Here is a 62,230-nt window from a genome sequence, read left to right as displayed (position 1 = left end):
TTTTCAGCAACGTTCCAGTAGAGGATGAAAGGAGCATCTTGCACACTAACCATGAGGACAACGTAAGTTCCGAGTTCCTACCGCTTAATATTGGCTTCCTTGTGTTCTTTGGATTGTACTGGAAGTGTCCATCTCTGAATAACAAAAATAACCTAATTCAGACAAAATCACTCTAAAGAGCACTGGTTGGGGATGTCCCCTAGCCAACAGAATGTAGTTGATGGAATTATTGCAGTGGTAATAAATCGTGGCTAAATAAACAACGTTTTTTTTTGTTGTTTGTTTGTTTTTTTTTGCTGGTTATGATAGGGGATAGCTTGTGGCGACTTTCTGGGGAATCAAAAACCTGCTTCGGGATATCTCCCATCTCCCAAAACAATTAGTTATAGCCCTGTTTGAATAGAGCGAAAGCAGCAAAGCCCTACATAATCCTGAAAAAGCATAGGTGACTTGAAAATTCTAAGAGAGTAATATCTTGTGCAACTACCTCAAAAGTTGAGCGTGAACCCGTCCCGAACGATAGGGACCTATATTAGCAAGGTATAGTGCCTCGTGGGCTTCGTATGGCTCGTTGGTCTAGGGGTATGATTCTCGCTTTGGGTGCGAGAGGTCCCGGGTTTTATTTACTCCCGGACGAGCCCAAGCTTTCCAAGCTGGACGGTCTGTATTCGCTTCTTGCTTTGTTCGTGAGTGATCCAAGAAGGTTCAAATAAGCTTGTCCTTCTGCAGCCGAGCCCAGTTTTGCTCAGTACACCTTTCAGGGAAGCCCATATTTAGGGAACGCCCCGTTTCACCACGCAACCCTAGCTGTGTAATAAAACCAGTGCTCAGCCATGTTACTTTGATCTCTAAAGACAAAAGCAAAAAATAACTGTAGCGGGCACCGATACCACTAATTGAAATGGCTAGTGTGGTGACCTAAGCTTGGAGCCATATCGGAAAGGAAAGTAGAACTTTCTAGGATGTCTAGTCTTGTCTATGTTATGACGGTTGTGCAAGTGGAAATGAACCGAAACAAAAGTACCTTGAGGTAAACCAGCCTGATGAGGACTTTGGCTTGATGGTCTAGGGGTCTAATTCTAATTTTGGGTGAGAGTGGTCCCCGGGTTGAAATCCCTAATGAGCCCTTTCCTTGCTGTTAACTCGTCGTTCTGTAATCAAGGAAATTTTTTGCTCGTCCACCAGCAACCGAGCTTCATGACACAGTGAATGTCAAGAGGTTCTCTCTAGCCAGGTTCAAATCCCATACGAGCCCTTGCTTTTGTCTGAACATGCCCTTCTGAATCTGAGGACCGTTTTGCGCAAAACACTATTCAGGGAAGCCCATTTGCAAGGACTCCCCTTTCAGGTTTAGTCTCCCTACTGGTTAGCGCCTTGGAGGACCAACTTCGGTGATGAGAACTTGCCAAACTCTCTTCGTCATCACAGCTTTGAAATAAAACCAGTGCTCAACGATATCATATTGATCTCTGAAAAAAACAAAAATATGTGTAGCAGGCACCTATTCCACTACATTGAAACGGTTTGTGTCATGGACTAAGGTTGAAACAGCCAGGATTGGGCCTGTTTAGGCTGGTAGGGCGAGGGATTTGATTCTGACTTTGTGTGTGAGGATGTCGCCGGTTGAAATTCCTGAATGAGCTCTTACTGCTTCAATTCGACCGGGAACTGTATTTCAACCGCGATGTGTTACTCGAACGCCAAGAGCTTGTCTGCTTTGTTCTTGCTTGACTGCTTGGTAATCTCACGAGTTCTAGCAGGTGAGAGCTTGCTTGTTTCGCAACTTGCCCTTCTGTAACAGAGTTTCATTTTGGTCATACTAGTCACACGAGCAGCTATCCGTCATCGTTCACATCTTTCACAGTAATGTCTTGTGGCAACCATCTCAAACTATTAGCATGAACCTGCAGAACTGTAAGGACATACATTTGTAGGGTACAGTGGAACACCAGTGGTCCATGTTGCAGCACCATGTGGGCCAGTTTGGCTCGTTGGTCTAGTGGGTATGATTCTCGCTTAGGGTGCGAGAGGTCCCGGTTCAAATCCCGGATGAGCCCAAGCGTTATGTCGAATAGTCTACCTCAGGGTTGCCTGGCTGTTTAGTTCATGAGAGGTTCCATTTGCAAATAGGTGCATGTGTTTCTGTGGACTTGTTCTTCCATACCCTGCTTCCCTTTTGCTCTGACACCTTTCAGGGAAGTCCAGCGTCAGGGACAACCCCTTTCCGGTTTTGGTCTCACTATTGGTTAGCATCGTGGAGGGCCAACTTAGGTGACGAGAACTTGTGAACTCTCTACGTCATCACAGCTTTGTAATAAAACCAGTGCTAACCTGTGCGTGTTTAAATGAACAAAAATAACAGTACGTTGAGGTAAAACAACCAGATAGGCTATTTCACTCGTTGGTCTAGGGGTATGATTCTAATGTTGGGTGAGAGATGTCTCGGGTTGAAATCCCTGATGAGCCCTTACCTTGCAGTTAACTCTTCCTTATGTAATCGAGGAAATTTTTGCTCGTCACCTCAACCGAGCTTCATGATGATCTGGCTGCTTGGCTCTCAAGAGGTTCTCTCCAGAAAGGTTCCAAACCAAGATGAGCCCTTGCTTTTCCTCAACTTGTCCTTCTGTATCTGAGGGCTGTCGCGCTCGGGACACCCACGCCGCAAGCAAGCTATCCATCATCGTTAGTCCAATGCCATCTTATGATGTCAACAGTCCAGCTCTGATTAAGGACTGTGTTGCTGCTAGTCTGATGATCACAAAAGCCCCTTTTCAGGGTATCCACGCTTTCTACCTTTGGTTTGGTGTCTTGGTGTACCAACTTCGGCTGTAAGAACCAGCAAGCTCTCCGTGTCACAAAACAAGTTTCACAAGATAGTTAGTCCAACGCTGGCCGAGACCATCTTGTGATGTGAAGAATCCAGCTGTGAATAAGGAGCGCATTTATGCTTGACTGCTTATCACAGAGGCCCTTTTCAGGGAATGCAAATTCCAGAAGAAATCATTTTCAGGCAACGTTCCAGTAGAGGATGAAAGGAGCATCTTGCACACTAACCATGAGGACAACGTAAGTTCCGAGTTCCTACCGCTTAATATTGGCTTCCTTTGTGTTCTTTGGATTGTACCTGGAAGTGTCCATCTCTGAATAACAAAAATAACCTAATTCAGACAAAATCACTCTAAAGAGCACTGGTTGGGGATGTCCCCTAGCCAACAGAATGTAGTTGATGGAATTATTGCAGTGGTAATAAATCGTGGCTAAATAAACAACGTTTTTTTTGTTTGTTTGTTTGTTTTTTTTTTGCTGGTCATGATAGGGGATAGCTTGTGGCGACTTTCTGGGGAATCAAAAAACCCTGCTTCGGGATATCTCCCATCTCCCAAAACAATTAGTTATAGCCCTGTTTGAATAGAGCGAAAGCAGCAAAGCCCTACATAATTCCTGAAAAAAGCATAGGTGACTTGAAAATTCTAAGAGAGTAATATCTTGTGCAACTACCTCAAAAGTTGAGCGCGAACCCGCCGAACGATAGGGACCTATATTAGCAAGGTATAGTGCCTCGTGGGCTTCGTATGGCTCGTTGGTCTAGGGGTATGATTCTCGCTTGGGTGCGAGAGGTCCCGGGTTTTATTTTACTCCCGGACGAGCCCAAGCTTTCCAAGCTGGACGGTCTGTATTCGCTTCTTGCTTTGTTCGTGAGTGATCCAAGAAGGTTCAAATAAGCTTGTCCTTCTGCAGCCGAGCCCAGTTTTGCTCAGTACACCTTTCAGGGAAGCCCATATTTAGGGAACGCCCGTTTCACCACGCAACCCTAGCTGTGTAATAAAACCAGTGCTCAGCCATGTTACTTTGATCTCTAAAGACAAAAGCAAAAAATAACTGTAGCGGGCACCGATACCACTAAATTGAAATGGCTAGTGTGGTGACCTAAGCTTGGATGCCATATCGGAAAGGAAAGTAGAACTTTCTAGGATGTCTAGTCTTGTCTATGTTATGACGGTTGTGCAAGTGGAAATGAACCGAAACAAAAGTACCTTGAGGTAACCAGCCTGATGAGGACTTTGGCTTGATGGTCTAGGGGTCTAATTCTAATTTTGGGTGAGAGTGGTCCCGGGTTGAAATCCCTAATGAGCCCTTTCCTTGCTGTTAACTCGTCGTTCTGTAATCAAGGAAATTTTTTGCTCGTCACCGCAACCGAGCTTCATGACACAGTGAATGTCAAGAGGTTCTCTCTAGCCAGGTTCAAATCCCATACGAGCCCTTGCTTTTGTCTGAACATGCCCTTCTGAATCTGAGGACCGTTTTGCGCAAAACACTATTCAGGGAAGCCCATTTGCAAGGACTCCCCTTTCAGGTTTAGTCTCCCTACTGGTTAGCGCCTTGGAGGACCAACTTCGGTGATGAGAACTTGCAAACTCTCTTCGTCATCACAGCTTTGAATAAAACCAGTGCTCAACGATATCATATTGATCTCTGAAAAAAACAAAAATATGTGTAGCAGGCACCTATTCCACTACATTGAAACGGTTTGTGTCATGGACTAAGGTTGAAACAGCCAGATTGGCCGTTTAGCTGGTCGGGCGAGGGATTTGATTCTGACTTTGTGTGTGCGATGTCGCCGGTTGAATTCCTGAATGAGCTCTTACCTTCGTTTTAACTTGTCCCTCTGTAATCGAGGGAACTATAGCTCTTCAATTCAACCGCGATGTAGTTACTCGAACGCCAAGAGCTGTCTGCTTGTTCTTGCTTGACTGCTTGGTTCTCACGAGTTCTAGCAAGGTGAGAGCTTGCTTGTTTCGCAACTTGCCCTTCTGTAACAGAGTTTCATTTTGGTCATACTAGTCACCACGAGCAAGCTATCCGTCATCGTTCACATCTTTCACAGTAATGTCTTGTGCAACCATCTCAAACTATTAGCATGAACCTGCAGAACTGTAAGGACATACATTTGTAGGGTACAGTGGAACACCAGTGGTCCATGGTCCATGGTGCAGCACCGGTGGGCAGTTTGGGCAGGTTCCATTTGCAAATAGGTGCATGTGTTTCTGTGGACTTGTTCTTCCATACCCTGCTTCCCTTTTGCTCTGACACCTTTCAGGGAAGTCCAGCGTCAGGGACAACCCCTTTCCGGTTTGGTCTCACTATTGGTTAGCATCGTGGAGGGCCAACTTAGGTGACGAGAACTTGTGAACTCTCTACGTCATCACAGCTTTGTAATAAAACCAGTGCTAACCTGTGCGTGTTTAAATGAACAAAAATAACAGTACGTTGAGGTAAAACAACCAGATAGGCTATTTCACTCGTTGGGCTAGGGGTATGATTCTAATGTTGGGTGAGAGATGTCTCGGGTTGAAATCCCTGATGAGCCCTTACCTTGCAGTTAACTCTTCCTTATGTAATCGAGGAAATTTTTGCTCGTCACCTCAACCGAGCTTCATGATGATCTGGCTGCTTGGCTCTCAAGAGGTTCTCTCCAGAAAGGTTCCAAACCAAGATGAGCCCTTGCTTTTTCCTCAACTTGTCCTTCTGTATCTGAGGGCTGTCGCGCTCGGACACCCACGCCGCAAGCAAGCTATCCATCATCGTTAGTCCAATGCCATCTTATGATGTCAACAGTCCAGCTCTGATTAAGGACTGTGTTGATGCTAGTCTGATGATCACAAAAGCCCCTTTTCAGGGTATCCACGCTTTCTACCTCTGGTTTGGTGTCTTGGTGTACCAACTTCGGCTGTAAGAACCAGCAAGCTCTCCGTGTCACAAAACAAGTTTCACAAGATAGTTAGTCCAACGCTGGCCGAGACCATCTTGTGATGTGAAGAATCCAGCTGTGAATAAGGAGCGCATTTATGCTTGACTGCTTATCACAGAGGCCCTTTTCAGGGAATGCAAATTCCAGAAGAAATCATTTTCAGCAACGTTCCAGTAGAGGATGAAAGGAGCATCTTGCACACTAACCACGAGGACAACGTAAGTTCCGAGTTCCTACCGCTTAATATTGGCTTCCTTTGTGTTCTTTGGATTGTACCTGGAAGTGTCCATCTCTGAATAACAAAAATAACCTAATTCAGACAAAATCACTCTAAAGAGCACTGGTTGGGGATGTGCCCTAGCCAACAGAATGTAGTTGATGGAATTATTGCAGTGGTAATAAATCGTGGCTAAATAAACAACGTTTTTTTTGTTGTTTGTTTTTTTTTTTTTTTTGCTGGTTATGATAGGGGATAGCTTGTTGCGACTTTCTGGGGAATCAAAAACCCTGCTTCGGGATATCTCCCATCTCCCAAAACAATTAGTTATAGCCCTGTTTGAATAGAGCGAAAGCAGCAAAGCCCTACATAATTCCTGAAAAAAGCATAGGTGACTTGAAAATTCTAAGAGAGTAATATCTTGTGCAACTACCTCAAAAGTTGAGCGTGAACCCGCCGAACGATAGGGACCTATATTAGCAAGGTATAGTGCCTCGTGGGCTTCGTATGGCTCGTTGGTCTAGGGGTATGATTCTCGCTTTGGGTGCGAGAGGTCCCGGGTTTTCATTACTCCCGGACGAGCCCAAGCTTTCCAAGCTGGACGGTCTGTATTCGCTTCTTGCTTTGTTCGTGAGTGATCCAAGAAGGTTCAAATAAGCTTGTCCTTCTGCAGCCGAGCCCAGTTTTGCTCAGTACACCTTTCAGGGAAGCCCATATTTAGGGAACGCCCGTTTCACCACGCAACCCTAGCTGTGTAATAAAACCAGTGCTCAGCCATGTTACTTTGATCTCTAAAGACAAAAGCAAAAAATAACTGTAGCGGGCACCGATACCACTAAATTGAAATGGCTAGTGTGGTGACCTAAGCTTGGAGCCATATCGGAAAGGAAAGTAGAACTTTCTAGGATGTCTAGTCTTGTCTATGTTATGACGGTTGTGCAAGTGGAAATGAACCGAAACAAAAGTACCTTGAGGTAAACCAGCCTGATGAGGACTTTGGCTTGATGGTCTAGGGGTATAATTCTAATTTTGGGTGAGAGTGGTCCCGGGTTGAAATCCCTAATGAGCCCTTTCCTTGCTGTTAACTCGTCGTTCTGTAATCAAGGAAATTTTTTGCTCGTCACCGCAACCGAGCTTCATGACACAGTGAATGTCAAGAGGTTCTCTCTAGCCAGGTTCAAATCCCATACGAGCCCTTGCTTTTGTCTGAACATGCCCTTCTGAATCTGAGGACCGTTTTGCACAAAACACTATTCAGGGAAGCCCATTTGAAGGGACTCCCCTTTCAGGTTTAGTCTCCCTACTGGTTAGCGCCTTGGAGGACCAACTTCGGTGATGAGAACTTGCAAACTCTCTTCGTCATCACAGCTTTGAAATAAAACCAGTGCTCAACGATATCATATTGATCTCTGAAAAAAACAAAAATATGTGTAGCAGGCACCTATTCCACTACATTGAAACGGTTTGTGTCATTGACTAAGGTTGAAACAGCCAGATTGGCCGTTTAGCTGGTCGGGCGAGGGATTTGATTCTGACTTTGTGTGTGAGATGTCGCCGGTTGAAATCCTGAATGAGCTCTTACTGCTCTTCAATTCAACCGCGATGTAGTTACTCGAACGCCAAGAGCTGTCTGCTTGGTTCTTGCTTGACTGCTTGGTTCTCACGAGTTCTAGCAAGGTGAGAGCTTGCTTGTTTCGCAACTTGCCCTTCTGTAACAGAGTTTCATTTTGGTCATACTAGTCACCACGAGCAAGCTATCCGTCATCGTTCACATCTTTCACAGTAATATCTTGTGCAATCTCAAACTATTAGCATGAACCTGCAGAACTGTAAGGACATACATTTGTAGGGTACAGTGGAACACCAGTGGTCCATGGTGCAGTACTGGTGGGCAGTTTGGCTCGTTGGTCTAGTGGTATGATTCTCGCTTAGGGTGCGAGAGGTCCCGGGTTCAAATCCCGGATGAGCCCAAGCGTTATGTGGAATAGTCTACCTCAGGGTTGCTTGGCTGTTTAGTTCATGAGAGGTTCCATTTGCAAATAGGTGCATGTGTTTCTGTGGACTTGTTCTTCCATACCCTTCTCCCCTTTTGCTCTGACACCTTTCAGGGAAGTCCAGCGTCAGGGACAACCCCTTTCCGGTTTGGTCTCACTATTGGTTAGCATCGTGGAGGGCCAACTTAGGTGACGAGAACTTGTGAACTCTCTACGTCATCACAGCTTTGTAATAAAACCAGTGCTAACCTGTGCGTGTTTAAATGAACAAAAATAACAGTACGTTGAGGTAAAACAACCAGATAGGCTATTTCACTCGTTGGTCTAGGGGTATGATTCTAATGTTGGGCTGAGAGATGTCTCGGGTTGAAATCCCTGATGAGCCCTTACCTTGCAGTTAACTCTTCCTTATGTAATCGAGGAAATTTTTGCTCGTCACCTCAACCGAGCTTCATGATGATCTGGCTGCTTGGCTCTCAAGAGGTTCTCTCCAGAAAGGTTCCAAACCAAGATGAGCCCTTGCTTTTTCCTCAACTTGTCCTTCTGTATCTGAGGGCTGTCGCGCTCGGACACCCACGCCGCAAGCAAGCTATCCATCATCGTTAGTCCAATGCCATCTTATGATGTCAACAGTCCAGCTCTGATTAAGGACTGTGTTGATGCTAGTCTGATGATCACAAAAGCCCCTTTTCAGGGTATCCACGCTTTCTACCTCTGGTTTGGTGTCTTGGTGTACCAACTTCGGCTGTAAGAACCAGCAAGCTCTCCGTGTCACAAAACAAGTTTCACAAGATAGTTAGTCCAACGCTGGCCGAGACCATCTTGTGATGTGAAGAATCCAGCTGTGAATAAGGAGCGCATTTATGCTTGACTGCTTATCACAGAGGCCCTTTTCAGGGAATGCAAATTCCAGAAGAAATCATTTTCAGCAACGTTCCAGTAGAGGATGAAAGGAGCATCTTGCACACTAACCACGAGGACAACGTAAGTTCCGAGTTCCTACCGCTTAATATTGGCTTCCTTTGTGTTCTTTGGATTGTACCTGGAAGTGTCCATCTCTGAATAACAAAAATAACCTAATTCAGACAAAATCACTCTAAAGAGCACTGGTTGGGGATGTGCCCTAGCCAACAGAATGTAGTTGATGGAATTATTGCAGTGGTAATAAATCGTGGCTAAATAAACAACGTTTTTTTTGTTGTTGTTTTTTTTTTTTTGCTGGTTATGATAGGGGATAGCTTGTTGCGACTTTCTGGGGAATCAAAAACCCTGCTTCGGGATATCTCCCATCTCCAAAACAATTAGTTATAGCCCTGTTTGAATAGAGCGAAAGCAGCAAAGCCCTACATAATTCCTGAAAAAAGCATAGGTGACTTGAAAATTCTAAGAGAGTAATATCTTGTGCAACTACCTCAAAAGTTGAGCGTGAACCCGCCGAACGATAGGGACCTATATTAGCAAGGTATAGTGCCTCGTGGGCTTCGTATGGCTCGTTGGTCTAGGGGTATGATTCTCGCTTTGGGTGCGAGAGGTCCCGGGTTTTATTTTACTCCCGGACGAGCCCAAGCTTTCCAAGCTGGACGGTCTGTATTCGCTTCTTGCTTTGTTCGTGAGTGATCCAAGAAGGTTCAAATAAGCTTGTCCTTCTGCAGCCGAGCCCAGTTTTGCTCAGTACACCTTTCAGGGAAGCCCATATTTAGGGAACGCCCGTTTCACCACGCAACCCTAGCTGTGTAATAAAACCAGTGCTCAGCCATGTTACTTTGATCTCTAAAGACAAAAGCAAAAAATAACTGTAGCGGGCACCGATACCACTAAATTGAAATGGCTAGTGTGGTGACCTAAGCTTGGAGCCATATCGGAAAGGAAAGTAGAACTTTCTAGGATGTCTAGTCTTGTCTATGTTATGACGGTTGTGCAAGTGGAAATGAACCGAAACAAAAGTACCTTGAGGTAAACCAGCCTGATGAGGACTTTGGCTTGATGGTCTAGGGGTCTAATTCTAATTTTGGGTGAGAGTGGTCCCGGGTTGAAATCCCTAATGAGCCCTTTCCTTGCTGTTAACTCGTCGTTCTGTAATCAAGGAAATTTTTTGCTCGTCACCGCAACCGAGCTTCATGACACAGTGAATGTCAAGAGGTTCTCTCTAGCCAGGTTCAAATCCCATACGAGCCCTTGCTTTTGTATGAACATGCCCTTCTGAATCTGAGGACCGTTTTGCGCAAAAACACTATTCAGGGAAGCCAATTTGCAAGGAATCCCCTTTCAGTGTTTAGTCCCCTACTGGTTAGCGCCTTGGAGGACCAACTTCGGTGATAGAAAACTTGAAAAAACTCTCTTCGTCATCACAGCTTTGAAATAAAACCAGTGCTCAAAGATATCATATTGATGATTCTAATGTTGGGTGAGAGATGTCTCGGGTTGAAATCCCTGATGAGCCCTTACCTTGCAGTTAACTCTTCCTTATGTAACGAGGAAATTTTTGCTCGTCACCTCAACCGAGCTTCATGATGATCTGGCTGCTTGGCTCTCAAGAGGTTCTCTCCAGAAAGGTTCCAAACCAAGATGAGCCCTTGCTTTTTCCTCAACTTGTCCTTCTGTATCTGAGGGCTGTCGCGCGCCGGACACCCACGCCGCAAGCAAGCTATCCATCATCGTTAGTCCAATGCCATCTTATGATCGTCAACAGTCCAGCTCTGATTAAGGACTGTGTTGCTTGCTAGTCTGATGATCACAAAAGCCCCTTTTCAGGGTTATCCACGCTTTCTACCTTTGGTTTGGTGTCTTGGTGTACCAACTTCGGCTGTAAGAACCAGCAAGCTCTCCGTGTCACAAAACAGTTTCACAAGATAGTTAGTCCAACGCTGGCCGAGACCATCTTGTGATGTGAAGAATCCAGCTGTGAATAAGGAGCGCATTTATGCTTGACTGCTTATCACAGAGGCCCTTTTCAGGGAATGCAAATTCCAGAAGAAATCATTTTCAGCAACGTTCCAGTAGAGGATGAAAGGAGCATCTTGCACACTAACCATGAGGACAACGTAAGTTCCGAGTTCCTACCGCTTAATATTGGCTTCCTTTGTGTTCTTTGGATTGTACCTGGAAGTGTCCATCTCTGAATAACAAAAATAACCTAATTCAGACAAAATCACTCTAAAGAGCACTGGTTGGGGATGTCCCCTAGCCAACAGAATGTAGTTGATGGAATTATTGCAGTGGTAATAAATCGTGGCTAAATAAACAACGTTTTTTTTGTTGTTGTTTGTTTTTTTTTTTTGCTGGTTATGATAGGGGATAGCTTGTTGCGACTTTCTGGGGAATCAAAAACCCTGCTTCGGGATATCTCCATCTCCCAAAACAATTAGTTATAGCCCTGTTTGAATAGAGCGAAAGCAGCAAAGCCCTACATATTCCTGAAAAAAGCATAGGTGACTTGAAAATTCTAAGAGAGTAATATCTTGTGCAACTACCTCAAAAGTTGAGCGTGAACCCGCCGAACGATAGGGACCTATATTAGCAAGGTATAGTGCCTCGTGGGCTTCGTATGGCTCGTTGGTCTAGGGGTATGATTCTCGCTTTGGGTGCGAGAGGTCCCGGGTTTTATTTTACTCCCGGACGAGCCCAAGCTTTCCAAGCTGGACGGTCTGTATTCGCTTCTTGCTTTGTTCGTGAGTGATCCAAGAAGGTTCAAATAAGCTTGTCCTTCTGCAGCCGAGCCCAGTTTTGCTCAGTACACCTTTCAGGGAAGCCCATATTTAGGGAACGCCCGTTTCACCACGCAACCCTAGCTGTGTAATAAAACCAGTGCTCAGCCATGTTACTTTGATCTCTAAAGACAAAAGCAAAAAAATAACTGTAGCGGGCACCGATACCACTAAATTGAAATGGCTAGTGTGGTGACCTAAGCTTGGAGCCATATCGGAAAGGAAAGTAGAACTTTCTAGGATGTCTAGTCTTGTCTATGTTATGACGGTTGTGCAAGTGGAAATGAACCGAAACAAAAGTACCTTGAGGTAAACCAGCCTGATGAGGACTTTGGCTTGATGGTCTAGGGGTCTAATTCTAATTTTGGGTGAGAGTGGTCCCGGGTTGAAATCCCTAATGAGCCCTTTCCTTGCTGTTAACTCGTCGTTCTGTAATCAAGGAAATTTTTTGCTCGTCACCGCAACCGAGCTTCATGACACAGTGAATGTCAAGAGGTTCTCTCTAGCCAGGTTCAAATCCCATACGAGCCCTTGCTTTTGTCTGAACATGCCCTTCTGAATCTGAGGACCGTTTTGCACAAAACACTATTCAGGGAAGCCCATTTGCAAGGACTCCCCTTTCAGGTTTAGTCTCCCTACTGGTTAGCGCCTTGGAGGACCAACTTCGGTGATGAGAACTTGCAAACTCTCTTCGTCATCACAGCTTTGAAATAAAACCAGTGCTCAACGATATCATATTGATCTCTGAAAAAACAAAAATATGTGTAGCAGGCACCTATTCCACTACATTGAAACGGTTTGTGTCATGGACTAAGGTTGAAACAGCCAGATTGGCCGTTTAGCTGGTCGGGCGAGGGATTTGATTCTGACTTTGTGTGTGAGATGTCGCCGGTTGAATTCCTGAATGAGCTCTTACCTTCGTTTTAACTTGTCCCTCTGTAATCGAGGGAACTATAGCTCTTCAATTCAACCGCGATGTAGTTACTCGAACGCCAAGAGCTGTCTGCTTGGTTCTTGCTTGACTGCTTGGTTCTCACGAGTTCTAGCAAGGTGAGAGCTTGCTTGTTTCGCAACTTGCCCTTCTGTAACAGAGTTTCATTTTGGTCATACTAGTCACCACGAGCAAGCTATCCGTCATCGTTCACATCTTTCACAGTAATATCTTGTGCAACCATCTCAAACTATTAGCATGAACCTGCAGAACTGTAAGGACATACATTTGTAGGGTACAGTGGAACACCAGTGGTCCATGGCGCAGTCACCTGGTGGGCAGTTTGGCTCGTTGGTCTAGTGGTATGATTCTCGCTTAGGGTGCGAGAGGTCCCGGGTTCAAATCCCGGATGAGCCCAAGCGTTATGTGGAATAGTCTACCTCAGGGTTGCTTGGCTGTTTAGTTCATGAGAGGTTCCATTTGCAAATAGGTGCATGTGTTTCTGTGGACTTGTTCTTCCATACCCTTCTCCCCTTTTGCTCTGACACCTTTCAGGGAAGTCCAGCGTCAGGGACAACCCCTTTCCGGTTTGGTCTCACTATTGGTTAGCATCGTGGAGGGCCAACTTAGGTGACGAGAACTTGTGAACTCTCTACGTCATCACAGCTTTGTAATAAAACCAGTGCTAACCTGTGCGTGTTTAAATGAACAAAAATAACAGTACGTTGAGGTAAAACAACCAGATAGGCTATTTCACTCGTTGGTCTAGGGGTATGATTCTAATGTTGGGTGAGAGATGTCTCGGGTTGAAATCCCTGATGAGCCCTTACCTTGCAGTTAACTCTTCCTTATGTAATCGAGGAAATTTTTGCTCGTCACCTCAACCGAGCTTCATGATGATCTGGCTGCTTGGCTCTCAAGAGGTTCTCTCCAGAAAGGTTCCAAACCAAGATGAGCCCTTGCTTTTTCCTCAACTTGTCCTTCTGTATCTGAGGGCTGTCGCGCTCGGGACACCCACGCCGCAAGCAAGCTATCCATCATCGTTAGTCCAATGCCATCTTATGATGTCAAACAGTCCAGCTCTGATTAAGGACTGTGTTGCTGCTAGTCTGATGATCACAAAAGCCCCTTTTCAGGGTATCCACGCTTTCTACCTTTGGTTTGGTGTCTTGGTGTACCAACTTCGGCTGTAAGAACCAGCAAGCTCTCCGTGTCACAAAACAAGTTTCACAAGATAGTTAGTCCAACGCTGGCCGAGACCATCTTGTGATGTGAAGAATCCAGCTGTGAATAAGGAGCGCATTTATGCTTGACTGCTTATCACAGAGGCCCTTTTCAGGGAATGCAAATTCCAGAAGAAATCATTTTCAGCAACGTTCCAGTAGAGGATGAAAGGAGCATCTTGCACACTAACCATGAGGACAACGTAAGTTCCGAGTTCCTACCGCTTAATATTGGCTTCCTTTGTGTTCTTTGGATTGTACCTGGAAGTGTCCATCTCTGAATAACAAAAATAACCTAATTCAGACAAAATCACTCTAAAGAGCACTGGTTGGGGATGTCCCCTAGCCAACAGAATGTAGTTGATGGAATTATTGCAGTGGTAATAAATCGTGGCTAAATAAACAACGTTTTTTTTGTTGTTGTTTGTTTTTTTTTGCTGGTTCATGATAGGGGATAGCTTGTTGCGACTTTCTGGGGAATCAAAAACCCTGCTTCGGGATATCTCCCATCTCCCAAAACAATTAGTTATAGCCCTGTTTGAATAGAGCGAAAGCAGCAAAGCCCTACATAATTCCTGAAAAAAGCATAGGTGACTTGAAAATTCTAAGAGAGTAATATCTTGTGCAACTACCTCAAAAGTTGAGCGTGAACCCGCCGAACGATAGGGACCTATATTAGCAAGGTATAGTGCCTCGTGGGCTTCGTATGGCTCGTTGGTCTAGGGGTATGATTCTCGCTTTGGGTGCGAGAGGTCCCGGGTTTTATTTTACTCCCGGACGAGCCCAAGCTTTCCAAGCTGGACGGTCTGTATTCGCTTCTTGCTTTGTTCGTGAGTGATCCAAGAAGGTTCAAATAAGCTTGTCCTTCTGCAGCCGAGCCCAGTTTTGCTCAGTACACCTTTCAGGGAAGCCCATATTTAGGGAACGCCCGTTTCACCACGCAACCCTAGCTGTGTAATAAAACCAGTGCTCAGCCATGTTACTTTGATCTCTAAAGACAAAAGCAAAAAATAACTGTAGCGGGCACCGATACCACTAAATTGAAATGGCTAGTGTGGTGACCTAAGCTTGGAGCCATATCGGAAAGGAAAGTAGAACTTTCTAGGATGTCTAGTCTTGTCTATGTTATGACGGTTGTGCAAGTGGAAATGAACCGAAACAAAAGTACCTTGAGGTAAACCAGCCTGATGAGGACTTTGGCTTGATGGTCTAGGGGTCTAATTCTAATTTTGGGTGAGAGTGGTCCCGGGTTGAAATCCCTAATGAGCCCTTTCCTTGCTGTTAACTCGTCGTTCTGTAATCAAGGAAATTTTTGCTCGTCACCGCAACCGAGCTTCATGACACAGTGAATGTCAAGAGGTTCTCTCTAGCCAGGTTCAAATCCCATACGAGCCCTTGCTTTTGTCTGAACATGCCCTTCTGAATCTGAGGACCGTTTTGCGCAAAACACTATTCAGGGAAGCCCATTTGCAAGGACTCCCCTTTCAGGTTTAGTCTCCCTACTGGTTAGCGCCTTGGAGGACCAACTTCGGTGATGAGAACTTGCAAACTCTCTTCGTCATCACAGCTTTGAAATAAAACCAGTGCTCAACGATATCATATTGATCTCTGAAAAAACAAAAATATGTGTAGCAGGCACCTATTCCACTACATTGAAACGGTTTTGTGTCATGGACTAAGGTTGAAACAGCAGATTGGCCAGTTTAGCTGGTCGGGCGAGGGATTTTGATTCTGACTTTGTGTGTGCGATGTCGCCGGTTGAATTCCTGAATGAGCTCTTACCTTCGTTTTAACTTGTCCTCTGTAATCGGAGGGAAACTATAGCTCTTCAATTCAACCGCGATGTAGTTACTCGAACGCCAAGAGCTGTCTGCTTTGTTCTTGCTTGACTGCTTGGTTCTCACGAGTTCTAGCAAGGTGAGAGCTTGCTTGTTTCGCAACTTGCCCTTCTGTAACAGAGTTTCATTTTGGTCATACTAGTCACCACGAGCAAGCTATCCGTCATCGTTCACATCTTTCACAGTAATGTCTTGTGCAACCATCTCAAACTATTAGCATGAACCTGCAGAACTGTAAGGACATACATTTGTAGGGTACAGTGGAACACCAGTGGTCCATGGCTGCAGCACCGGTGGGCAGTTTGGGCTCGTTGGTCTAGTGGTATGATTCTCGCTTAGGGTGCGAGAGGTCCCGGGTTCAAATCCCGGATGAGCCCAAGCGTTATGTCGGAATAGTCTACCTCAGGGTTGCTTGGCTGTTTAGTTCATGAGAGGTTCCATTTGCAAATAGGTGCATGTGTTTCTGTGGACTTGTTCTTCCATACCCTGCTTCCCTTTTGCTCTGACACCTTTCAGGGAAGTCCAGCGTCAGGGAAAACCCCTTTCCGGTTTGGTCTCACTATTGGTTAGCATCGTGGAGGGCCAACTTAGGTGACGAGAACTTGTGAACTCTCTACGTCATCACAGCTTTGTAATAAAACCAGTGCTAACCTGTGCGTGTTTAAATGAACAAAAATAACAGTACGTTGAGGTAAAACAACCAGATAGGCTATTTCACTCGTTGGTCTAGGGGTATGATTCTAATGTTGGGTGAGAGATGTCTCGGGTTGAAATCCCTGATGAGCCCTTACCTTGCAGTTAACTCTTCCTTATGTAATCGAGGAAATTTTTGCTCGTCACCTCAACCGAGCTTCATGATGATCTGGCTGCTTGGCTCTCAAGAGGTTCTCTCCAGAAAGGTTCCAAACCAAGATGAGCCCTTGCTTTTTCCTCAACTTGTCCTTCTGTATCTGAGGGCTGTCGCGCTCGGACACCCACGCCGCAAGCAAGCTATCCATCATCGTTAGTCCAATGCCATCTTATGATGTCAACAGTCCAGCTCTGATTAAGGACTGTGTTGCTGCTAGTCTGATGATCACAAAAGCCCCTTTTCAGGGTATCCACGCTTTCTACCTTTGGTTTGGTGTCTTGGTGTACCAACTTCGGCTGTAAGAACCAGCAAGCTCTCCGTGTCACAAAACAAGTTTCACAAGATAGTTAGTCCAACGCTGGCCGAGACCATCTTGTGATGTGAAGAATCCAGCTGTGAATAAGGAGCGCATTTATGCTTGACTGCTTATCACAGAGGCCCTTTTCAGGGAATGCAAATTCCAGAAGAAATCATTTTCAGCAACGTTCCAGTAGAGGATGAAAGGAGCATCTTGCACACTAACCATGAGGACAACGTAAGTTCCGAGTTCCTACCGCTTAATATTGGCTTCCTTTGTGTTCTTTGGATTGTACCTGGAAGTGTCCATCTCTGAATAACAAAAATAACCTAATTCAGACAAAATCACTCTAAAGAGCACTGGTTGGGGATGTCCCCTAGCCAACAGAATGTAGTTGATGGAATTATTGCAGTGGTAATAAATCGTGGCTAAATAAACAACGTTTTTTTTTGTTGTTTGTGTTTTTTTTTTTTGCTGGTTATGATAGGGGATAGCTTGTTGCGACTTTCTGGGGAATCAAAAACCCTGCTTCGGGATATCTCCCATCTCCCAAAACAATTAGTTATAGCCCTGTTTGAATAGAGCGAAAGCAGCAAAGCCCTACATAATTCCTGAAAAAAGCATAGGTGACTTGAAAATTCTAAGAGAGTAATATCTTGTGCAACTACCTCAAAAGTTGAGCGTGAACCCGCCGAACGATAGGGACCTATATTAGCAAGGTATAGTGCCTCGTGGGCTTCGTATGGCTCGTTGGTCTAGGGGTATGATTCTCGCTTTGGGTGCGAGAGGTCCCGGGTTTCAACTCCTCGGACGAGCCCAAGCTTTCCAAGCTGGACGGTCTGTATTCGCTTCTTGCTTTGCTCGTGAGTGATCCAAGAAGGTTCAAATAAGCTTGTCCTTCTGCAGCCGAGCCCAGTTTTGCTCAGTACACCTTTCAGGGAAGCCCATATTTAGGGAACGCCCGTTTCACCACGCAACCCTAGCTGTGTAATAAAACCAGTGCTCAGCCATGTTACTTTGATCTCTAAAGACAAAAGCAAAAAATAACTGTAGCGGGCACCGATACCACTAAATTGAAATGGCTAGTGTGGTGACCTAAGCTTGGAGCCATATCGGAAAGGAAAGTAGAACTTTCTAGGATGTCTAGTCTTGTCTATGTTATGACGGTTGTGCAAGTGGAAATGAACCGAAACAAAAGTACCTTGAGGTAAACCAGCCTGATGAGGACTTTGGCTTGATGGTCTAGGGGTATAATTCTAATTTTGGGTGAGAGTGGTCCCGGGTTGAAATCCCTAATGAGCCCTTTCCTTGCTGTTAACTCGTCGTTCTGTAATCAAGGAAATTTTTTGCTCGTCACCGCAACCGAGCTTCATGACACAGTGAATGTCAAGAGGTTCTCTCTAGCCAGGTTCAAATCCCATACGAGCCCTTGCTTTTGTCTGAACATGCCCTTCTGAATCTGAGGACCGTTTTGCGCAAAACACTATTCAGGGAAGCCCATTTGCAAGGACTCCCCTTTCAGGTTTAGTCTCCCTACTGGTTAGCGCCTTGGAGGACCAACTTCGGTGATGAGAACTTGCAAACTCTCTTCGTCATCACAGCTTTGAAATAAAACCAGTGCTCAACGATATCATATTGATCTCTGAAAAAAACAAAAATATGTGTAGCAGGCACCTATTCCACTACATTGAAACGGTTTGTGTCATGGACTAAGGTTGAAACAGCCAGATTGGCCGTTTAGCTGGTCGGGCGAGGGATTTGATTCTGACTTTGTGTGTGAGATGTCGCCGGTTGAAATCCTGAATGAGCTCTTACTGCTCTTCAATTCAACCGCGATGTAGTTACTCGAACGCCAAGAGCTGTCTGCTTGGTTCTTGCTTGACTGCTTGGTTCTCACGAGTTCTAGCAAGGTGAGAGCTTGCTTGTTTCGCAACTTGCCCTTCTGTAACAGAGTTTCATTTTGGTCATACTAGTCACCACGAGCAAGCTATCCGTCATCGTTCACATCTTTCACAGTAATGTCTTGTGCAACCATCTCAAACTATTAGCATGAACCTGCAGAACTGTAAGGACATACATTTGTAGGGTACAGTGGAACACCAGTGGTCCATGACGCAGCACCGGTGGGCAGTTTGGCTCGTTGGTCTAGTGGTATGATTCTCGCTTAGGGTGCGAGAGGTCCCGGGTTCAAATCCCGGATGAGCCCAAGCGTTATGTCGAATAGTCTACCTCAGGGTTGCCTGGCTGTTTAGTTCATGAGAGGTTCCATTTGCAAATAGGTGCATGTGTTTCTGTGGACTTGTTCTTCCATACCCTGCTTACCTTTTGCTCTGACACCTTTCAGGGAAGTCCAGCGTCAGGGAAAACCCCTTTCCGGTTTGGTCTCACTATTGGTTAGCATCGTGGAGGGCCAACTTAGGTGACGAGAACTTGTGAACTCTCTACGTCATCACAGCTTTGTAATAAAACCAGTGCTAACCTGTGCGTGTTTAAATGAACAAAAATAACAGTACGTTGAGGTAAAACAACCAGATAGGCTATTTCACTCGTTGGTCTAGGGGTATGATTCTAATGTTGGGTGAGAGATGTCTCGGGTTGAAATCCCTGATGAGCCCTTACCTTGCAGTTAACTCTTCCTTATGTAATCGAGGAAATTTTTGCTCGTCACCTCAACCGAGCTTCATGATGATCTGGCTGCTTGGCTCTCAAGAGGTTCTCTCCAGAAAGGTTCCAAACCAAGATGAGCCCTTGCTTTTTCCTCAACTTGTCCTTCTGTATCTGAGGGCTGTCGCGCTCGGACACCCACGCCGCAAGCAAGCTATCCATCATCGTTAGTCCAATGCCATCTTATGATGTCAACAGTCCAGCTCTGATTAAGGACTGTGTTGCTGCTAGTCTGATGATCACAAAAGCCCCTTTTCAGGGTATCCACGCTTTCTACCTCTGGTTTGGTGTCTTGGTGTACCAACTTCGGCTGTAAGAACCAGCAAGCTCTCCGTGTCACAAAACAAGTTTCACAAGATAGTTAGTCCAACGCTGGCCGAGACCATCTTGTGATGTGAAGAATCCAGCTGTGAATAAGGAGCGCATTTATGCTTGACTGCTTATCACAGAGGCCCTTTTCAGGGAATGCAAATTCCAGAAGAAATCATTTTCAGCAACGTTCCAGTAGAGGATGAAAGGAGCATCTTGCACACTAACCATGAGGACAACGTAAGTTCCGAGTTCCTACCGCTTAATATTGGCTTCCTTTGTGTTCTTTGGATTGTACCTGGAAGTGTCCATCTCTGAATAACAAAAATAACCTAATTCAGACAAAATCACTCTAAAGAGCACTGGTTGGGGATGTCCCCTAGCCAACAGAATGTAGTTGATGGAATTATTGCAGTGGTAATAAATCGTGGCTAAATAAACAACGTTTTTTTTGTTGTTTGTTTTTTTTTTTTTGCTGGTTATGATAGGGGATAGCTTGTTGCGACTTTCTGGGGAATCAAAAACCCTGCTTCGGGATATCTCCCATCTCCCAAAACAATTAGTTATAGCCCTGTTTGAATAGAGCGAAAGCAGCAAAGCCCTACATAATTCCTGAAAAAAGCATAGGTGACTTGAAAATTCTAAGAGAGTAATATCTTGTGCAACTACCTCAAAAGTTGAGCGTGAACCCGCCGAACGATAGGGACCTATATTAGCAAGGTATAGTGCCTCGTGGGCTTCGTATGGCTCGTTGGTCTAGGGGTATGATTCTCGCTTTGGGTGCGAGAGGTCCCGGGTTCAACTCCCGGACGAGCCCAAGCTTTCCAAGCTGGACGGTCTGTATTCGCTTCTTGCTTTGCTCGTGAGTGATCCAAGAAGGTTCAAATAAGCTTGTCCTTCTGCAGCCGAGCCCAGTTTTTGCTCAGTACACCTTTCAGGGAAGCCCATATTTAGGGAACGCCCGTTTCACCACGCAACCCTAGCTGTGTAATAAAACCAGTGCTCAGCCATGTTACTTTGATCTCTAAAGACAAAAGCAAAAAATAACTGTAGCGGGCACCGATACCACTAAATTGAAATGGCTAGTGTGGTGACCTAAGCTTGGAGCCATATCGGAAAGGAAAGTAGAACTTTCTAGGATGTCTAGTCTTGTCTATGTTATGACGGTTGTGCAAGTGGAAATGAACCGAAACAAAAGTACCTTGAGGTAAACCAGCCTGATGAGGACTTTGGCTTGATGGTCTAGGGGTATAATTCTAATTTTGGGTGAGAGTGGTCCCGGGTTGAAATCCCTAATGAGCCCTTTCCTTGCTGTTAACTCGTCGTTCTGTAATCAAGGAAATTTTTTGCTCGTCACCGCAACCGAGCTTCATGACACAGTGAATGTCAAGAGGTTCTCTCTAGCCAGGTTCAAATCCCATACGAGCCCTTGCTTTTGTCTGAACATGCCCTTCTGAATCTGAGGACCGTTTTGCGCAAAACACTATTCAGGGAAGCCCATTTGCAAGGACTCCCCTTTCAGGTTTAGTCTCCCTACTGGTTAGCGCCTTGGAGGACCAACTTCGGTGATGAGAACTTGCAAACTCTCTTCGTCATCACAGCTTTGAAATAAAACCAGTGCTCAACGATATCATATTGATCTCTGAAAAAAACAAAAATATGTGTAGCAGGCACCTATTCCACTACATTGAAACGGTTTGTGTCATGGACTAAGGTTGAAACAGCCAGATTGGCCGTTTAGCTGGTCGGGCGAGGGATTTGATTCTGACTTTGTGTGTGAGATGTCGCCGGTTGAAATCCTGAATGAGCTCTTACTGCTCTTCAATTCAACCGCGATGTAGTTACTCGAACGCCAAGAGCTGTCTGCTGGGTTCTTGCTTGACTGCTTGGTTCTCACGAGTTCTAACAAGGTGAGAGCTTGCTTGTTTCGCAACTTGCCCTTCTGTAACAGAGTTTCATTTTGGTCATACTAGTCACCACGAGCAAGCTTTCCGTCATCGTTCACATCTTTCACAGTAATGTCTTGTGCAACCATCTCAAACTATTAGCATGAACCTGCAGAACTGTAAGGACATACATTTGTAGGGTACAGTGGAACACCAGTGGTCCATGTTGCAGTACTGGTGGGCAGTTTGGCTCGTTGGTCTAGTGGTATGATTCTCGCTTAGGGTGCGAGAGGTCCCGGGTTCAAATCCTGGATGAGCCCAAGCGTTATGTGGAATAGTCTACCTCAGGGTTGCTTGGCTGTTTAGTTCATGAGAGGTTCCATTTGCAAATAGGTGCATGTGATTCTGTGGACTTGTTCTTCCATACCCTTCTCCCTTTTGCTCTGACACCTTTCAGGGAAGTCCAGCGTCAGGGACAACCCCTTTCCGGTTTGGTCTCACTATTGGTTAGCATCGTGGAGGGCCAACTTAGGTGACGAGAACTTGTGAACTCTCTACGTCATCACAGCTTTGTAATAAAACCAGTGCTAACCTGTGCGTGTTTAAATGAACAAAAATAACAGTACGTTGAGGTAAAACAACCAGATAGGCTATTTCACTCGTTGGTCTAGGGGTATGATTCTAATGTTGGGTGAGAGATGTCTCGGGTTGAAATCCCTGATGAGCCCTTACCTTGCAGTTAACTCTTCCTTATGTAATCGAGGAAATTTTTGCTCGTCACCTCAACCGAGCTTCATGATGATCTGGCTGCTTGGCTCTCAAGAGGTTCTCTCCAGAAAGGTTCCAAACCAAGATGAGCCCTTGCTTTTTCCTCAACTTGTCCTTCTGTATCTGAGGGCTGTCGCGCTCGGACACCCACGCCGCAAGCAAGCTATCCATCATCGTTAGTCCAATGCCATCTTATGATGTCAACAGTCCAGCTCTGATTAAGGACTGTGTTGATGCTAGTCTGATGATCACAAAAGCCCCTTTTCAGGGTATCCACGCTTTCTACCTCTTGGTTTGGTGTCTTGGTGTACCAACTTCGGCTGTAAGAACCAGCAAGCTCTCCGTGTCACAAAACAAGTTTCACAAGATAGTTAGTCCAACGCTGGCCGAGACCATCTTGTGATGTGAAGAATCCAGCTGTGAATAAGGAGCGCATTTATGCTTGACTGCTTATCACAGAGGCCCTTTTCAGGGAATGCAAATTCCAGAAGAAATCATTTTCAGCAACGTTCCAGTAGAGGATGAAAGGAGCATCTTGCACACTAACCATGAGGACAACGTAAGTTCCGAGTTCCTACCGCTTAATATTGGCTTCCTTTGTGTTCTTTGGATTGTACCTGGAAGTGTCCATCTCTGAATAACAAAAATAACCTAATTCAGACAAAATCACTCTAAAGAGCACTGGTTGGGGATGTGCCCCTAGCCAACAGAATGTAGTTGATGGAATTATTGCAGTGGTAATAAATCGTGGCTAAATAAACAACGTTTTTTTTGTTGTTTGTTTTTTTTTTTTTTGCTGGTTATGATAGGGGATAGCTTGTTGCGACTTTCTGGGGAATCAAAAACCCTGCTTCGGGATATCTCCCATCTCCCAAAACAATTAGTTATAGCCCTGTTTGAATAGAGCGAAAGCAGCAAAGCCCTACATAATTCCTGAAAAAAGCATAGGTGACTTGAAAATTCTAAGAGAGTAATATCTTGTGCAACTACCTCAAAAGTTGAGCGTGAACCCGCCGAACGATAGGGACCTATATTAGCAAGGTATAGTGCCTCGTGGGCTTCGTATGGCTCGTTGGTCTAGGGGTATGATTCTCGCTTTGGGTGCGAGAGGTCCCGGGTTCAACTCTCGGACGAGCCCAAGCTTTCCAAGCTGGACGGTCTGTATTCGCTTCTTGCTTTGTTCGTGAGTGATCCAAGAAGGTTCAAATAAGCTTGTCCTTCTGCAGCCGAGCCCAGTTTTGCTCAGTACACCTTTCAGGGAAGCCCATATTTAGGGAACGCCCGTTTCACCACGCAACCCTAGCTGTGTAATAAAACCAGTGCTCAGCCATGTTACTTTGATCTCTAAAGACAAAAGCAAAAAATAACTGTAGCGGGCACCGATACCACTAAATTGAAATGGCTAGTGTGGTGACCTAAGCTTGGAGCCATATCGGAAAGGAAAGTAGAACTTTCTAGGATGTCTAGTCTTGTCTATGTTATGACGGTTGTGCAAGTGGAAATGAACCGAAACAAAAGTACCTTGAGGTAAACCAGCCTGATGAGGACTTTGGCTTGATGGTCTAGGGGTATAATTCTAATTTTGGGTGAGAGTGGTCCCGGGTTGAAATCCCTCATGAGCCCTTTCCTTGCTGTTAACTCGTCGTTCTGTAATCAAGGAAATTTTTTGCTCGTCACCGCAACCGAGCTTCATGACACAGTGAATGTCAAGAGGTTCTCTCTAGCCAGGTTCAAATCCCATACGAGCCCTTGCTTTTGTCTGAACATGCCCTTCTGAATCTGAGGACCGTTTTGCGCAAAACACTATTCAGGGAAGCCCATTTGCAAGGACTCCCCTTTCAGGTTTAGTCTCCCTACTGGTTAGCGCCTTGGAGGACCAACTTCGGTGATGAGAACTTGCAAACTCTCTTCGTCATCACAGCTTTGAAATAAAACCAGTGCTCAACGATATCATATTGATCTCTGAAAAAAACAAAAATATGTGTAGCAGGCACCTATTCCACTACATTGAAACGGTTTGTGTCATGGACTAAGGTTGAAACAGCCAGATTGGCCGTTTAGCTGGTCGGGCGAGGGATTTGATTCTGACTTTGTGTGTGAGATGTCGCCGGTTGAAATCCTGAATGAGCTCTTACTGCTCTTCAATTCAACCGCGATGTAGTTTACTCGAACGCCAAGAGCTGTCTGCTGGGTTCTTGCTTGACTGCTTGGTTCTCACGAGTTCTAACAAGGTGAGAGCTTGCTTGTTTCGCAACTTGCCCTTCTGTAACAGAGTTTCATTTTGGTCATACTAGTCACCACGAGCAAGCTTTCCGTCATCGTTCACATCTTTCACAGTAATGTCTTGTGTAACCATCTCAAACTATTAGCATGAACCTGCAGAACTGTAAGGACATACATTTGTAGGGTACAGTGGAACACCAGTGGTCCATGGTGCAGTACTGGTGGGCAGTTTGGCTCGTTGGTCTAGTGGTATGATTCTCGCTTAGGGTGCGAGAGGTCCCGGGTTCAAATCCTGGATGAGCCCAAGCGTTATGTGGAATAGTCTACCTCAGGGTTGCTTGGCTGTTTAGTTCATGAGAGGTTCCATTTGCAAATAGGTGCATGTGTTTCTGTGGACTTGTTCTTCCATACCCTTCTCCCCTTTTGCTCTGACACCTTTCAGGGAAGTCCAGCGTCAGGGACAACCCCTTTCCGGTTTGGTCTCACTATTGGTTAGCATCGTGGAGGGCCAACTTAGGTGACGAGAACTTGTGAACTCTCTACGTCATCACAGCTTTGTAATAAAACCAGTGCTAACCTGTGCGTGTTTAAATGAACAAAAATAACAGTACGTTGAGGTAAAACAACCAGATAGGCTATTTCACTCGTTGGTCTAGGGGTATGATTCTAATGTTGGGTGAGAGATGTCTCGGGTTGAAATCCCTGATGAGCCCTTACCTTGCAGTTAACTCTTCCTTATGTAATCGAGGAAATTTTTGCTCGTCACCTCAACCGAGCTTCATGATGATCTGGCTGCTTGGCTCTCAAGAGGTTCTCTCCAGAAAGGTTCCAAACCAAGATGAGCCCTTGCTTTTTCCTCAACTTGTCCTTCTGTATCTGAGGGCTGTCGCGCTCGGACACCCACGCCGCAAGCAAGCTATCCATCATCGTTAGTCCAATGCCATCTTATGATGTCAACAGTCCAGCTCTGATTAAGGACTGTGTTGATGCTAGTCTGATGATCACAAAAGCCCCTTTTCAGGGTATCCACGCTTTCTACCTTTGGTTTGGTGTCTTGGTGTACCAACTTCGGCTGTAAGAACCAGCAAGCTCTCCGTGTCACAAAACAAGTTTCACAAGATAGTTAGTCCAACGCTGGCCGAGACCATCTTGTGATGTGAAGAATCCAGCTGTGAATAAGGAGCGCATTTATGCTTGACTGCTTATCACAGAGGCCCTTTTCAGGGAATGCAAATTCCAGAAGAAATCATTTTCAGCAACGTTCCAGTAGAGGATGAAAGGAGCATCTTGCACACTAACCACGAGGACAACGTAAGTTCCGAGTTCCTACCGCTTAATATTGGCTTCCTTTGTGTTCTTTGGATTGTACCTGGAAGTGTCCATCTCTGAATAACAAAAATAACCTAATTCAGACAAAATCACTCTAAAGAGCACTGGTTGGGGATGTGCCCCTAGCCAACAGAATGTAGTTGATGGAATTATTGCAGTGGTAATAAATCGTGGCTAAATAAACAACGTTTTTTTTGTTGTTTGTTTTTTTTTTTTTTGCTGGTTATGATAGGGGATAGCTTGTTGCGACTTTCTGGGGAATCAAAAACCCTGCTTCGGGATATCTCCCATCTCCCAAAACAATTAGTTATAGCCCTGTTTGAATAGAGCGAAAGCAGCAAAGCCCTACATAATTCCTGAAAAAAGCATAGGTGACTTGAAAATTCTAAGAGAGTAATATCTTGTGCAACTACCTCAAAAGTTGAGCGTGAACCCGCCGAACGATAGGGACCTATATTAGCAAGGTATAGTGCCTCGTGGGCTTCGTATGGCTCGTTGGTCTAGGGGTATGATTCTCGCTTTGGGTGCGAGAGGTCCCGGGTTCAACTCTCGGACGAGCCCAAGCTTTCCAAGCTGGACGGTCTGTATTCGCTTCTTGCTTTGTTCGTGAGTGATCCAAGAAGGTTCAAATAAGCTTGTCCTTCTGCAGCCGAGCCCAGTTTTGCTCAGTACACCTTTCAGGGAAGCCCATATTTAGGGAACGCCCGTTTCACCACGCAACCCTAGCTGTGTAATAAAACCAGTGCTCAGCCATGTTACTTTGTTCTCTAAAGACAAAAGCAAAAAATAACTGTAGCGGGCACCGATACCACTAAATTGAAATGGCTAGTGTGGTGACCTAAGCTTGGAGCCATATCGGAAAGGAAAGTAGAACTTTCTAGGATGTCTAGTCTTGTCTATGTTATGACGGTTGTGCAAGTGGAAATGAACCGAAACAAAAGTACCTTGAGGTAAACCAGCCTGATGAGGACTTTGGCTTGATGGTCTAGGGGTATAATTCTAATTTTGGGTGAGAGTGGTCCCGGGTTGAAATCCCTCATGAGCCCTTTCCTTGCTGTTAACTCGTCGTTCTGTAATCAAGGAAATTTTTTGCTCGTCACCGCAACCGAGCTTCATGACACAGTGAATGTCAAGAGGTTCTCTCTAGCCAGGTTCAAATCCCATACGAGCCCTTGCTTTTGTCTGAACATGCCCTTCTGAATCTGAGGACCGTTTTGCACAAAACACTATTCAGGGAAGCCCATTTGAAGGGACTCCCCTTTCAGGTTTAGTCTCCCTACTGGTTAGCGCCTTGGAGGACCAACTTCGGTGATGAGAACTTGCAAACTCTCTTCGTCATCACAGCTTTGAAATAAAACCAGTGCTCAACGATATCATATTGATCTCTGAAAAAAACAAAAATATGTGTAGCAGGCACCTATTCCACTACATTGAAACGGTTTGTGTCATTGACTAAGGTTGAAACAGCCAGATTGGCCGTTTAGCTGGTCGGGCGAGGGATTTGATTCTGACTTTGTGTGTGAGATGTCGCCGGTTGAAATCCTGAATGAGCTCTTACTGCTCTTCAATTCAACCGCGATGTAGTTACTCGAACGCCAAGAGCTGTCTGCTTGGTTCTTGCTTGACTGCTTGGTTCTCACGAGTTCTAGCAAGGTGAGAGCTTGCTTGTTTCGCAACTTGCCCTTCTGTAACAGAGTTTCATTTTGGTCATACTAGTCACCACGAGCAAGCTATCCGTCATCGTTCACATCTTTCACAGTAATATCTTGTGTACATCTCAAACTATTAGCATGAACCTGCAGAACTGTAAGGACATACATTTGTAGGGTACAGTGGAACACCAGTGGTCCATGGTGCAGTACTGGTGGGCAGTTTGGCTCGTTGGTCTAGTGGTATGATTCTCGCTTAGGGTGCGAGAGGTCCCGGGTTCAAATCCCGGATGAGCCCAAGCGTTATGTGGAATAGTCTACCTCAGGGTTGCTTGGCTGTTTAGTTCATGAGAGGTTCCATTTGCAAATAGGTGCATGTGTTTCTGTGGACTTGTTCTTCCATACCCTTCTCCCCTTTTGCTCTGACACCTTTCAGGGAAGTCCAGCGTCAGGGACAACCCCTTTCCGGTTTGGTCTCACTATTGGTTAGCATCGTGGAGGGCCAACTTAGGTGACGAGAACTTGTGAACTCTCTACGTCATCACAGCTTTGTAATAAAACCAGTGCTAACCTGTGCGTGTTTAAATGAACAAAAATAACAGTACGTTGAGGTAAAACAACCAGATAGGCTATTTCACTCGTTGGTCTAGGGGTATGATTCTAATGTTGGGTGAGAGATGTCTCGGGTTGAAATCCCTGATGAGCCCTTACCTTGCAGTTAACTCTTCCTTATGTAATCGAGGAAATTTTTGCTCGTCACCTCAACCGAGCTTCATGATGATCTGGCTGCTTGGCTCTCAAGAGGTTCTCTCCAGAAAGGTTCCAAACCAAGATGAGCCCTTGCTTTTTCCTCAACTTGTCCTTCTGTATCTGAGGGCTGTCGCGCTCGGACACCCACGCCGCAAGCAAGCTATCCATCATCGTTAGTCCAATGCCATCTTATGATGTCAACAGTCCAGCTCTGATTAAGGACTGTGTTGATGCTAGTCTGATGATCACAAAAGCCCCTTTTCAGGGTATCCACGCTTTCTACCTTTGGTTTGGTGTCTTGGTGTACCAACTTCGGCTGTAAGAACCAGCAAGCTCTCCGTGTCACAAAACAAGTTTCACAAGATAGTTAGTCCAACGCTGGCCGAGACCATCTTGTGATGTGAAGAATCCAGCTGTGAATAAGGAGCGCATTTATGCTTGACTGCTTATCACAGAGGCCCTTTTCAGGGAATGCAAATTCCAGAAGAAATCATTTTCAGCAACGTTCCAGTAGAGGATGAAAGGAGCATCTTGCACACTAACCACGAGGACAACGTAAGTTCCGAGTTCCTACCGCTTAATATTGGCTTCCTTTGTGTTCTTTGGATTGTACCTGGAAGTGTCCATCTCTGAATAACAAAAATAACCTAATTCAGACAAAATCACTCTAAAGAGCACTGGTTGGGGATGTGCCCTAGCCAACAGAATGTAGTTGATGGAATTATTGCAGTGGTAATAAATCGTGGCTAAATAAACAACGTTTTTTTTGTTGTTTTTTTTTTTTTTTTTGCTGGTTATGATAGGGGATAGCTTGTTGCGACTTTCTGGGGAATCAAAAACCCTGCTTCGGGATATCTCCCATCTCCCAAAACAATTAGTTATAGCCCTGTTTGAATAGAGCGAAAGCAGCAAAGCCCTACATAATTCCTGAAAAAAGCATAGGTGACTTGAAAATTCTAAGAGAGTAATATCTTGTGCAACTACCTCAAAAGTTGAGCGTGAACCCGCCGAACGATAGGGACCTATATTAGCAAGGTATAGTGCCTCGTGGGCTTCGTATGGCTCGTTGGTCTAGGGGTATGATTCTCGCTTTGGGTGCGAGAGGTCCCGGGTTCAACTCTCGGACGAGCCCAAGCTTTCCAAGCTGGACGGTCTGTATTCGCTTCTTGCTTTGTTCGTGAGTGATCCAAGAAGGTTCAAATAAGCTTGTCCTTCTGCAGCCGAGCCCAGTTTTGCTCAGTACACCTTTCAGGGAAGCCCATATTTAGGGAACGCCCGTTTCACCACGCAACCCTAGCTGTGTAATAAAACCAGTGCTCAGCCATGTTACTTTGTTCTCTAAAGACAAAAGCAAAAAATAACTGTAGCGGGCACCGATACCACTAAATTGAAATGGCTAGTGTGGTGACCTAAGCTTGGAGCCATATCGGAAAGGAAAGTAGAACTTTCTAGGATGTCTAGTCTTGTCTATGTTATGACGGTTGTGCAAGTGGAAATGAACCGAAACAAAAGTACCTTGAGGTAAACCAGCCTGATGAGGACTTTGGCTTGATGGTCTAGGGGTATAATTCTAATTTTGGGTGAGAGTGGTCCCGGGTTGAAATCCCTCATGAGCCCTTTCCTTGCTGTTAACTCGTCGTTCTGTAATCAAGGAAATTTTTTGCTCGTCACCGCAACCGAGCTTCATGACACAGTGAATGTCAAGAGGTTCTCTCTAGCCAGGTTCAAATCCCATACGAGCCCTTGCTTTTGTCTGAACATGCCCTTCTGAATCTGAGGACCGTTTTGCACAAAACACTATTCAGGGAAGCCCATTTGAAGGGACTCCCCTTTCAGGTTTAGTCTCCCTACTGGTTAGCGCCTTGGAGGACCAACTTCGGTGATGAGAACTTGCAAACTCTCTTCGTCATCACAGCTTTGAAATAAAACCAGTGCTCAACGATATCATATTGATCTCTGAAAAAAACAAAAATATGTGTAGCAGGCACCTATTCCACTACATTGAAACGGTTTGTGTCATTGACTAAGGTTGAAACAGCCAGATTGGCCGTTTAGCTGGTCGGGCGAGGGATTTGATTCTGACTTTGTGTGTGAGATGTCGCCGGTTGAAATCCTGAATGAGCTCTTACTGCTCTTCAATTCAACCGCGATGTAGTTACTCGAACGCCAAGAGCTGTCTGCTTGGTTCTTGCTTGACTGCTTGGTTCTCACGAGTTCTAGCAAGGTGAGAGCTTGCTTGTTTCGCAACTTGCCCTTCTGTAACAGAGTTTCATTTTGGTCATACTAGTCACCACGAGCAAGCTATCCGTCATCGTTCACATCTTTCACAGTAATGTCTTGTGTAACATCTCAAACTATTAGCATGAACCTGCAGAACTGTAAGGACATACATTTGTAGGGTACAGTGGAACACCAGTGGTCCATGGCGCCGCACCAGTGGGCAGTTTGGCTCGTTGGTCTAGTGGTATGATTCTCGCTTAGGGTGCGAGAGGTCCCGGGTTCAAATCCCGGATGAGCCCAAGCGTTATGTCGAATAGTCTACCTCAGGGTTGCCTTGGCTGTTTAGTTCATGAGAGGTTCCATTTGCAAATAGGTGCATGTGTTTCTGTGGACTTGTTCTTCCATACCCTTCTTCCCTTTTGCTCTGACACCTTTCAGGGAAGTCCAGCGTCAGGGACAACCCCTTTCCGGTTTGGTCTCACTATTGGTTAGCATCGTGGAGGGCCAACTTAGGTGACGAGAACTTGTGAACTCTCTACGTCATCACAGCTTTGTAATAAAACCAGTGCTAACCTGTGCGTGTTTAAATGAACAAAAATAACAGTACGTTGAGGTAAAACAACCAGATAGGCTATTTCACTCGTTGGTCTAGGGGTATGATTCTAATGTTGGGTGAGAGATGTCTCGGGTTGAAATCCCTGATGAGCCCTTACCTTGCAGTTAACTCTTCCTTATGTAATCGAGGAAATTTTTGCTCGTCACCTCAACCGAGCTTCATGATGATCTGGCTGCTTGGCTCTCAAGAGGTTCTCTCCAGAAAGGTTCCAAACCAAGATGAGCCCTTGCTTTTTCCTCAACTTGTCCTTCTGTATCTGAGGGCTGTCGCGCTCGGACACCCACGCCGCAAGCAAGCTATCCATCATCGTTAGTCCAATGCCATCTTATGATGTCAACAGTCCAGCTCTGATTAAGGACTGTGTTGATGCTAGTCTGATGATCACAAAAGCCCCTTTTCAGGGTATCCACGCTTTCTACCTTTGGTTTGGTGTCTTGGTGTACCAACTTCGGCTGTAAGAACCAGCAAGCTCTCCGTGTCACAAAACAAGTTTCACAAGATAGTTAGTCCAACGCTGGCCGAGACCATCTTGTGATGTGAAGAATCCAGCTGTGAATAAGGAGCGCATTTATGCTTGACTGCTTATCACAGAGGCCCTTTTCAGGGAATGCAAATTCCAGAAGAAATCATTTTCAGCAACGTTCCAGTAGAGGATGAAAGGAGCATCTTGCACACTAACCACGAGGACAACGTAAGTTCCGAGTTCCTACCGCTTAATATTGGCTTCCTTTGTGTTCTTTGGATTGTACCTGGAAGTGTCCATCTCTGAATAACAAAAATAACCTAATTCAGACAAAATCACTCTAAAGAGCACTGGTTGGGGATGTGCCCTAGCCAACAGAATGTAGTTGATGGAATTATTGCAGTGGTAATAAATCGTGGCTAAATAAACAACGTTTTTTTTGTTGTTTTTTTTTTTTTTTTTGCTGGTATGATAGGGGATAGCTTGTTGCGACTTTCTGGGGAATCAAAAACCCTGCTTCGGGATATCTCCCATCTCCCAAAACAATTAGTTATAGCCCTGTTTGAATAGAGCGAAAGCAGCAAAGCCCTACATAATTCCTGAAAAAAGCATAGGTGACTTGAAAATTCTAAGAGAGTAATATCTTGTGCAACTACCTCAAAAGTTGAGCGTGAACCCGCCGAACGATAGGGACCTATATTAGCAAGGTATAGTGCCTCGTGGGCTTCGTATGGCTCGTTGGTCTAGGGGTATGATTCTCGCTTTGGGTGCGAGAGGTCCCGGGTTTTATTTACTCCCGGACGAGCCCAAGCTTTCCAAGCTGGACGGTCTGTATTCGCTTCTTGCTTTGTTCGTGAGTGATCCAAGAAGGTTCAAATAAGCTTGTCCTTCTGCAGCCGAGCCCAGTTTTGCTCAGTACACCTTTCAGGGAAGCCCATATTTAGGGAACGCCCGTTTCACCACGCAACCCTAGCTGTGTAATAAAACCAGTGCTCAGCCATGTTACTTTGATCTCTAAAGACAAAAGCAAAAAATAACTGTAGCGGGCACCGATACCACTAAATTGAAATGGCTAGTGTGGTGACCTAAGCTTGGAGCCATATCGGAAAGGAAAGTAGAACTTTCTAGGATGTCTAGTACTTGTCTATGTTATGACGGTTGTGCAAGTGGAAATGAACCGAAACAAAAGTACCTTGAGGTAAACCAGCCTGATGAGGACTTTGGCTTGATGGTCTAGGGGTCTAATTCTAATTTTGGGTGAGAGTGGTCCCGGGTTGAAATCCCTAATGAGCCCTTTCCTTGCTGTTAACTCGTCGTTCTGTAATCAAGGAAATTTTTTGCTCGTCACCGCAACCGAGCTTCATGACACAGTGAATGTCAAGAGGTTCTCTCTAGCCAGGTTCAAATCCCATACGAGCCCTTGCTTTTGTCTGAACATGCCCTTCTGAATCTGAGGACCGTTTTGCACAAAACACTATTCAGGGAAGCCCATTTGCAAGGGACTCCCCTTTCAGGTTTAGTCTCCCTACTGGTTAGCGCCTTGGAGGACCAACTTCGGTGATGAGAACTTGCAAACTCTCTTCGTCATCACAGCTTTGAAATAAAACCAGTGCTCAACGATATCATATTGATCTCTGAAAAAAACAAAAATATGTGTAGCAGGCACCTATTCCACTACATTGAAACGGTTTGTGTCATGGACTAAGGTTGAAACAGCCAGATTGGCCGTTTAGCTGGTCGGGCGAGGGATTTGATTCTGACTTTGTGTGTGAGATGTCGCCGGTTGAATTCCTGAATGAGCTACTTACTTGTCCTCTGTAATCGAGGGAACTATAGCTCTTCACTACCGCGATGTAGTTACTCGAACGCCAAGAGCTGTCTGCTTGGTTCTTGCTTGACTGCTTGGTTCTCACGAGTTCTAGCAAGGTGAGAGCTTGCTTGTTTCGCAACTTGCCCTTCTGTAACAGAGTTTCATTTTGGTCATACTAGTCACCACGAGCAAGCTATCCGTCATCGTTCACATCTTTCACAGTAATGTCTTGTGCAACCATCTCAAACTATTAGCATGAACCTGCAGAACTGTAAGGACATACATTTGTAGGGTACAGTGGAACACCAGTGGTCCATGGCGCAGTACCATGGTGGGCAGTTTGGCTCGTTGGTCTAGTGGTATGATTCTCGCTTAGGGTGCGAGAGGTCCCGGGTTCAAATCCCGGATGAGCCCAAGCGTTATGTGGAATAGTCTACCTCAGGGTTGCTTGGCTGTTTAGTTCATGAGAGGTTCCATTTGCAAATAGGTGCATGTGTTTCTGTGGACTTGTTCTTCCATACCCTGCTTCCCTTTTGCTCTGACACCTTTCAGGGAAGTCCAGCGTCAGGGACAACCCCTTTCCGGTTTGGTCTCACTATTGGTTAGCATCGTGGAGGGCCAACTTAGGTGACGAGAACTTGTGAACTCTCTACGTCATCACAGCTTTGTAATAAAACCAGTGCTAACCTGTGCGTGTTTAAATGAACAAAAATAACAGTACGTTGAGGTAAAACAACCAGATAGGCTATTTCACTCGTTGGTCTAGGGGTATGATTCTAATGTTGGGTGAGAGATGTCTCGGGTTGAAATCCCTGATGAGCCCTTACCTTGCAGTTAACTCTTCCTTATGTAATCGAGGAAATTTTTGCTCGTCACCTCAACCGAGCTTCATGATGATCTGGCTGCTTGGCTCTCAAGAGGTTCTCTCCAGAAAGGTTCCAAACCAAGATGAGCCCTTGCTTTTTCCTCAACTTGTCCTTCTGTATCTGAGGGCTGTCGCGCTCGGACACCCACGCCGCAAGCAAGCTATCCATCATCGTTAGTCCAATGCCATCTTATGATGTCAACAGTCCAGCTCTGATTAAGGACTGTGTTGATGCTAGTCTGATGATCACAAAAGCCCCTTTTCAGGGTATCCACGCTTTCTACCTTTGGTTTGGTGTCTTGGTGTACCAACTTCGGCTGTAAGAACCAGCAAGCTCTCCGTGTCACAAAACAAGTTTCACAAGATAGTTAGTCCAACGCTGGCCGAGACCATCTTGTGATGTGAAGAATCCAGCTGTGAATAAGGAGCGCATTTATGCTTGACTGCTTATCACAGAGGCCCTTTTCAGGGAATGCAAATTCCAGAAGAAATCATTTTCAGCAACGTTCCAGTAGAGGATGAAAGGAGCATCTTGCACACTAACCACGAGGACAACGTAAGTTCCGAGTTCCTACCGCTTAATATTGGCTTCCTTTGTGTTCTTTGGATTGTACCTGGAAGTGTCCATCTCTGAATAACAAAAATAACCTAATTCAGACAAAATCACTCTAAAGAGCACTGGTTGGGGATGTGCCCTAGCCAACAGAATGTAGTTGATGGAATTATTGCAGTGGTAATAAATCGTGGCTAAATAAACAACGTTTTTTTTGTTGTTTGTTTGTTTTTTTTTGCTGGTCATGATAGGGGATAGCTTGTGGCGACTTTCTGGGGAATCAAAAACCCTGCTTCGGGATATCTCCCATCTCCCAAAACAATTAGTTATAGCCCTGTTTGAATAGAGCGAAAGCAGCAAAGCCCTACATAATTCCTGAAAAAAGCATAGGTGACTTGAAAATTCTAAGAGAGTAATATCTTGTGCAACTACCTCAAAAGTTGAGCGTGAACCCGCCGAACGATAGGGACCTATATTAGCAAGGTATAGTGCCTCGTGGGCTTCGTATGGCTCGTTGGTCTAGGGGTATGATTCTCGCTTTGGGTGCGAGAGGTCCCGGGTTTTATTTTACTCCCGGACGAGCCCAAGCTTTCCAAGCTGGACGGTCTGTATTCGCTTCTTGCTTTGTTCGTGAGTGATCCAAGAAGGTTCAAATAAGCTTGTCCTTCTGCAGCCGAGCCCAGTTTTGCTCAGTACACCTTTCAGGGAAGCCCATATTTAGGGAACGCCCGTTTCACCACGCAACCCTAGCTGTGTAATAAAAACCAGTGCTCAGCCATGTTACTTTGATCTCTAAAGACAAAAGCAAAAAATAACTGTAGCGGGCACCGATACCACTAAATTGAAATGGCTAGTGTGGTGACCTAAGCTTGGAGCCATATCGGAAAGGAAAGTAGAACTTTCTAGGATGTCTAGTCTTGTCTATGTTATGACGGTTGTGCAAGTGGAAAATGAACCGAAACAAAAGTACCTTGAGGTAAACCAGCCTGATGAGGACTTTGGCTTGATGGTCTAGGGGTCTAATTCTAATTTTGGGTGAGAGTGGTCCCGGGTTGAAATCCCTAATGAGCCCTTTCCTTGCTGTTAACTCGTCGTTCTGTAATCAAGGAAATTTTTTGCTCGTCACCGCAACCGAGCTTCATGACACAGTGAATGTCAAGAGGTTCTCTCTAGCCAGGTTCAAATCCCATACGAGCCCTTGCTTTTGTCTGAACATGCCCTTCTGAATCTGAGGACCGTTTTGCGCAAAACACTATTCAGGGAAGCCCATTTGCAAGGACTCCCCTTTCAGGTTTAGTCTCCCTACTGGTTAGCGCCTTGGAGGACCAACTTCGGTGATGAGAACTTGCAAACTCTCTTCGTCATCACAGCTTTGAAATAAAACCAGTGCTCAACGATATCATATTGATCTCTGAAAAAAACAAAAATATGTGTAGCAGGCACCTATTCCACTACATTGAAACGGTTTGTGTCATGGACTAAGGTTGAAACAGCCAGATTGGCCATTTAGCTGGTCGGGCGAGGGATTTGATTCTGACTTTGTGTGTGCGATGTCGCCGGTTGAATTCCTGAATGAGCTCTTACCTTCGTTTTAACTTGTCCCTCTGTAATCGAGGGAACTATAGCTCTTCAATTCAACCGCGATGTAGTTACTCGAACGCCAAGAGCTGTCTGCTTTGTTCTTGCTTGACTGCTTGGTTCTCACGAGTTCTAGCAAGGTGAGAGCTTGCTTGTTTCGCAACTTGCCCTTCTGTAACAGAGTTTCATTTTGGTCATACTAGTCACCACGAGCAAGCTATCCGTCATCGTTCACATCTTTCACAGTAATGTCTTGTGCAACCATCTCAAACTATTAGCATGAACCTGCAGAACTGTAAGGACATACATTTGTAGGGTACAGTGGAACACCAGTGGTCCATGGCGCAGCACCAGTGGGCAGTTTGGCTCGTTGGTCTAGTGGTATGATTCTCGCTTAGGGTGCGAGAGGTCCCGGGTTCAAATCCCGGATGAGCCCAAGCGTTATGTGGAATAGTCTACCTCAGGGTTGCTTGGCTGTTTAGTTCATGAGAGGTTCCATTTGCAAATAGGTGCATGTGTTTCTGTGGACTTGTTCTTCCATACCCTGCTTCCCTTTTGCTCTGACACCTTTCAGGGAAGTCCAGCGTCAGGGACAACCCCTTTCCGGTTTGGTCTCACTATTGGTTAGCATCGTGGAGGGCCAACTTAGGTGACGAGAACTTGTGAACTCTCTACGTCATCACAGCTTTGTAATAAAACCAGTGCTAACCTGTGCGTGTTTAAATGAACAAAAATAACAGTACGTTGAGGTAAAACAACCAGATAGGCTATTTCACTCGTTGGTCTAGGGGTATGATTCTAATGTTGGGTGAGAGATGTCTCGGGTTGAAATCCCTGATGAGCCCTTACCTTGCAGTTAACTCTTCCTTATGTAATCGAGGAAATTTTTGCTCGTCACCTCAACCGAGCTTCATGATGATCTGGCTGCTTGGCTCTCAAGAGGTTCTCTCCAGAAAGGTTCCAAACCAAGATGAGCCCTTGCTTTTTCCTCAACTTGTCCTTCTGTATCTGAGGGCTGTCGCGCTCGGACACCCACGCCGCAAGCAAGCTATCCATCATCGTTAGTCCAATGCCATCTTATGATGTCAACAGTCCAGCTCTGATTAAGGACTGTGTTGCTGCTAGTCTGATGATCACAAAAGCCCCTTTTCAGGGTATCCACGCTTTCTACCTTTGGTTTGGTGTCTTGGTGTACCAACTTCGGCTGTAAGAACCAGCAAGCTCTCCGTGTCACAAAACAAGTTTCACAAGATAGTTAGTCCAACGCTGGCCGAGACCATCTTGTGATGTGAAGAATCCAGCTGTGAATAAGGAGCGCATTTATGCTTGACTGCTTATCACAGAGGCCCTTTTCAGGGAATGCAAATTCCAGAAGAAATCATTTTCAGCAACGTTCCAGTAGAGGATGAAAGGAGCATCTTGCACACTAACCACGAGGACAACGTAAGTTCCGAGTTCCTACCGCTTAATATTGGCTTCCTTTGTGTTCTTTGGATTGTACCTGGAAGTGTCCATCTCTGAATAACAAAAATAACCTAATTCAGACAAAATCACTCTAAAGAGCACTGGTTGGGGATGTGCCCTAGCCAACAGAATGTAGTTGATGGAATTATTGCAGTGGTAATAAATCGTGGCTAAATAAACAACGTTTTTTTTGTTGTTTGTTTGTTTTTTTTTGCTGGTCATGATAGGGGATAGCTTGTGGCGACTTTCTGGGGAATCAAAAACCCTGCTTCGGGATATCTCCCATCTCCCAAAACAATTAGTTATAGCCCTGTTTGAATAGAGCGAAAGCAGCAAAGCCCTACATAATTCCTGAAAAAAGCATAGGTGACTTGAAAATTCTAAGAGAGTAATATCTTGTGCAACTACCTCAAAAGTTGAGCGTGAACCCGCCGAACGATAGGGACCTATATTAGCAAGGTATAGTGCCTCGTGGGCTTCGTATGGCTCGTTGGTCTAGGGGTATGATTCTCGCTTTGGGTGCGAGAGGTCCCGGGTTTTATTTTACTCCCGGACGAGCCCAAGCTTTCCAAGCTGGACGGTCTGTATTCGCTTCTTGCTTTGTTCGTGAGTGATCCAAGAAGGTTCAAATAAGCTTGTCCTTCTGCAGCCGAGCCCAGTTTTGCTCAGTACACCTTTCAGGGAAGCCCATATTTAGGGAACGCCCGTTTCACCACGCAACCCTAGCTGTGTAATAAAACCAGTGCTCAGCCATGTTACTTTGATCTCTAAAGACAAAAGCAAAAAATAACTGTAGCGGGCACCGATACCACTAAATTGAAATGGCTAGTGTGGTGACCTAAGCTTGGAGCCATATCGGAAAGGAAAGTAGAACTTTCTAGGATGTCTAGACTTGTCTATGTTATGACGGTTGTGCAAGTGGAAATGAACCGAAACAAAAGTACCTTGCGGTAAACCGGCCTGATGAGGACTTTGGCTTGATGGTCTAGGGGTCTAATTCTAATTTTGGGTGAGAGTGGTCCCGGGTTGAAATCCCTAATGAGCCCTTTCCTTGCTGTTAACTCGTCGTTCTGTAATCAAGGAAATTTTTTGCTCGTCACCGCAACCGAGCTTCATGACACAGTGAATGTCAAGAGGTTCTCTCTAGCCAGGTTCAAATCCCATACGAGCCCTTGCTTTTGTCTGAACATGCCCTTCTGAATCTGAGGACCGTTTTGCGCAAAACACTATTCAGGGAAGCCCATTTGCAAGGACTCCCCTTTCAGGTTTAGTCTCCCTACTGGTTAGCGCCTTGGAGGACCAACTTCGGTGATGAGAACTTGCAAACTCTCTTCGTCATCACAGCTTTGAAATAAAACCAGTGCTCAACGATATCATATTGATCTCTGAAAAAAACAAAAATATGTGTAGCAGGCACCTATTCCACTACATTGAAACGGTTTGTGTCATGGACTAAGGTTGAAACAGCCAGATTGGCCGTTTAGCTGGTCGGGCGAGGGATTTGATTCTGACTTTGTGTGTGCGATGTCGCCGGTTGAATTCCTGAATGAGCTCTTACCTTCGTTTTAACTTGTCCCTCTGTAATCGAGGGAACTATAGCTCTTCAATTCAACCGCGATGTAGTTACTCGAACGCCAAGAGCTGTCTGCTTTGTTCTTGCTTGACTGCTTGGTTCTCACGAGTTCTAGCAAGGTGAGAGCTTGCTTGTTTCGCAACTTGCCCTTCTGTAACAGAGTTTCATTTTGGTCATACTAGTCACCACGAGCAAGCTATCCGTCATCGTTCACATCTTTCACAGTAATGTCTTGTGCAACCATCTCAAACTATTAGCATGAACCTGCAGAACTGTAAGGACATACATTTGTAGGGTACAGTGGAACACCAGTGGTCCATGGCGCAGCACCAGTGGGCAGTTTGGCTCGTTGGTCTAGTTGTATGATTCTCGCTTAGGGTGCGAGAGGTCCCGGGTTCAAATCCCGGATGAGCCCAAGCGTTATGTGGAATAGTCTACCTCAGGGTTGCTTGGCTGTTTAGTTCATGAGAGGTTCCATTTGCAAATAGGTGCATGTGTTTCTGTGGACTTGTTCTTCCATACCCTGCTTACCTTTTGCTCTGACACCTTTCAGGGAAGTCCAGCGTCAGGGAAAACCCCTTTCCGGTTTGGTCTCACTATTGGTTAGCATCGTGGAGGGCCAACTTAGGTGACGAGAACTTGTGAACTCTCTACGTCATCACAGCTTTGTAATAAAACCAGTGCTAACCTGTGCGTGTTTAAATGAACAAAAATAACAGTACGTTGAGGTAAAACAACCAGATAGGCTATTTCACTCGTTGGTCTAGGGGTATGATTCTAATGTTGGGTGAGAGATGTCTCGGGTTGAAATCCCTGATGAGCCCTTACCTTGCAGTTAACTCTTCCTTATGTAATCGAGGAAATTTTTGCTCGTCACCTCAACCGAGCTTCATGATGATCTGGCTGCTTGGCTCTCAAGAGGTTCTCTCCAGAAAGGTTCCAAACCAAGATGAGCCCTTGCTTTTTCCTCAACTTGTCCTTCTGTATCTGAGGGCTGTCGCGCTCGGACACCCACGCCGCAAGCAAGCTATCCATCATCGTTAGTCCAATGCCATCTTATGATGTCAACAGTCCAGCTCTGATTAAGGACTGTGTTGCTGCTAGTCTGATGATCACAAAAGCCCCTTTTCAGGGTATCCACGCTTTCTACCTTTGGTTTGGTGTCTTGGTGTACCAACTTCGGCTGTAAGAACCAGCAAGCTCTCCGTGTCACAAAACAAGTTTCACAAGATAGTTAGTCCAACGCTGGCCGAGACCATCTTGTGATGTGAAGAATCCAGCTGTGAATAAGGAGCGCATTTATGCTTGACTGCTTATCACAGAGGCCCTTTTCAGGGAATGCAAATTCCAGAAGAAATCATTTTCAGCAACGTTCCAGTAGAGGATGAAAGGAGCATCTTGCACACTAACCATGAGGACAACGTAAGTTCCGAGTTCCTACCGCTTAATATTGGCTTCCTTTGTGTTCTTTGGATTGTACCTGGAAGTGTCCATCTCTGAATAACAAAAATAACCTAATTCAGACAAAATCACTCTAAAGAGCACTGGTTGGGGATGTCCCCTAGCCAACAGAATGTAGTTGATGGAATTATTGCAGTGGTAATAAATCGTGGCTAAATAAACAACGTTTTTTTTGTTGTTTGTTTGTTTTTTTTTGCTGGTCATGATAGGGGATAGCTTGTGGCGACTTTCTGGGGAATCAAAAACCCTGCTTCGGGATATCTCCCATCTCCCAAAACAATTAGTTATAGCCCTGTTTGAATAGAGCGAAAGCAGCAAAGCCCTACATAATTCCTGAAAAAAGCATAGGTGACTTGAAAATTCTAAGAGAGTAATATCTTGTGCAACTACCTCAAAAGTTGAGCGCGAACCCGCCGAACGATAGGGACCTATATTAGCAAGGTATAGTGCCTCGTGGGCTTCGTATGGCTCGTTGGTCTAGGGGTATGATTCTCGCTTTGGGTGCGAGAGGTCCCGGGTTTTATTTTACTCCCGGACGAGCCCAAGCTTTCCAAGCTGGACGGTCTGTATTCGCTTCTTGCTTTGTTCGTGAGTGATCCAAGAAGGTTCAAATAAGCTTGTCCTTCTGCAGCCGAGCCCAGTTTTGCTCAGTACACCTTTCAGGGAAGCCCATATTTAGGGAACGCCCGTTTCACCACGCAACCCTAGCTGTGTAATAAAAACCAGTGCTCAGCCATGTTACTTTGATCTCTAAAGACAAAAGCAAAAAATAACTGTAGCGGGCACCGATACCACTAAATTGAAATGGCTAGTGTGGTGACCTAAGCTTGGATGCCATATCGGAAAGGAAAGTAGAACTTTCTAGGATGTCTAGTCTTGTCTATGTTATGACGGTTGTGCAAGTGGAAATGAACCGAAACAAAAGTACCTTGAGGTAAACCAGCCTGATGAGGACTTTGGCTTGATGGTCTAGGGGTCTAATTCTAATTTTGGGTGAGAGTGGTCCCGGGTTGAAATCCCTAATGAGCCCTTTCCTTGCTGTTAACTCGTCGTTCTGTAATCAAGGAAATTTTTTGCTCGTCACCGCAACCGAGCTTCATGACACAGTGAATGTCAAGAGGTTCTCTCTAGCCAGGTTCAAATCCCATACGAGCCCTTGCTTTTGTCTGAACATGCCCTTCTGAATCTGAGGACCGTTTTGCGCAAAACACTATTCAGGGAAGCCCATTTGCAAGGACTCCCCTTTCAGGTTTAGTCTCCCTACTGGTTAGCGCCTTGGAGGACCAACTTCGGTGATGAGAACTTGCAAACTCTCTTCGTCATCACAGCTTTGAAATAAAACCAGTGCTCAACGATATCATATTGATCTCTGAAAAAAACAAAAATATGTGTAGCAGGCACCTATTCCACTACATTGAAACGGTTTGTGTCATGGACTAAGGTTGAAACAGCCAGATTGGCCATTTAGCTGGTCGGGCGAGGGATTTGATTCTGACTTTGTGTGTGCGATGTCGCCGGTTGAATTCCTGAATGAGCTCTTACCTTCGTTTTAACTTGTCCCTCTGTAATCGAGGGAACTATAGCTCTTCAATTCAACCGCGATGTAGTTACTCGAACGCCAAGAGCTGTCTGCTTTGTTCTTGCTTGACTGCTTGGTTCTCACGAGTTCTAGCAAGGTGAGAGCTTGCTTGTTTCGCAACTTGCCCTTCTGTAACAGAGTTTCATTTTGGTCATACTAGTCACCACGAGCAAGCTATCCGTCATCGTTCACATCTTTCACAGTAATGTCTTGTGCAACCATCTCAAACTATTAGCATGAACCTGCAGAACTGTAAGGACATACATTTGTAGGGTACAGTGGAACACCAGTGGTCCATGGTGCAGTACTGTGGGCAGTTTGGCTCGTTGGTCTAGTGGTATGATTCTCGCTTAGGGTGCGAGAGGTCCCGGGTTCAAATCCCGGATGAGCCCAAGCGTTATGTGGAATAGTCTACCTCAGGGTTGCTTGGCTGTTTAGTTCATGAGAGGTTCCATTTGCAAATAGGTGCATGTGTTTCTGTGGACTTGTTCTTCCATACCCTTCTTCCCCTTTTGCTCTGACACCTTTCAGGGAAGTCCAGCGTCAGGGACAACCCCTTTCCGGTTTGGTCTCACTATTGGTTAGCATCGTGGAGGGCCAACTTAGGTGACGAGAACTTGTGAACTCTCTACGTCATCACAGCTTTGTAATAAAACCAGTGCTAACCTGTGCGTGTTTAAATGAACAAAAATAACAGTACGTTGAGGTAAAACAACCAGATAGGCTATTTCACTCGTTGGTCTAGGGGTATGATTCTAATGTTGGGTGAGAGATGTCTCGGGTTGAAATCCCTGATGAGCCCTTACCTTGCAGTTAACTCTTCCTTATGTAATCGAGGAAATTTTTGCTCGTCACCTCAACCGAGCTTCATGATGATCTGGCTGCTTGGCTCTCAAGAGGTTCTCTCCAGAAAGGTTCCAAACCAAGATGAGCCCTTGCTTTTTCCTCAACTTGTCCTTCTGTATCTGAGGGCTGTCGCGCTCGGACACCCACGCCGCAAGCAAGCTATCCATCATCGTTAGTCCAATGCCATCTTATGATGTCAACAGTCCAGCTCTGATTAAGGACTGTGTTGCTGCTAGTCTGATGATCACAAAAGCCCCTTTTCAGGGTATCCACGCTTTCTACCTTTGGTTTGGTGTCTTGGTGTACCAACTTCGGCTGTAAGAACCAGCAAGCTCTCCGTGTCACAAAACAAGTTTCACAAGATAGTTAGTCCAACGCTGGCCGAGACCATCTTGTGATGTGAAGAATCCAGCTGTGAATAAGGAGCGCATTTATGCTTGACTGCTTATCACAGAGGCCCTTTTCAGGGAATGCAAATTCCAGAAGAAATCATTTTCAGCAACGTTCCAGTAGAGGATGAAAGGAGCATCTTGCACACTAACCATGAGGACAACGTAAGTTCCGAGTTCCTACCGCTTAATATTGGCTTCCTTTGTGTTCTTTGGATTGTACCTGGAAGTGTCCATCTCTGAATAACAAAAATAACCTAATTCAGACAAAATCACTCTAAAGAGCACTGGTTGGGGATGTCCCCTAGCCAACAGAATGTAGTTGATGGAATTATTGCAGTGGTAATAAATCGTGGCTAAATAAACAACGTTTTTTTTGTTGTTTGTTTGTTTTTTTTTGCTGGTCATGATAGGGGATAGCTTGTGGCGACTTTCTGGGGAATCAAAAACCCTGCTTCGGGATATCTCCCATCTCCCAAAACAATTAGTTATAGCCCTGTTTGAATAGAGCGAAAGCAGCAAAGCCCTACATAATTCCTGAAAAAAGCATAGGTGACTTGAAAATTCTAAGAGAGTAATATCTTGTGCAACTACCTCAAAAGTGAGCGTGAACCCGCCGAACGATAGGGACCTATATTAGCAAGGTATAGTGCCTCGTGGGCTTCGTATGGCTCGTTGGTCTAGGGGTATGATTCTCGCTTTGGGTGCGAGAGGTCCGGGTTTTATTTTACTCCCGGACGAGCCCAAGCTTTCCAAGCTGGACGGTCTGTATTCGCTTCTCTTGCTTGTTCGTGAGTGATCCAAGAAGGTTCAAATAAGCTTGTCCTTCTGCAGCCGAGCCCAGTTTTGCTCAGTACACCTTTCAGGGAAGCCCATATTTAGGGAACGCCCGTTTCACCACGCAACCCTAGCTGTGTAATAAAACCAGTGCTCAGCCATGTACTTTGATCTCTAAGACAAAAAAAAGCAAAAAAATAACAAAAATAACAGTACGTTGAGGTATAAAACAACCAGATAGGCTATTTCACTCGTTGGTCTAGGGGTATGATTCTAATGTTGGGTGAGAGATGTCTCGGGTTGAAATCCCTGATGAGCCCTTACCTTGCAGTTAACTCTTCCTTATGTAATCGAGGAAAATTTTTGCTCGTCACCTCAACCGAGCTTCATGATGATCTGGCTGCTTGGCTCTCAAGAGGTTCTCTCCAGAAAGGTTCCAAACCAAGATGAGCCCTTGCTTTTTCCTCAACTTGTCCTTCTGTATCTGAGGGCTGTCGCGCTCGGACACCCACGCCGCAAGCAAGCTATCCATCATCGTTAGTCCAATGCCATCTTATGATGTCAACAGTCCAGCTCTGATTAAGGACTGTGTTGCTGCTAGTCTGATGATCACAAAAGCCCCTTTTCAGGGTATCCACGCTTTCTACCTTTGGTTTGGTGTCTTGGTGTACCAACTTCGGCTGTAAGAACCAGCAAGCTCTCGTGTCACAAAACAAGTTTCACAAGATAGTTAGTCCAACGCTGGCCGAGACCATCTTGTGATGTGAAGAATCCAGCTGTGAATAAGGAGCGCATTTATGCTTGACTGCTTATCACAGAGGCCCTTTTCAGGGAATGCAAATTCCAGAAGAAATCATTTTCAGCAACGTTCCAGTAGAGGATGAAAGGAGCATCTTGCACACTAACCATGAGGACAACGTAAGTTCCGAGTTCCTACCGCTTAATATTGGCTTCCTTTGTGTTCTTTGGATTGTACCTGGAAGTGTCCATCTCTGAATAACAAAAATAACCTAATTCAGACAAAATCACTCTAAAGAGCACTGGTTGGGGATGTCCCCTAGCCAACAGAATGTAGTTGATGGAATTATTGCAGTGGTAATAATCGTGGCTAAATAAACAACGTTTTTTTTTGTTTTTTTTTTTTTTTTGCTGGTTATGATAGGGGATAGCTTGTTGCGACTTTCTGGGGAATCAAAAACCCTGCTTCGGGATATCTCCATCTCCCAAAACAATTAGTTATAGCCCTGTTTGAATAGAGCGAAAGCAGCAAAGCCCTACATAATTCCTGAAAAAAGCATAGGTGACTTGAAAATTCTAAGAGAGTAATATCTTGTGCAACTACCTCAAAAGTTGAGCGTGAACCCGCCGAACGATAGGGACCTATATTAGCAAGGTATAGTGCCTCGTGGGCTTCGTATGGCTCGTTGGTCTAGGGGTATGATTCTCGCTTTGGGTGCGAGAGGTCCCGGGTTTTATTTTACTCCCGGACGAGCCCAAGCTTTCCAAGCTGGACGGTCTGTATTCGCTTCTTGCTTTGTTCGTGAGTGATCCAAGAAGGTTCAAATAAGCTTGTCCTTCTGCAGCCGAGCCCAGTTTTGCTCAGTACACCTTTCAGGGAAGCCCATATTTAGGGAACGCCCGTTTCACCACGCAACCCTAGCTGTGTAATAAAACCAGTGCTCAGCCATGTTACTTTGATCTCTAAAGACAAAAGCAAAAAATAACTGTAGCGGGCACCGATACCACTAAATTGAAATGGCTAGTGTGGTGACCTAAGCTTGGAGCATATCGGAAAGGAAAGTAGAACTTTCTAGGATGTCTAGTCTTGTCTATGTTATGACGGTTGTGCAAGTGGAAATGAACCGAAACAAAAGTACCTTGAGGTAAACCAGCCTGATGAGGACTTTGGCTTGATGGTCTAGGGGTCTAATTCTAATTTTGGGTGAGAGTGGTCCCGGGTTGAAATCCCTAATGAGCCCTTTCCTTGCTGTTAACTCGTCGTTCTGTAATCAAGGAAATTTTTTGCTCGTCACCGCAACCGAGCTTCATGACACAGTGAATGTCAAGAGGTTCTCTCTAGCCAGGTTCAAATCCCATACGAGCCCTTGCTTTTGTCTGAACATGCCCTTCTGAATCTGAGGACCGTTTTGCGCAAAACACTATTCAGGGAAGCCCATTTGCAAGGACTCCCCTTTCAGGTTTAGTCTCCCTACTGGTTAGCGCCTTGGAGGACCAACTTCGGTGATGAGAACTTGCAAACTCTCTTCGTCATCACAGCTTTGAAATAAAACCAGTGCTCAACGATATCATATTGATCTCTGAAAAAAAACAAAAATATGTGTAGCAGGCACCTATTCCACTACATTGAAACGGTTTGTGTCATGGACTAAGGTTGAAACAGCCAGATTGGCCGTTTAGCTGGTCGGGCGAGGGATTTGATTCTGACTTTGTGTGTGAGATGTCGCCGGTTGAAAAACACTTCGTTTTAACTTGTCCCTCTGTAATCGAGGGAACTATAGCTCTTCAATTCAACCGCGATGTAGTTACTCGAACGCCAAGAGCTGTCTGCTTGGTTCTTGCTTGACTGCTTGGTTCTCACGAGTTCTAGCAAGGTGAGAGCTTGCTTGTTTCGCAACTTGCCCTTCTGTAACAGAGTTTCATTTTGGTCATACTAGTCACCACGAGCAAGCTATCCGTCATCGTTCACATCTTTCACAGTAATGTCTTGTGCAACCATCTCAAACTATTAGCATGAACCTGCAGAACTGTAAGGACATACATTTGTAGGGTACAGTGGAACACCAGTGGTCCATGGTGCAGCATAGTGGCAGTTTGGCTCGTGGGCAGTTTGGGCAGGTTCTCATTTTGCAAATAGGTGAGCCTGTGTTTTCTGTGGACTTGTTCTTCCCATACCATGCTTCCCTTTAGTTCTGAAGTTTCAGGGCTCTACACCTTTCAGGAAGTCCAGCGTCAGGGACAACCCCTTTCCGGTTTGGTCTCACTATTGGTTAGCATCGTGGAGGGCCAACTTAGGTGACGAGAACTTGTGAACTCTCTACGTCATCACAGCTTTGTAATAAAACCAGTGCTAACCTGTGCGTGTTTAAATGAACAAAAATAACAGTACGTTGAGGTAAAACAACCAGATAGGCTATTTCACTCGTTGGTCTAGGGGTATGATTCTAATGTTGGGTGAGAGATGTCTCGGGTTGAAATCCCTGATGAGCCCTTACCTTGCAGTTAACTCTTCCTTATGTAATCGAGGAAATTTTTGCTCGTCACCTCAACCGAGCTTCATGATGATCTGGCTGCTTGGCTCTCAAGAGGTCTCTCCAGAAAGGTTCCAAACCAAGATGAGCCCTTGCTTTTTCCTCAACTTGTCCTTCTGTATCTGAGGGCTGTCGCGCTCGGACACCCACGCCGCAAGCAAGCTATCCATCATCGTTAGTCCAATGCCATCTTATGATGTCAACAGTCCAGCTCTGATTAAGGACTGTGTTGCTGCTAGTCTGATGATCACAAAAGCCCCTTTTCAGGGTATCCACGCTTTCTACCTTTGGTTTGGTGTCTTGGTGTACCAACTTCGGCTGTAAGAACCAGCAAGCTCTCCGTGTCACAAAACAAGTTTCACAAGATAGTTAGTCCAACGCTGGCCGAGACCATCTTGTGATGTGAAGAATCCAGCTGTGAATAAGGAGCGCATTTATGCTTGACTGCTTATCACAGAGGCCCTTTTCAGGGAATGCAAATTCCAGAAGAAATCATTTTCAGCAACGTTCCAGTAGAGGATGAAAGGAGCATCTTGCACACTAACCATGAGGACAACGTAAGTTCCGAGTTCCTACCGCTTAATATTGGCTTCCTTTGTGTTCTTTGGATTGTACCTGGAAGTGTCCATCTCTGAATAACAAAAAATAACCTAATTCAGACAAAATCACTCTAAAGAGCACTGGTTGGGGATGTCCCCTAGCCAACAGAATGTAGTTGATGGAATTATTGCGCAGTGGTAATAAATCGTGGCTAAATAAACAACGTTTTTTTTTGTTGTTTGTTTGTTTTTTTTTGCTGGTTCATGATAGGGGATAGCTTGTGGCGACTTCTGGGGAATCAAAAACCCTGCTTCGGGATATCTCCCATCTCCCAAAACAATTAGTTATAGCCCTGTTTGAATAGAGCGAAAGCAGCAAAGCCCTACATAATTCCTGAAAAAAGCATAGGTGACTTGAAAATTCTAAGAGAGTAATATCTTGTGCAACTACCTCAAAAGTTGAGCGCGAACCCGCCGAACGATAGGGACCTATATTAGCAAGGTATAGTGCCTCGTGGGCTTCGTATGGCTCGTTGGTCTAGGGGTATGATTCTCGCTTTGGGTGCGAGAGGTCCCGGGTTTTATTTTACTCCCGGACGAGCCCAAGCTTTCCAAGCTGGACGGTCTGTATTCGCTTCTTGCTTTGTTCGTGAGTGATCCAAGAAGGTTCAAATAAGCTTGTCCTTCTGCAGCCGAGCCCAGTTTTGCTCAGTACACCTTTCAGGGAAGCCCATATTTAGGGAACGCCCGTTTCACCACGCAACCCTAGCTGTGTAATAAAACAGTGCTCAGCCATGTTACTTTGATCTCTAAAGACAAAAGCAAAAAATAACTGTAGCGGGCACCGATACCACCTAAATTGAAATGGCTAGTGTGGTGACCTAAGCTTGGAGCCATATCGGAAAGGAAAGTAGAACTTTCTAGGATGTCTAGTCTTGTCTATGTTATGACGGTTGTGCAAGTGGAAATGAACCGAAACAAAAGTACCTTGAGGTAAACCAGCCTGATGAGGACTTTGGCTTGATGGTCTAGGGGTCTAATTCTAATTTTGGGTGAGAGTGGTCCCGGGTTGAAATCCCTAATGAGCCCTTTCCTTGCTGTTAACTCGTCGTTCTGTAATCAAGGAAATTTTTTGCTCGTCACCGCAACCGAGCTTCATGACACAGTGAATGTCAAGAGGTTCTCTCTAGCCAGGTTCAAATCCCATACGAGCCCTTGCTTTTGTCTGAACATGCCCTTCTGAATCTGAGGACCGTTTTGCGCAAAACACTATTCAGGGAAGCCCATTTGCAAGGACTCCCCTTTCAGGTTTAGTCTCCCTACTGGTTAGCGCCTTGGAGGACCAACTTCGGTGATGAGAACTTGCAAACTCTCTTCGTCATCACAGCTTTGAAATAAAACCAGTGCTCAACGATATCATATTGATCTCTGAAAAAAACAAAAATATGTGTAGCAGGCACCTATTCCACTACATTGAAACGGTTTGTGTCATGGACTAAGGTTGAAACAGCCAGATTGGCCGTTTAGCTGGTCGGGCGAGGGATTTGATTCTGACTTTGTGTGTGCGATGTCGCCGGTTGAATTCCTGAATGAGCTCTTACCTTCGTTTTAACTTGTCCCTCTGTAATCGAGGGAACTATAGCTCTTCAATTCAACCGCGATGTAGTTACTCGAACGCCAAGAGCTGTCTGCTTTGTTCTTGCTTGACTGCTTGGTTCTCACGAGTTCTAGCAAGGTGAGAGCTTGCTTGTTTCGCAACTTGCCCTTCTGTAACAGAGTTTCATTTTGGTCATACTAGTCACCACGAGCAAGCTATCCGTCATCGTTCACATCTTTCACAGTAATGTCTTGTGCAACCATCTCCAAACTATTAGCATGAACCTGCAGAACTGTAAGGACATACATTTGTAGGGTACAGTGGAACACCAGTGGTCCATGACGCAGCACGGTGGGCAGTTTGGCTCGTTGGTCTAGTGGTATGATTCTCGCTTAGGGTGCGAGAGGTCCCGGGTTCAAATCCCGGATGAGCCCAAGCGTTATGTCGAATAGTCTACCTCAGGGTTGCTGGTGTTTAGTTCATGAGAGGTTCCATTTGCAAATAGGTGCATGTGTTTCTGTGGACTTGTTCTTCCATACCCTGCTTACCTTTTGCTCTGACACCTTTCAGGGAAGTCCAGCGTCAGGGAAAACCCCTTTCCGGTTTGGTCTCACTATTGGTTAGCATCGTGGAGGGCCAACTTAGGTGACGAGAACTTGTGAACTCTCTACGTCATCACAGCTTTGTAATAAAACCAGTGCTAACCTGTGCGTGTTTAAATGAACAAAAATAACAGTACGTTGAGGTAAAACAACCAGATAGGCTATTTCACTCGTTGGTCTAGGGGTATGATTCTAATGTTGGGTGAGAGATGTCTCGGGTTGAAATCCCTGATGAGCCCTTACCTTGCAGTTAACTCTTCCTTATGTAATCGAGGAAATTTTTGCTCGTCACCTCAACCGAGCTTCATGATGATCTGGCTGCTTGGCTCTCAAGAGGTTCTCTCCAGAAAGGTTCCAAACCAAGATGAGCCCTTGCTTTTTCCTCAACTTGTCCTTCTGTATCTGAGGGCTGTCGCGCTCGGACACCCACGCCGCAAGCAAGCTATCCATCATCGTTAGTCCAATGCCATCTTATGATGTCAACAGTCCAGCTCTGATTAAGGACTGTGTTGCTGCTAGTCTGATGATCACAAAAGCCCCTTTTCAGGGTATCCACGCTTTCTACCTTGGTTTGGTGTCTTGGTGTACCAACTTCGGCTGTAAGAACCAGCAAGCTCTCCGTGTCACAAAACAAGTTTCACAAGATAGTTAGTCCAACGCTGGCGAGAGACCATCTTGTGATGTGAAGAATCCAGCTGTGAATAAGGAGCGCATTTATGCTTGACTGCTTATCACAGAGGCCCTTTTCAGGGAATGCAAATTCCAGAAGAAATCATTTTCAGCAACGTTCCAGTAGAGGATGAAAGGAGCATCTTGCACACTAACCATGAGGACAACGTAAGTTCCGAGTTCCTACCGCTTAATATTGGCTTCCTTTGTGTTCTTTGGATTGTACCTGGAAGTGTCCATCTCTGAATAACAAAAATAACCTAATTCAGACAAAATCACTCTAAAGAGCACTGGTTGGGGATGTCCCCTAGCCAACAGAATGTAGTTGATGGAATTATTGCAGTGGTAATAAATCGTGGCTAAATAAACAACGTTTTTTTTGTTGTTTGTTTGTTTTTTTTTTTGCTGGTCATGATAGGGGATAGCTTGTGGCGACTTTCTGGGGAATCAAAAACCCTGCTTCGGGATATCTCCCATCTCCCAAAACAATTAGTTATAGCCCTGTTTGAATAGAGCGAAAGCAGCAAAGCCCTACATAATTCCTGAAAAAAGCATAGGTGACTTGAAAATTCTAAGAGAGTAATATCTTGTGCAACTACCTCAAAAGTTGAGCGCGAACCCGCCGAACGATAGGGACCTATATTAGCAAGGTATAGTGCCTCGTGGGCTTCGTATGGCTCGTTGGTCTAGGGGTATGATTCTCGCTTTGGGTGCGAGAGGTCCGGGTTTTATTTTACTCCCGGACGAGCCCAAGCTTTCCAAGCTGGACGGTCTGTATTCGCTTCTTGCTTTGTTCGTGAGTGATCCAAGAAGGTTCAAATAAGCTTGTCCTTCTGCAGCCGAGCCCAGTTTTGCTCAGTACACCTTTCAGGGAAGCCCATATTTAGGGAACGCCCGTTTCACCACGCAACCCTAGCTGTGTAATAAAACCAGTGCTCAGCCATGTTACTTTGATCTCTAAAGACAAAAGCAAAAAATAACTGTAGCGGGCACCGATACCACTAAATTGAAATGGCTAGTGTGGTGACCTAAGCTTGGAGCCATATCGGAAAGGAAAGTAGAACTTTCTAGGATGTCTAGTCTTGTCTATGTTATGACGGTTGTGCAAGTGGAAATGAACCGAAACAAAAGTACCTTGAGGTAAACCAGCCTGATGAGGACTTTGGCTTGATGGTCTAGGGGTCTAATTCTAATTTTGGGTGAGAGTGGTCCCGGGTTGAAATCCCTAATGAGCCCTTTCCTTGCTGTTAACTCGTCGTTCTGTAATCAAGGAAATTTTTTGCTCGTCACCGCAACCGAGCTTCATGACACAGTGAATGTCAAGAGGTTCTCTCTAGCCAGGTTCAAATCCCATACGAGCCCTTGCTTTTGTCTGAACATGCCCTTCTGAATCTGAGGACCGTTTTGCGCAAAACACTATTCAGGGAAGCCCATTTGCAAGGACTCCCCTTTCAGGTTTAGTCTCCCTACTGGTTAGCGCCTTGGAGGACCAACTTCGGTGATGAGAACTTGCAAACTCTCTTCGTCATCACAGCTTTGAAATAAAACCAGTGCTCAACGATATCATATTGATCTCTGAAAAAAACAAAAATATGTGTAGCAGGCACCTATTCCACTACATTGAAACGGTTTGTGTCATGGACTAAGGTTGAAACAGCCAGATTGGCCGTTTAGCTGGTCGGGCGAGGGATTTGATTCTGACTTTGTGTGTGCGATGTCGCCGGTTGAATTCCTGAATGAGCTCTTACCTTCGTTTTAACTTGTCCCTCTGTAATCGAGGGAACTATAGCTCTTCAATTCAACCGCGATGTAGTTACTCGAACGCCAAGAGCTGTCTGCTTTGTTCTTGCTTGACTGCTTGGTTCTCACGAGTTCTAGCAAGGTGAGAGCTTGCTGTTTCGCAACTTGCCCTTCTGTAACAGAGTTTCATTTTGGTCATACTAGTCACCACGAGCAAGCTATCCGTCATCGTTCACATCTTTCACAGTAATGTCTTGTGCAACCATCTCAAACTATTAGCATGAACCTGCAGAACTGTAAGGACATACATTTGTAGGGTACAGTGGAACACCAGTGGTCCATGGCGCAGCACCGGTGGGCAGTTGGGCTCGTTGGTCTAGTGGTATGATTCTCGCTTATTATATCTCGCCATTTTCAGGCTTTATTTACGTTCCAGTAGAGGATGAAAGGAGCATCTTGCACACTAACCATGAGACAACGTAAGTTCCGAGTTCCTACCGCTTCAAATATTGGCTTCCTTGTGTTCTTTGGATTGTTACTGGAAGTGTCATCTCTGAATAACAAAAATAACCTAATTCAGACAAAATCACTCTAAAGAGCACTGGTTGGGGATGTCCCCTAGCCAACAGAATGTAGTTGATGGAATATTGCATTGGTGTAATAAATCGTGGCTAAATAAACAAAACGTTTTTTTTGTTGTTTGTTTGTTTTTTTTTTTTGCTGGTTATGATAGGGGATAGCTTGTGGCGACTTTCTGGGGAATCAAAAACCCTGCTTCGGGATATCTCCCATCTCCCAAAACAATTAGTTATAGCTGTTTGAATAGAGCGAAAGCAGCAAAGCCCTACAATTCCTGAAAAAAGCATAGGTGACTTGAAAATTCTAAGAGAGTAATATCTTGTGCAACTACTCAAAAGTTGAGCGTGAACCCCGCCGAACGATAGGGACCTATATTAGCAAGGTAGAGTGCTCGTGGGCTTCGTATGGCTCGTTGGTCTAGGGGTATGATTCTCGCTTTGGGTGCGAGAGGTCCCGGGTTTTATTTTACTCCCGGACGAGCCCAAGCTTTCCAAGCTGGACGGTCTGTATTCGCTTCTTGCTTGTTCGTGAGTGATCCAAGAAGGTTCAAATAAGCTTGTCCTTCTGCAGCCGAGCCCAGTTTTGCTCAGTACACCTTTCAGGAAGCCCATATTTAGGAACGCCGTTTCACACGCAACCCTAGCTGTGTAATAAAACCAGTGCTCAGCCATGTTACTTTGATCTCTAAAGACAAAAGCAAAAAATAACTGTAGCGGGCACCGATACCACTAAATTGAAATGGCTAGTGTGGTGACCTAAGCTTGGAGCCATATCGGAAAGGAAAGTAGAACTTTCTAGGATGTCTAGACTTGTCTATGTTATGACGGTTGTGCAAGTGGAAATGAACCGAAACAAAAGTACCTTGCGGTAAACCAGGCCTGATGAGGACTTGGCTTGATGGTCTAGGGGTCTAATTCTAATTTTGGGTGAGAGTGGTCCCGGGTTGAAATCCCTAATGAGCCCTTTCCTTGCTGTTAACTCGTCGTTCTGTAATCAAGGAAATTTTTGCTCGTCACCGCAACCGAGCTTCATGACACAGTGAATGTCAAGAGGTTCTCTCTAGCCAGGTTCAAATCCCATACGAGCCTTGCTTTTGTCTGAACATGCCCTTCTGAATCTGAGGACCGTTTTCGCCAAAAACACTATTCAGGGAAGCCCATTTGCAAGGACTCCCCTTTCAGGTTTAGTCTCCCTACTGGTTAGCGCCTTGGAGGACCAACTTCGGTGATGAGAACTTGCAAAACTCTCTTCGTCATCACAGCTTTGAAATAAAACCAGTGCTCAACGATATCATATTGATCTCTGAAAAAAAAAAAACAAAAATATGTGTAGCAGGCACCTATTCCACTACATTGAAACGGTTTGTGTCATGGACTAAGGTTGAAACAGCCAGATGCCGTTTAGCTGGTCGGGCGAGGGATTTGATTCTGACTTGTGTGTGAGAGAGATGTCGCCGGTTGAATTCCTGAATGAGCTCTTCCTTCGTTTTAACTTGTCCCTCTGTAATCGAGGGAACTATAGCTCTTCAATTCAACCGCGATGTAGTTACTCGAACGCCAAGAGCTGTCTGCTTTGTTCTTGCTTGCCTGCTTGGTTCTCACGAGTTCTAGCAAGGTGAGAGCTGCTTGTTTCGCAACTTGCCCTTCTGTAACAGAGTTCATTTTGGTCATACTAGTCACCACGAGCAAGCTATCCGTCATCGTACATCTTTCACAGTAATGTCTTGTGCAACCATCTCAAACTATTAGCATGAACCTGCAGAACTGTAAGGAATACATTTGTAGGGTACAGTGGAACACCAGTGGTCCATGGCGCATTTAGAGCACCGGTGGGCAGTTTGGCTCGTTGGTCTAGTGGTATGATTCTCGCTTATTATATCTCGCCATTTTCAGCAACGTTCCAGTAGAGGATGAAAGGAGCATCTTGCACACTAACCATGAGGACAACGTAAGTTCCGAGTTCCTACCGCTTAATATTGGCTTCCTTTGTGTTCTTTGGATTGTACCTGGAAGTGTCCATCTCTGAATAACAAAAATAACCTAATTCAGACAAAATCACTCTAAAGAGCACTGGTTGGGGATGTCCCCTAGCCAACAGAATGTAGTTGATGGAATTATTGCAGTGGTAATAAATCGTGGCTAAAAAAAACAACGTTTTTGTTGTTTGTTTTTTTTTTTTTGCTGGTTATGATAGGGGATAGCTTGTTGCGACTTTCTGGGGAATCAAAAACCCTGCTTCGGGATATCTCCATCTCCAAAACAATTAGTTATAGCCCTGTTTGAATAGAGCGAAAGCAGCAAAGCCCTACATAATTCCTGAAAAAAGCATAGGTGACTTGAAAATTCTAAGAGAGTAATATCTTGTGCAACTACTTCAAAAGTTGAGCGTGAACCCGCCGAACGATAGGGACCTATATTAGCAAGGTATAGTGCCTCGTGGGCTTCGTATGGCTCGTTGGTCTAGGGGTATGATTCTCGCTTTGGGTGTGAGAGGTCCCGGGTTTTATTTTACTCACGGACGAGCCCAAGCTTTCCAAGCTGGACGGTCTGTATTCGCTTCTTGCTTTGTTCGTGAGTGATCCAAGAAGGTTCAAATAAGCTTGTCCTTCTGCAGCCGAGCCCAGTTTTGCTCAGTACACCTTTCAGGGAAGCCCATATTTAGGGAACGCCCGTTTCACCACGCAACCCTAGCTGTGTAATAAAACCAGTGCTCAGCCATGTTACTTGATCTCTAAAGACAAAAGCAAAAAATAACTGTAGCGGGCACCGATACCACTAAATTGAAATGGCTAGTGTGGTGACCTAAGCTTGGAGCCATATCGGAAAGGAAAGTAGAACTTTCTAGGATGTCTAGTCTTGTCTATGTTATGACGGTGTGCAAGTGGAAATGAACCGAAACAAAAGTACCTTGAGGTAACCAGCCTGATGAGGACTTTGGCTTGATGGTCTAGGGGTCTAATTCTAATTTTGGGTGAGAGTGGTCCGGGTTGAAATCCCTAATGAGCCCTTTCCTTGCTGTTAACTCGTCGTTCTGTAATCAAGGAAATTTTTGCTCGTCACCGCAACCGAGCTTCATGACACAGTGAATGTCAAGAGGTTCTCTCTAGCCAGGTTCAAATCCCATACGAGCCCTTGCTTTTGTCTGAACATGCCCTTCTGAATCTGAGGACCGTTTTGCGCAAAACACTATTCAGGGAAGCCCATTTGCAAGGACTCCCCTTTCAGGTTTAGTCTCCCTACTGGTTAGCGCCTTGGAGGACCAACTTCGGTGATGAGAACTTGCAAACTCTCTTCGTCATCACAGCTTTGAAATAAAACCAGTGCTCAACGATATCATATTGATCTCTGAAAAAAAAAAAAAATATGTGTAGCAGGCACCTATTCCACTACATTGAAACGGTTTGTGTCATGGACTAAGGTTGAAACAGCAGATTGGCCGTTTAGCTGGTCGGGCGAGGGATTTGATTCTGACTTTGTGTGTGAGATGTCGCCGGTTGAAATCCTGAATGAGACTGTTATGTCTCTAACTCTAGCTCTTCAATTCAACCGCGATGTAGTTACTCGAACGCCAAGAGCTGTCTGCTTGGGTTCTTGCTTGACTGCTTGGTTCTCACGAGTTCTAACAAGGTGAGAGCTGCTTGTTTCGCAACTTGCCCTTCTGTAACAGAGTTTCATTTTGGTCATACTAGTCACCACGAGCAAGCTTTCCGTCATCGTTCACATCTTTCACAGTAATGTCTTGTGCAACCATCTCAAACTATTAGCATGAACCTGCAGAACTGTAAGGACATACATTTGTAGGGTACAGTGGAACACCAGGGGTCCATGGCGCAGCACCGGTGGGCAGTTTGGTCGTTGGTCTAGTGGTATGATGCTCGCTTAGGGTGCGAGAGGTCCCGGTTCAAATCCCGGATGAGCCCAAGCGTTATGTCGAATAGTCTACCTCAGGTTGCCGGCGTTTTAGAACCATGAGAGGTTCCATTTGCAAATAGGTGCAGGTTTCTGTGGACTTGTTCTTCCATAACCTGCTTCCTTTTTGCTCTGACACCTTTCAGGGAAGTCCAGCGTCAGGGAAAACCCCTTTCCGGTTTGGTCTCACTATGGTTAGCATCGTGGAGGGCCAAACTTAGGTGACGAGAACTTGTGAACTCTCTACGTCATCACAGCTTTGTAATAAACCAGTGCTAACCTGTGCGTGTTTAAATGAACAAAAAATACCAGTACGTTGAGGTTAAACAACCAGATGGCTATTTCACTCGTGGTCTAGGGGTTATATGATTCTAATGTTGGTGAGAGATGTCTCGGGTTGAAATCCCTGATGAGCCCTTACCTTGCAGTTAACTTCCTCTTATTCCTTTGTATTCGAGGAAATTTTGCTCGTCACCTCAACCGAGCTTCATGATGATCTGGATGCTTGGCTCTAAGAGGTTCTCTCCAGAAAGGTTCCAAAAACAAGATGAGCCCTTGCTTTTTCCTCAACTTGTCCTTCTGTATCTGAGGGCTGTCGCGCTCGGACACCCACGCCGCAAGCAAGCTATCCATTAATCGTTAGTCCAATGCCCATCTTATGATGTCAACAGTCAGCTCTGATTAAGGACTGTGTTGATGCTAGTCTGATGATCACAAAAGCCCCTTTTCAGGGTATCACGCTTTCTACCTCTGGTTTGGTGTCTTGGGTACCAACTTCGGCTGAAGAACCAGCAAGCTCTCCGTGTCACAAAACAAGTTTCACAAAAGTTAGTCCAACGCTGGGCCGAGACCATCTTGTGATGTGAAGAATCTCATGTGAATAAGGAGCGCATTTATGCTTGACTGCTTATCACAGAGGCCCTTTTCAGGGAATGCAAATTCCAGAAGAAATCATTTTCAGCAACGTTCCAGTAGAGATGAAAGGAGCATCTTGCACACTAACCATGAGGACAACGTAAGTTCCGAGTCCTACCCTTAATATGGGCTTCCTTTGTGTTCTTTGGATTGTACCTGGAAGTGTCCATTCTCTGAATAACAAAAAAATAACAAAAAACAAAAACAAAAATAACCTAATTCAGGGAAATCACTCTAAAAGCACTGGTTGGGATGTCCCTAGCCAACTTGCAAACTTGCAAACTCTCTTCGTCATCACAGCTTTGAAATAAAACCAGTGCTCAACGATATCATATTGATCTCTGAAAAAAACAAAAATATGTGTAGCAGGCACCTATTCCACTACATTGAAACGGTTTGTGTCATGGACTAAGGTTGAAAAACAGCCAGATGGCCGTTTAGCTGGTCGGGCGAGGATTTGATTCTGACTTTGTGTGTGAGATGTCGCCGGTTGAAATCCTGAATGAGCTCTTACTGCTCTTCAATTCAACTGCGATGTAGTTACTCGAACGCCAAGAGCTGTCTGCTTGGTTCTTGCTTGACTGCTTGGTTCTCACGAGTTCTACAAGGTGAGAGCTTGCTTGTTTCGCAACTTGCCCTTCTGTAACAGAGTTTCATTTTGGTCATACTAGTCAACACGAGCAAGCTTCCGTCATCATTCACATCTTTCACAGTAATGTCTTGTGCAACCATCTCAAACTATTAGCATGAACCTGCAGAACTGTAAGACATACATTTGTAGGGTACAGTGGAACACCAGTGGTCCATGGTCCATAGTGCAGCACCGGTGGGCAGTTTGGGCAGGTAAATTTGCAAATAGGTGCATGTGTTTCTGTGGACTTGTTCTTCCATACCCTGCTTCCCTTTTGCTCTGACACCTTTCAGGGAAGTCCAGCGTCAGGGACAACCCTTTCCGGTTTGGTCTCACTATTGGTTAGCATCGTGGAGGGCCAACTTAGGTGACGAGAACTTGTGAACTCTCTACGTCATCACAGCTTTGTAATAAAACCAGTGCTAACCTGTGCGTGTTTAAATGAACAAAAATAACAGTACGTTGAGGTAAAACAACCAGATAGGCTATTTCACTCGTTGGTCTAGGGGTATGATTCTAATGTTGGGTGAGAGATGTCTCGGGTTGAAATCCCTGATGAGCCCTTACCTTGCAGTTAACTCTTCCTTATGTAATCGAGGAAATTTTTGCTCGTCACCTCAACCGAGCTTCATGATGATCTGGCTGCTTGGCTCTCAAGAGGTCTCTCCAGAAAGGTTCCAAACCAAGATGAGCCCTTGCTTTTTCCTCAACTTGTCCTTCTGTATCTGAGGGCTGTCGCGCTCGGACACCCACGCCGCAAGCAAGCTATCCATCATCGTTAGTCCAATGCCATCTTATGATGTCAACAGTCCAGCTCTGATTAAGGACTGTGTTGATGCTAGTCTGATGATCACAAAAGCCCCTTTTCAGGGTATCCACGCTTTCTACCTCTGGTTTGGTGTCTTGGTGTACCAACTTCGGCTGTAAGAACCAGCAAGCTCTCCGTGTCACAAAACAAGTTTCACAAGATAGTTAGTCCAACGCTTGGCCGAGACCATCTTGTGATGTGAAGAATCCAGCTGTGAATAAGGAGCGCATTTATGCTTGACTGCTTATCACAGAGGCCCTTTCAGGGAATGCAAATTCCAGAAGAAATCATTTTCAGCAACGTTCAGTAGAGGATGAAAGGAGCATCTTGCACACTAACCATGAGGACAACGTAAGTTCCGAGTTCCTACCGCTTAATATTGGTTCCTTTGTGTTCTTTGGATTGTACCTGGAAGTGTCCATCTCTGAATAACAAAAATAACCTAATTCAGACAAAATCACTCTAAAGAGCACTGGTTGGGGATGTCCCTAGCCAACAGAATGTAGTTGATGGAATTATTGCAGTGGTAATAAATCGTGGCTAAATAAACAACGTTTTTTTTGTTGTTTTTTTTTTTTTTTTTTTGCTGGTTATGATAGGGGATAGCTTGTTGCGACTTTCTGGGGAATCAAAAACCCTGCTTCGGGATATCTCCCATCTCCCAAAACAATTAGTTATAGCCCTGTTTGAATAGAGCGAAAGCAGCAAAGCCCTACATATTCCTGAAAAAAGCATAGGTGACTTGAAAATTCTAAGAGAGTAATATCTTGTGCAACTACCTCAAAAGTTGAGCGTGAACCCGCCCGAACGATAGGGACCTATATTAGCAAGGTATAGTGCCTCGTGGGCTTCGTATGGCTCGTTGGTCTAGGGGTATGATTCTCGCTTTGGGTGCGAGAGGTCCCGGGTTAACTCTCGGACGAGCCCAAGCTTCCAAGCTGGACGGTCTGTATTCGCTTCTTGCTTTGCTCGTGAGTGATCCAAGAAGGTTCAAATAAGCTTGTCCTTCTGCAGCCGAGCCCAGTTTTGCTCAGTACACCTTTCAGGGAAGCCCATATTTAGGGAACCCCCGTTTCACCACGCAACCCTAGCTGTGTAATAAAACCAGTGCTCAGCCATGTTACTTTGATCTCTAAAGACAAAAGCAAAAAATAACTGTAGCGGGCACCGATACCACTAAATTGAAATGGCTAGTGTGGTGACCTAAGCTTGGAGCCATATCGGAAAGGAAAGTAGAACTTTCTAGGATGTCTAGTCTTGTCTATGTTATGACGGTTGTGCAAGTGGAAATGAACCGAAACAAAAGTACCTTGAGGTAAACCAGCCTGATGAGGACTTTGGCTTGATGGTCTAGGGGTCTAATTCTAATTTTGGGTGAGAGTGGTCCCGGGTTGAAAATCCCTAATGAGCCCTTTCCTTGCTGTTAACTCGTCGTTCTGTAATCAAGGAAATTTTTTGCTCGTCACCGCAACCGAGCTTCATGACACAGTGAATGTCAAGAGGTTCTCTCTAGCCAGGTTCAAATCCCATACGAGCCTTGCTTTTGTCTGAACATGCCCTTCTGAATCTGAGGACCGTTTTGCGCAAAAAACACTATTCAGGGAAGCCCATTTGCAAGGACTCCCCTTTCAGGTTTAGTCTCCCTACTGGTTAGCGCCTTGGAGGACCAACTTCGGTGATGAGAACTTGCAAACTCTCTTCGTCATCACAGCTTTGAAATAAAACCAGTGCTCAACGATATCATATTGATCTCTGAAAAAAACAAAAATATGTGTAGCAGGCACCTATTCCACTACATTGAAACGGTTTGTGTCATGGACTAAGGTTGAAACAGCCAGATTGGCCGTTTAGCTGGTCGGGCGAGGGATTTGATTCTGACTTTGTGTGTGAGATGTCGCCGGTTGAAATCCTGAAGAGCTCTTACTGCTCTTCAATTCAACCGCGATGTAGTTACTCGAACGCCAAGAGCTGTCTGCTTGGTTCTTGCTTGACTGCTTGGTTCTCACGAGTTCTAACAAGGTGAGAGCTTGCTTGTTTCGCAACTTGCCCTTCTGTAACAGAGTTTCATTTGGTCATACTAGTCACCACGAGCAAGCTTTCCGTCATCGTTCACATCTTTCACAGTAATGTCTTGTGCAACCATCTCAAACTATTAGCATGAACCTGCAGAACTGTAAGGACATACATTTGTAGGGACAGTGGAACACCAGTGGTCCATGGCCATAGTGCAGCACCGGTGGGCAGTTTGGGCAGGTTCCATTTGCAAATAGGTGCATGTGTTTCTGTGGACTTGTTCTTCCATACCCTGCTTCCCTTTTGCTCTGACACCTTTCAGGGAAGTCCAGCGTCAGGGACAACCCCTTTCGGTTTGGTCTCACTATTGGTTAGCATCGTGGA

The 62,230-nt window shown here is 45.2% G+C and overlaps 18 non-coding genes across 18 annotated transcripts; all 18 read left to right on the top strand.

The window, feature by feature from the left end:
• The first annotated feature begins 1,985 nt into the window (after positions 1-1,985).
• Positions 1,986-2,057, top strand: trnap-agg (transfer RNA proline (anticodon AGG)). The gene has a single exon. It is a non-coding gene; the product is annotated as a tRNA-Pro (tRNA).
• A 5,807-nt stretch (positions 2,058-7,864) lies between these two features.
• trnap-agg (transfer RNA proline (anticodon AGG)) lies at positions 7,865-7,936 on the top strand. The gene has a single exon. It is a non-coding gene; the product is annotated as a tRNA-Pro (tRNA).
• Positions 7,937-12,940: 5,004 nt separating this feature from the next.
• Positions 12,941-13,012, top strand: trnap-agg (transfer RNA proline (anticodon AGG)). The gene has a single exon. It is a non-coding gene; the product is annotated as a tRNA-Pro (tRNA).
• A 2,949-nt stretch (positions 13,013-15,961) lies between these two features.
• On the top strand, positions 15,962-16,033 carry trnap-agg (transfer RNA proline (anticodon AGG)). The gene has a single exon. It is a non-coding gene; the product is annotated as a tRNA-Pro (tRNA).
• Positions 16,034-18,938: 2,905 nt separating this feature from the next.
• On the top strand, positions 18,939-19,010 carry trnap-agg (transfer RNA proline (anticodon AGG)). Its single transcript has one exon. It is a non-coding gene; the product is annotated as a tRNA-Pro (tRNA).
• Positions 19,011-20,522: 1,512 nt separating this feature from the next.
• Positions 20,523-20,594, top strand: trnap-ugg (transfer RNA proline (anticodon UGG)). The gene has a single exon. It is a non-coding gene; the product is annotated as a tRNA-Pro (tRNA).
• A 1,317-nt stretch (positions 20,595-21,911) lies between these two features.
• trnap-agg (transfer RNA proline (anticodon AGG)) lies at positions 21,912-21,983 on the top strand. Its single transcript has one exon. It is a non-coding gene; the product is annotated as a tRNA-Pro (tRNA).
• A 1,514-nt stretch (positions 21,984-23,497) lies between these two features.
• trnap-ugg (transfer RNA proline (anticodon UGG)) lies at positions 23,498-23,569 on the top strand. The gene has a single exon. It is a non-coding gene; the product is annotated as a tRNA-Pro (tRNA).
• Positions 23,570-24,886: 1,317 nt separating this feature from the next.
• On the top strand, positions 24,887-24,958 carry trnap-agg (transfer RNA proline (anticodon AGG)). Its single transcript has one exon. It is a non-coding gene; the product is annotated as a tRNA-Pro (tRNA).
• A 1,514-nt stretch (positions 24,959-26,472) lies between these two features.
• trnap-ugg (transfer RNA proline (anticodon UGG)) lies at positions 26,473-26,544 on the top strand. The gene has a single exon. It is a non-coding gene; the product is annotated as a tRNA-Pro (tRNA).
• Positions 26,545-27,858: 1,314 nt separating this feature from the next.
• trnap-agg (transfer RNA proline (anticodon AGG)) lies at positions 27,859-27,930 on the top strand. Its single transcript has one exon. It is a non-coding gene; the product is annotated as a tRNA-Pro (tRNA).
• A 1,512-nt stretch (positions 27,931-29,442) lies between these two features.
• trnap-ugg (transfer RNA proline (anticodon UGG)) lies at positions 29,443-29,514 on the top strand. The gene has a single exon. It is a non-coding gene; the product is annotated as a tRNA-Pro (tRNA).
• Positions 29,515-30,829: 1,315 nt separating this feature from the next.
• trnap-agg (transfer RNA proline (anticodon AGG)) lies at positions 30,830-30,901 on the top strand. The gene has a single exon. It is a non-coding gene; the product is annotated as a tRNA-Pro (tRNA).
• A 2,932-nt stretch (positions 30,902-33,833) lies between these two features.
• On the top strand, positions 33,834-33,905 carry trnap-agg (transfer RNA proline (anticodon AGG)). The gene has a single exon. It is a non-coding gene; the product is annotated as a tRNA-Pro (tRNA).
• Positions 33,906-36,851: 2,946 nt separating this feature from the next.
• Positions 36,852-36,923, top strand: trnap-agg (transfer RNA proline (anticodon AGG)). The gene has a single exon. It is a non-coding gene; the product is annotated as a tRNA-Pro (tRNA).
• Positions 36,924-39,867: 2,944 nt separating this feature from the next.
• Positions 39,868-39,939, top strand: trnap-agg (transfer RNA proline (anticodon AGG)). The gene has a single exon. It is a non-coding gene; the product is annotated as a tRNA-Pro (tRNA).
• A 2,945-nt stretch (positions 39,940-42,884) lies between these two features.
• Positions 42,885-42,956, top strand: trnap-agg (transfer RNA proline (anticodon AGG)). The gene has a single exon. It is a non-coding gene; the product is annotated as a tRNA-Pro (tRNA).
• Positions 42,957-50,343: 7,387 nt separating this feature from the next.
• On the top strand, positions 50,344-50,415 carry trnap-agg (transfer RNA proline (anticodon AGG)). Its single transcript has one exon. It is a non-coding gene; the product is annotated as a tRNA-Pro (tRNA).
• The last annotated feature ends 11,815 nt before the right edge of the window (positions 50,416-62,230 follow it).

The sequence above is a fragment of the Ictalurus punctatus genome, unplaced genomic scaffold, assembly GCF_001660625.3.
Source record: "Ictalurus punctatus breed USDA103 unplaced genomic scaffold, Coco_2.0 tig00163686, whole genome shotgun sequence".
Lineage (NCBI taxonomy): Eukaryota > Metazoa > Chordata > Actinopteri > Siluriformes > Ictaluridae > Ictalurus > Ictalurus punctatus.
This window is presented reverse-complemented; position numbering and strand designations above follow the sequence as displayed.